Here is a 72,089-nt window from a genome sequence, read left to right as displayed (position 1 = left end):
GTAGTCAACTGCATCCAAAAAGGGGAAGGCTACCCAGGCCTTTTTCAATCCACTTGGGAGCTAGCTGAGTAGAGGCAAAGCTTCACTGTTCTCTTATTGAGGCAAAAAAGACAATTGTCAGATTCACCAGTTGTGTTTTAGTGGGCTGAGTCCTGTTTTGGAACAAGAGCTGTTTGGTCTTTTGACTTTTCTGAGCCTCAGTTTCCTCATCTATAACAAGGCAGGGTATCATTGTGTCCCAGCCTACTACTGGGGATATGGAATGAGAAAGTAGATGAAAAAGCATTTATAAACAATAAAGTGCTATGTAAATCTCAAACGTCGTTAGTACCCGTGCCTGCAGCCTTTACAGATGCTGCCTCCAGGGAAGAGGGATGTGAATTGGCCACTGTTTCCAGCAGGACATGAGGCAATGTCCTTACCTAGCTAACCTCATGTTCAGTACATTCTGCTCTCTTTCATGTCAACAAATCGATTATTTTGTACAGCATTTCCCTGAAGGTCAGAAGAAGCGTTTAGAGATGCTGATAGGAGTCAAATTTAATCACTGACTTCGAGCCAGAAAGATGGGATAACTCAGTGCCTTAGTAGTCAGAACTGGGGTGAAGTCATAGAAAACTGTACCACAAGTAAAATGAAGGTTTTGATTTGTTCTCTCGCTTTTTCTTGGTCTAATTTTAAAACCACAAAATGATAGGCATTATTAGCCAAATGAATATTGGCTTTCAGAGTGTTCTCATGAAAACGTATCAGTTATCATTTATGTTCTTGGGGTCCAGGGTGTTTTGAGCCCAGAATTTGTTAGTTGTAAGTGAAAGAAAGTTAATCAACTCAAACTAATGAAAAAGGACATGTTTACCTCACTTAACTGGAAAGCTCAAGGGTAGATAAGCTGGATTCAGGGGCTGCACGGTTGTCTCAGGGCTTGACCTAGTTCTCTCTCATCCCAGCTCATCTCTTTTCTGTGCTGCTTGATCTCAGCCCCATGTCCCTCTGTGGTCCCAAGATGGCTCTCAGGATCCCCATCCCATCACGCATTGCACTGAAAGCCAGATAATTGCCTTATACTATCCCTTACAGGCAGACAATGACAAACCATGTACGATAACCTCATCAGTGTCTCCAGGGAAACTTAGGTCCCTGTAAGGACGCAAAGCTCATAAATCTGCTGCATGTAGAGTTGCATGTTTCATTTATAGTAAATTTAATTTTCTCCCATCTCTGGCTGGTCACCATTTCCTGAGAACTGCTCATTTCACCGAATGAAAGACAATTCACAGCTCACGTGTTTACACCAGGGGATGTAAGGCCATATTGCTGGGGAGCAGGTCACGTGCATTTTATTTTCATTCAGCCACTTAGTGCTTGGCCCACCTGCACTGACTTTGGCATCATCACCCTCGCTGCTTCTCCCAGCTCCCAGGGGTTCTGTGGTAATTAGCAAGAGCACCTGGAAAGCTCTAGGCGGTCCTTAAAGATTGAAGCGCCAAGGGATGTTACTCTGCGACTAGAAAGGAAGGTGGATAACAAGGCGGGGCTGATCCTGATCTCTCACGCACCCTCCATCACTCGGAATCAGCCCCTTCGTCACGGTGGCTGGAAAGCTTCACATTTGTCTGCAGCATTTGGGTGAGTGAGGTCCCATGATGAGAGCTTTGCATGGTCCTGTGTGTGCACAGTCAGTTCAGATGGGTGAGTGAGGAATTAGTTTCCCTTCAATGGCATCGACTGTGCTGTGCTCCCAGAAGAAACTCAGGGCCGTGGTTCACTCCTCCCACCATCTTGTTGCCTAAATTCAAGTTATCAAACCCGCCAGTGCTCCTTCCACAGGGACTACAGAAGTCTCATAATCTGTCTCTCTCTTGTCTCCGCCTCCCTTCTCATTACCGTCGCAGGACTATCTTCTGGAAACATGTACATATGTCGTTCCTCAGCGGATAACTCTCTCCCTGCTCGCCTCAAAGCTACCAAATAACAGCCCAACTCTGCAGCCTGGCTCTGAACACCCTCCTAGGTCTGGGAGTTACCTACCTCTTAAAAAAATCTTTCTTTTCTCTTTAATGATCCCTCTACTCTCCCATATGATTCGGCTCTTTCTACTACTTTTTTTTTTTTTTTGCAGTAGGCGGGCCTCTCACTGTTGTGGCCTCTCCTGTTGCCGAGCACAGGCTCCGGACGCACAGGCTCAGCGGCCATGGCTCACGGGCCCAGCCGCTCCGCGGCATGTGGGATCCTCCCAGACCGGGGCACGAACCCGCGTCCCCTGCATCGGCAGGCGGACTCTCAACCACTGCGCCACCAGGGAAGCCCTCTGCTACTTTGAATGACCTTCACTAACTGTGTGTTAGCTTTGTTACTTGTGTAATAAGGTAACAATGATTATCTCCCCTGGACACAGTGGTAGATTAAATGGAATATTTTATAGAAAGAGGCTAGGATGGTGCCTGGCACATTCATGGGATATCAGAATGCTGGTTGTTATTATTATAAGCTCTCCTTCATGGCTCAGCCTGAGAACTGTTTCTTTTCTGATGCCATTCCTCGTCCTTGGTCTTGAGGGATTTTTCCTTCCACTGAAATCCCAAAGTGCTCAGTCTCCACATCATAATTTGGTATTATGTAAAAATCATCATGTATTTAGAGTTTGTATCGAGTCCAATTTTACATGTCTTTCTGATTTGCTGAGCTTCAGATTCCCTTGTGTTATATCTTTATTTTTTTCTTTTCAATATGTCACAGACTACAACTTCCTCTGTGGTAAGGGCTCTCTGGGTAGCTGCCAGCTGGCCTCGAAACCCCTGGCTCACCTCGGCCGCGGCTCTGCAGCATGGCTATCGTGACTGCCATTGTGCTCATGGAAGCAAGAGCCAGGGCAGGTCCAGGGCTCAAGGGATGCAGAGACGACCTGTGGCCAAGAAGGGACAAGGTGGAGGCACAGCCTAGTTTTCCTGGGGGAGAGTTGTCTTAAATAATTTGCTGAGGCCCTCAATGCAGTCACTAAAGGGTTAGTCCAGGAAGGTTTGAGGTTCCAAGCCCCTACCCAAGTCTGGCCTGCAAAGGTGGCTCTAGAGACAGAGGGTCAGTGGTTTTGGATTTGGAGCTGGCCAAGACCAGACTCATAGGTCACTACTCTGTTCTGAGTCAACCACTTCAGAACTGAGATGAAGGGCCATAACTAGGGTGTGAGAACTGGCTCCCTAGTGGCTGCTCAGAGGGGCCAGGTCACACAATGGGTGAACTTGGACCAATAAGAGGCAGGAGACAGGAATGAGCCTGCAGATAAATTGTTCTCCTTCCCTCCCCCATTTGGTTCTTGGGTCCCAGTTTCCAGGCAGCATCTGGAGACAGTCCATGCCAGTGGGCAGAATGTACTTTATGGGTAAGGGTCCACCTTCTGTTTTCTATATTTTCTACTCTACTATCCTTTCCCCCTCATTCTGGCTTCCAACGCATTGCACTCCCCAAGTAAACAGGCTGCAAATTTTGCCTGTTTCCTAGGGCACCCTGCCAAGAAAACGTTACTCTGTTAGCTTTCTTTTCTCTCCTGGCCTCTCCTCTCCTCTGTTCTGCTTGCCTCCTTTGTTCTCCTCTATCCCTTTATTTTGTTTCAAATACGATCATAGCGAGTAGTTTTTCAGGGGAGGAGTCCCAATGCTTCTTCATCTTTGGGGCTAATACCCTAAGGAATCATGGGGGCAATAGCTTTCTGAGTGGGATTCAGGATGCTGATCTTAATAAAATAAACGTGGGTGCACTTAGTTTTAAGTAATCCCTTGTATGTACATTCATTCATATTCATATTTGCCCAAAAGATTAAATGGGAGAGTCATTATTTTCTTTACCAAACAGTTCACATAAACTGCTATCACATGTAGATAATGATTTGATTCATCACTTTCAGTTGGCAACGAACTTTGCAGTTGTAATCCTAGTGTAAGAGGCCACGAGGAGGCTGGCCATTACTGAGAGCTGCTGCTCTGAAGTGAAGACAGATCCACTCCTCCTATTCTTCCCTGAAAGCTGGGGGTAGTGCTGGCTTTCCTTTGCTCTCTCATTGCCTCTATAGTGGGGGAAATGCTAGATACTCGATCTAAAAACCCTCCATCTCAGCACTGGCGTCCTTCACAAATGTCTGACATGGCTACGTAGCCACTCGTGTGTGTGTGTGTGTGTGTGTGTGTGTGTGCGCGTGAGGGGGTGGGGCTGGTAAGTAGAATAATGGTCCCCTGAAATATCTACGTCTGAATCACTGAAACCTGTGACTAGGTAACCTTACATGGCATGAGGGGCTTTGTAGATGTGATTACGTTGAGGGCCCTGTGATGGGAAGATTATCTCGGATTACTCAGGTGGCCCCTAAATGCAATCACAAACGTCCTCATGAGAGGGAAGCAGGAATATCAGAGTCAGAGAGATTTGTTGATGCTATTCTGCTGGTTTGAAGATGGAAGAAGGGCCCATGAGTCAACAAATGCAGGCCACCTTTCTAGAATCTGGGAAAGGCAAGGAAACAGGATTTCCCCCTGAGCCTCTGCAACGAACGTGCCCAAGAGCTCCCTGTATCTTATAAATGTGGACAAAGACTAGAGGCAGGTCAAGATTGCACAGAACGCTTACTAGCTCCCACCGCAAACACGGGAAGGAAATCCTTTTAAAAGCAGTCCATTGGGCTTCCCTGGTGGTGCAGTGGTTGGGGGTCCGCCTGCCAATGCGGGGGACACGGGTTCATGCCCCAGTCCGGGAGGATCCCACATGCTGCGGAGCGGCTGGGCCCCTGAGCCATGGCCGCTGAGCCTATGCGTCTGGAGCCTGTGCTCCGCAACGGGAGAGGCCACAGCAGTGAGAGGCCCGCGTACCACACACACACACACACACAAAAGCAGTCCATTCACCTCATTTTTATTCCTCCAGCAAAACATCTCCCTCCTGTGCCCTAATCAGCTCTGTGACCCAAATGTGCCTCAGTTCTTTATTATGAGTTGGCCAAAAAGTTCATTTGGGTTTTCTGTAAGATGTTAAGGATCTTACATCCTTGGACCTTACCAGGGTCTAAATGGGAGGAGAGGAGACTTGGGCTCCCTGTAGAGGTCAGGGTGTGTATGGCCAGCTATGCTAAGTGCCTCAAGAGACTCCTGAAATTTCAGAGGATAAATGGACCCCAGCAGGGGGATGTATCAGGAGGTGGGTGGGTCACAGAACCTTTCACAGAGGAAGGGAATGACCTGTGCTCAAAGGATGGAAAAGTATAACTGAGCAGAGAGGAGGATGTGTGTGTTCACAGGCAGAAAAGCGAGAATCTGTAGTGTTTAGGGTCCTGATCCTAAACTATTTTGACCTGATTCTGCAAATGCAAGTCTTCTTGTCTGATTTGAGTCTCTCTGAAAATATGACTATTCATAGGATAGTTCTATAGCTGAAGTACTTAAGATGGAGTAAAAAAATGATTATGCTGAGAAATCGGGGAAGCTTAGGACATGGATATGCTCTTAATTCTTTTGAATTGGAAGCCCCTGAAGAAATACAGCTGTCTCTGGCCCTTTATTCACCTGCAGATTAAATGGACAGATATTAATTGAATAATGAAACATCTGCAAGGTGGTGAGGACTGGGGTAGTTTACTGTGATCTCACTATTCGCGAGCAAAGACAAAAACCAGCAGCAGGAGGTAATGCAGGTGGACTCAGATCTCAGGAATCTACTCTCTGAATAAATAGTCTGCAGTAACACCTGCTTCTCATGCTGAGAGGGTACATGATGTATATATTTTTAACATTAGATTTTTCTTTTTAAAATTTATTTATTTATTTTTGGCTGTGTTTGGTCTTCGTTTCTGTGCGTGGGCTTTCTCTAGTTGTGGCGAGCAGGGGCCACTCTTCATCGCGGTGCTCAGGCCTCTCACTGTTGCGGCCTCTCTTGCTGCAGAGCACAGGCTCCAGACGTGCAGGCTCAGTAGTTGTGGCTCACGGGTCCAGTTGCTCCGTGGCATGTGAGATCTTCCCAGACCAGGGCTCGAACCCATGTCCCCTGAATTGGCAGGCAGATTCTCAACCACTGCGCCACCAGGGAAGCCCTAGATTTTTCTTTTGAAAAATTTGAATTAAACTCCAATAAATCTGAGTATGGAAGTGACTGAGTATAAATTGTCATGGCCTTAGGTACAATATTCAGTAACTGGTTAATTAAGAATCTACACAGAGAGATTCCCTAAGTGCGAGATTTCATAAACCCTGGAGATATTCTGGAGCAGAGGTCCTGGATGACACTGTTCAGATGACAGAACAGTAATTGTTTTTAAACTATTTTTAAATTAATTAATTAGGCTGGGTCGGGTCTTAATTGCAGTATGTGAGATCTTCATTGAGGCATGTGGAATCTTTCATTGTGGTGCACGGGCTCTTCATTGCGGCATGGGCTTCTCTCTAGATGTGGCACACAGGCTCCAGGGTGCGTGGGCTCTGTAGTTTGTGACACCCGGGCTCTCTCACTGAGGTGCATGAGCTCAATAGTTGTGGCGCACAGACTTAGTTGCCCCATGGCATGTGGGATCTTAGTTCCCCGAGCAGGGATGGAACCCGTGTCCCCTGCATTGGTAGGTGGATTCTTTTTTATTTATTTATTATTATTTTTTAACATCTTTATTGGAGTATAACTGCTTTATAATGGTGTGTTAGTTAGTTTTGGTAGGTGGATTCTTTACCACTGGACCACCAGGGAAGTCCCAGTAGTTGTTATAGATTGTGCTAGAACAGAATTTTATAGAACAATCTACTGTAGATATTTTACTTTACTTAGTGTATGTGTGATCCCACTATTAGAATCTCACTTTTCTGTGTCTGCAACATTTTCTAGTTTTCTTGGGTTTCCTACTGAATTAAAATCTCTTCTAGTAGATGATACAATTTGAGCCATTGTGAGTCATGACCATTTTAGATGGGATTAGCTGATGATGGCAAATTGATAAGGGAAGAGCACATCCTGCAAACACATGTGAAAGGAGTCACAGGCATCCAGGAGAGAAGGACCCGTGGAGCCCAATGTTAGCAGTGACATGAGAATGTGTGACTGTGCCTCCGCATAATATGGCAAGGCTTGGACATATTATGGTTTAACATTCCAGGGACTTAGGTTGCTGGCAACAGAAACTCATTGTACCTAATAAAGGGAAAATAGAGAAATGCATCGAAAGGATATGAGATGCCCATAGAACTGAAGGAAAGTATGAATAAATAAGCCATAAGCAGGACAAGAACCTGGACAGAGTTGGAGAAATGATAGGTAGTGTCTGTGGGCCATCTTTGGGATGAATCCAGTTGTTTTCCAGTTGTGTTCTCTCTTTGAATCTCTGCACAAAATCTGAATCTTGGGTAGGAATGGGGAAAACCTGGCCTTGGTTTATCTTCAGTTGGTCAGAGGAGGGAAGGACACCTTGAATGATAAACAGCTTTGTCAAAACCATCAGCCCTAGATGATCTCTATCCTGAGGGAGGAGGAAAGGCAAGGAATTATTCCCCAAATCAGTGAGATGAGCTTTGGGTTGCCAGCAATGACAGCTATCATCTCGAGACAGCTAGAAGTTCTCTAATGTTTCAAGTGGGAGGACAGTTTTGTCTATGCACTTTCATCGTAGACTTCAGGGTTTCTGAACAAATTTGTCAAGGCTTAAACATGAGGGTGCTTATAAACTGGGTAATAAACACTAGAGCAGAGGGACGATCAGAAGAGGCTGTGATGACTCTGACTCATGACCTTATTTTCATTCTGAAGCACAAAAAGATAAATGACATCTTGTATAACAAGTTCCGAGTTTCTAAGAGAAGTTTGTACTTAGAGTTAATGTATTATTGAGAAAAGCCTGGACTTCTGAGGTGGAAGGATTTATCAAGTTGAGTTTGTTTATTTGTTTTTTTTTGGGGGGGTGACTTCTTTCCTTTATAATATGAAATTAGGAAATTAGGAATAGGAAATAATATTTCATAGGGATTTTTGTAAGATGTGTGAGGCTCTTGGTATATATTAAGCCCTTAATAAATGTTAGCTTCCTTCTCTGTGTGTTTGTGTGTATGTTTCTCTTTATATGAATCGTATGTACTAATGTAGTTTTCCTTTACCCTGTAATGAGCTGAAAAGCAATTCTCTTCCATTTTATTTTTCTGCTTTGGAGCTGATGTTGGTAAGTGGTGCAAATAGCAGATTAGACTGTGTCTATCCCAAGGTCCGTATTACAAACATACAATCATTTTCTCCTTAACTATAGATGAAGCTATTTATATACGTGGTTGTCTGAAACATCTCAGATAGCAATCGTCAGCTATAGTTTAAAGGCAAAACAAAATCCTCCGTGGATTTGAATCATACCTAGAAGCAAAATCATCTAGTTATGAGTGCTTGGTTGGGCAAAGCAAAAGAAATGTATTAAAACACCTAAATTGCACTGAATTGTAGTTGTGTCATTCATTGCAATTTAAGTATTCTAAAATATTTCTTTTTATTTGTTCAACCAATTCCTCATATTGAAATGCCTTGATGGGGTGAGTCTTCCAAATATTTAAATGAGGCTGAAAGTAGAAATTGGCATAGAAATAAAAAGAAGCTGTTTAGGGAGGCATCTAGGGGGTGAAGGAAATAACTTTGGAACATGTACGAGGAGGAACAAGTCATCTTGGAAAATATAGTAAACAAAATTTACCCATTGGCCGCAACCCATGGGAGAAATTAACCCAGGGAACCCAGAACATGGAGAATGGCCTTCAACATCAGAATAGAATTTGAAATCCAGCCTTGCCTCTTCCTGGTAGCTGATTGACTTTGGACACGTTTCTCAGACTCTATGATTTTCATTGTTCTCATCTGTCAAATGAGGCTAAATAATAACTTCATCTGCAGGGTTATTGTGAGGATTAAATAAGAAGGTAAAGGACTTTGGAGTGATCAGAACATACAAAACATTCGATAAATGATGCCGTGTTACTAGTTTAATACATTGAATAATATGTGTTCTAAGATGTAAAATTTTTCATTCATTAAGAATATACCTGAAAATTATGCCTTTGTTTATAATTGATAATGTTATTAATTTCCACATACTTATGCTGAACCTTGTACAGCATGAACGAGAAAACATGGACTCTGGGGGCAGACAGATTTCAATCTCTTCTGCTTGGGAACTGAGAGGTTTGGCAAGTCACTATAGCTTGCTGAATCTCAGTGTATTTATCCACACAGTGGGGATCAAAAACTTATCTCTTGGAGTTTTGGGAGGATTATGAAATAACCAATGAAAATTGCCTGAGTATATAGAGTATGCAATAAACACTAGTTCTTTCCCCCCGTGGTATTATTCTGAGCCTATCATGATCCTATTATATCTCATAGTCACCTCAGAATATGGATAGCATAGAGAATCTTACAAATGGTATATAATATATTATAACAGAATCATAGAATATAAAATTTGAAAGTAAATCTGGTGAAAATGTAGTTTAAACACTGCTGATTGATGTGCTAATATCTTCTGAAGCATCCCTGGCTAAGTAAATTGCTAGTTAGTTTCTGTGATACCTAGACCCTCACTACCTTAGAATGGAGAGGCAGTTCCATTTATAGGCAGCTTTAATTGTCAGGAAGTTCTCTGTGTTGAACAGAAAGCTTCTCTTGGCAATTTTCCCTCGACAGCCAGAGTTCTAGATCCTGAGGGGCTCTGCATCTCAGCCCTCTGTGTATTTCAAGTCTGCTCGCATAGAACAGCACCTGGCCTGTACTGAAGATTTCCTAAATGAATGAAGGAATGAATGAATGAGCAAATGAGACAAGGAATGAGAACTGTTTAACAGTATTAATGCTTTACTCTCTCTGCTGAGAATGCTAGCACATTTTCTTTTGCATTATATTGTATCATTCACGGTAAAATAAGGAAAGTAGAGTCATTATGTGTTTTATAGAATAAGATTTATTCTTAGGAATAAGGAATATTCTATAGGAATAAGAATATTCTATAGGAATAAGGAATATTCCTTATTCTATAGGAATAAGGCCTTACACAATTATGGAAGAAGCTGGAGAGGTAAGGGTTTGAAAAGAGGAGTTGGAGGATCAGAGAAACATCATTAACCAGGCTTTCTGAAGCACCAGCACAAGTGGACCAGTGCACAAGGAATATGAGAAGGCAGGGACGGTACCTGGGAAGGGGGCCTGGTGGAGGAGTCTAAGGAAGGCTGTCACATCTGCACCTGGCTGTTGGTCTGGAATGGCTGTTGGTCAGTGGGTCAGTGTAGTAGTCAGGGTTCTCCAAAGAAATAGAACCAATGCAGGAGTAAATACATATATATATATATTTGTATTTATTTATATATAGATTATATATACACATAATATATACAATATTTACGTATGTACATGTATGTATACGTATATATGTATATGTGTATTATAGAAAGGTTTATTATAAGGAATTGGCTCACATGATTATGGAGACTGGGAAGTCAAAAATCTGCATTGTGTGCCAGCAGGCTTGTGACGCAGGAGAGCTGATAGTGCAGTCCTGGTCCCAAGACAGGCTGCTGGAGAACTGCCTCTTGCTGCAGAAGGTCACTCTTTTTGTTCTGTTCAGGCCTTCAACTGTTTGGATGAGGCCCACCCACATTATAGAAGGCAATCTGCTTTACCCAATGTTCACTGATTTAAATGTTAATCACATCCAAAAAAAACACCCTCTGGGCTTCCCTGATGGCGCAGTGGTTGAGAGCCTGCCTGCCGATGCAGGGGACATGGGTTCGTGCCCCGGTCTGGGAAGATCCCACATGCCATGGAGCGGCTGGGCCCGTGAGCCATGGCCTCTGAGCCTGCACGTCCGGAGCCTGTGCTCCGCAACAGGAGAGGCCACAACAGTGAGAGGCCCGAGTACCGCAAAAAAATAAAAAAATAAAAAAAAATAAAACCACCCACTGGGGTGACACGTAACATTCACCATCACAGTCATCAGGGCTGGCAGTTAAGAAGAGTTGGATACAGAGGAGGGAGGAGCAAAGATAGAAGCTGGAACCTGCCAGCACTTCTGCCTCTATCCTTTATTGCATCTAACTATGGTGATCTTCAAAGAATAATGGATACTGTTCACTTTGTCTTCCAAATCTTACATTTCCTGGGAGGGGATTCAGGGACTCTTAAAGCTGGTAGACAAGTTGGCATAGTATAAAGGCAGCACATTCCACTCCTTAACAACTTGGCATCAATACACACCCTCTTAACCCATATTTAACTTTCTAACGTGATGCAACGATCCCTCAAACAACCTAAAACATGCTACCCCTATTTCCCCCAAAAGATACAAAGTCTCAGTGGTCACTTAATCCATCTCCAGGTGATGCTATTCCTTTTCAAGCTGCATCATGCTCTTCCTTTGATATCTTGTAACTTAAATACTGAGATAAAAGGCTAACCAACTATTGAAATGTCTGAGGATAGATATTAGGGTGATGGGAGAGGGGGAAGAAAAGAAAAATAATTGGTTAATATATACACAAATATTCACACCAAAGTAAGAAGAACAATACTCAAAATTACTGCAGTTCTTGCTTCTATAACTACTCAGGTGGACCTACCTGGTTTCTAATTTCCTTCTTCCTCTGCCTATTCTGGCTGGTCATGGTTTTTGCCTGGCAGGATGACCCAAACTTTCTTTCATTGTTACAGTTATTTAACAGCCAGTTATAACTTCATGCTCATAAATTTTTTTCTCCCAGCTGGTGCCATAACTGAGTTATCAAAAGGCCATTCAATTATTCTATCAGACCAGTGACTGATCAGGAGTGACTAGTGACTTCCATATACATGAGCTTTTTGTCACACTTTGTTGGATGTGATATAATTCCCAAGTTGATAACGAGGCTCTGTGGAATACTATGATAAATAATGAGGCATTCTCTGGGTCTATAAATGTTGATTTTGGGCAGAAGCATTGTGAACAGAAAAGGCAAATTCATATGTAGAGCAAGAGCACTGCCCCTTCCATGATGCCTTTGGATGACTGGGTGGTTCTCCCAGGGAATGATTCTGTATCAGAGATTCAGTGTTGGGCTCTGCTGATGGCAGATTGAACAGTCAGCAGTGGCTGGGTCAGGCCAGTGTTGCTCACCCCGTGTATAATCTCCATCCCTGTCACCATGGCCATTTGGTTAAAGAGGCTTTTGGGCAAGGGCTGGGGTGTCTTGGAAAAGAGCCACATAGACATCTACAGAATAGGTCATCTTGTATCCCTGATTATCCTCCTCTGTTCAGGTGGCTCTTTAATGAACATTCACATAAAATCCAAACATCTTCACACTGGGCCCATTCAGAGAGCCCAGTCCATATACCTCTTCCCAAGACCTATTTTATCATTACTTTTTTTTTTCTAATCATGTGTTCTTTCTAAGTCTTTGTCCATAAGCTTACTGCCCGTGAGTCAGTGTAGATCTCTATGTATGGCCATCTGTCCTTGCTTGAAATTCTGTCTACTGGGAGGATTTTACTTCACTGTTGCCCTTTAGGGCCACTCCAGAGTGGGGCTGTGGTGCTGCAGTTGTCTATTTTGGGGTAATGCCAGAATATCCTGCAGAACCATCTATAAATCAGGCCTAAAAGTTTTCTTCCTCAATCAACTGATTATTAGGAACTCCCCATGAGACCATATCTATCACTACATAGCTAACCACTTGCTAAGATTCGTGGCTTCAAATAACAACCATTTTATTTGCTTGCTGTTCTGAGAGTCAGGAATTTAGAAAGGACACTGTGGGGACAGCTCATCTCTCTCCATGTGATGTCTGCTGGAGCTGGACCATTCCATATGGCTTCTTCACTCGCTGGTCTGGTGGCTCAGATTGGCTGGCTTGACTCTTGTCATATATCTGGGGCCTCAGTTCTCACTGTCAACTAGACTTCTGGGCTCTTCTCCATGGCCTCCCTCTCTCTTTGTGTCATCTCTGGATCTCCTTCCATTAGGATAGCTGTATTTCTTACATGAATTCTCAGGGCTTCTAATAGCAAAAAAGCAGAGGTTCTAGGCCTTCTTAAAGCTTAGACCCAGAACTGGCATAGTGTTGCCACCACTGTATTACTGTATTCTAGTGCTTATTAAGCAAGTTGGGCCCAGCATAGATTCAAGGGGCAAGCACTGCACAAGGGCATGAATATTGGAAGGCATACATCTTTGGAAACTTCTGTATCTGACTAGTATATATACCACCAAAATGTTTTAAAAGAATATTTTGTTGTTCATATAAAACCCTAATAAAATAAAACCCTAATAGCTCTGTAACTTATAGTTTATAGACAGAGGCTATATATATATATAAACAACATACATATATATAAACAATATTCAGGGCTTCTCCTAACATCAGGCTATAGAAATACACTGATATTGATAGCTCTCGAGTAAAAGATGAATTCATTCTCTGATGTCCTTGTTTGGATACCACAGGAGTGGTAAATAAAATGTCCCTAGCCAAAGTCAACTTATTTCTTCTCTGCTGGCCATTGGCTGTTATCAAACCATTGGAATAGACTAGTTTGGCAGGTTTATTGGGCGTTGTCAAATGCCCCAAATTACTAGATAACATTTAAAAATATGATCCCGTGTGTTTTTTTCTTCTTTTTACTCCTTTTGACAATGAAGTTCTTTTATCATTTAAATGAATCCACAAACTGTAGGCTGTCCGTTAAGGCAGGACCCAAAAGAACACAATGCGAACAAACAGTCAAATTCTTGGCTTTTAGTTCTAACACAGGCTTTAAAAATTCTTGGTAGAGTCCACAGTCTGAAAGCCACAGCATTATAGGTTTGTAATGCCCAGACATCTTAATAGAGAAAAGTATGTGAGGCTTTAAAGTAGCCATTGGCTGGAGGACAGAGAACGTAGAGTTCATATCATAAACAATAGACAAGGGGGAGATGTGAGATGGACAAGAGCAGTATTCCCTCCAAAAAGCATAAGTACATGGATAAGTACTTGGAAAATTGTTTGGCAGTTGCTTTCCCTTCCTAGCGTCACTGAGGTATAATTGACATGTACCTTTGTATAAGTTTAAGATGTACAGTGTAATGATTTGATATGTCTATATTGCAAAAGGATTACCATAATAATGTTAACACATCTATCATCTCACATAGTTAAAAAATTTTTTGTGTGTGATAAGAACTTTTAAATCTACTCTCTTAGCAACTCTCAAATATACAATGCTGTGTTGTTAACTATAGTCACCATTGCTGAACTTTACAAACCTAGAATTTATCTTCCACCACCTTCACTCATTTCCACCCCCCGGCAACTACCAGTCTCTTCTGTTTCTATGAGTTTGGTTTTTCTATATTCCACATAAGAGTGAAATCATACATTATTTGTCTTCCTCTGTCTGACTTATTTCACTTAGCATGATACCCTTGAAGTTCATCCATAGTGTCACAAATGGCAAGACTTCCTTCTTTTATCATGGCTGAGTAATATTCCATTGTATATGTATATCAAATTTTCTTCATTCATTCATCCATTGATGGACACTTAGGTTGTTTCAATTGGCTATTGTAAATAATGCTGCCATAAAGTGAGGGTGCATTTATCTCTCTGAGATAGTGATTTCACTTCCTTTGGGTATATACCCAGAAGTGGAAATGGTGGATCGTATGGTGTTTCTATAAAAATTTTTTTCTATTTTTCAGTTTTTTGAGGACCCTCCGTACTGTTTTCCGTAGTGGCCCATACCAGTATACAATCCCACCAACAGTGCACGAGGGTTCTCTTTTCTCCACATCCTCCCCAGCACTTGTTATTTCTTCTATTTTTGATAATAACAATTCTAATAGGTATGAGGTGATATCTCATTCTGGTTTTGATTTCCCTGATTAGTGTTGCTGAGTACCATTTCATATACCTCTTGACCATTTGAATATTTTCTTTGGAAAAATGTCTGTCCAAGTCCTTTGCCCATTTTCTAATTGGATTATTTATTTTTCTTCTATTGAGTTGTATGTATTTCTTACACATTTTGGATATTAACATCTTATCAAATATGTGGTTTGTATATTTTCTCCCATTCTGTAGGTTGCCTTTTCATTTTTTTGATTGTTTCTTTTGCTATGTAGAAGCTTTTTAGTTTGATGTAGTGCTACTTGCTTATTTTTGCTTTTGTGGCTTGTACTCTGAATGTCATAACCATAAAACTCATTGCCAAGACTGATGTCAAGAAGCTTTTTTTCTAGGAGTTTTATGACTTCAGGTCTTACATTTAAGTATTTAATCAATTTTGGGTTAATTTTTAATCCATTTTGAGTTAATTTGGCAGTTTCTAATTAAGTGAAGCATACATCTACCCCATGATCCAGCAATTTTACAGGTGGATATTTCCCCAGGAGAAACAAAAATATATGTCCAAAAAAGACTTGTATGTGAAAGTTCATAGCAGCTTTATTCATAATAACAACAACAAAACCCACCCTGAAAATAACCCAAATGTTCGTTCGGTAGCTAGATTAACAAATGGCACAATATTCATAAAATACAATAAAATGGAACAAACTACTGACACACAAAACTAGATGAATGAATCTCAAAAACATGATGCTGAGTAAATGAAGCCAGACCCCAAAGAGTATGTACTGCATGATTTCAGTTACATTAAATTCTAGAACACACGAAACTAATCTTTGATGATAGAAATCATGAGTGCCTGCCTGGGGGTGGGGATTGACTGGGAAGGGCATAAGAAGAATTTCTGGGTGATAGAATATTCTATATGTTGACAAATATACACGTTACACAGGTGTATGCATTTGTTAAAACTAATCAAACTGTACACACTCTATGTTGTACTATATGTAAATTATATTTCGGTAAAAGGAGTAGATAAAAGTTCACCCAGCTGGTGTGAAGTGGAGATTCAGAGAGAAAGTATATATGATTTGGATGCTGGTAGGTTTTGGAGATGCCTCTCTCCAGCCTTATTCACTGTATTTTCTTTCTCATATCCCAAGAATGTCCAATGTGGCTTCTGAGCTAGCCAGCTGTGGTGCCCAGGGGATGAGCTGAGAGAGCCCCAGAGTCTAGAGCTCCGTGTGTGTGTGGAGCGGGAAAAAGCCACTGAGAGTTGCCTAATGCCTTTTTGTGTCTGCCCCCTGGCTCTATCCAAGGTGGGCTGGGGCATTCTAGGACAGAACTAATAGACCTAGAGACCTGGAGTTGGGTCGGAGGAAGTCAGCTGTGGATGCTGTCTATAGTTGCCTCTTCCAACTGACACAGGCACAATGTAAACCACCCACTATTCGAAACCACTGCCAGGGAGAAAGGGGCTGGGGAAAAGGCTTGTGATGACAGACTTTAAATCTTAAATTGCTACATTTAAAAATGGCAGTGATGGAGTTTACCTTGAGTGGCAAGATTAGGTGTTTCAACTGCCAAAGAGAAATGAGCTCTCAGGAGCCTAGATGATTCAGTTAAAGAGAAATGAGTGAAATCATGTTTCTGCTTATCTGAGTGGTTTACTCATTACACTTGGGTAAAGACTGCTCATACCTGGTCCACTGTAGATGCTCAGGGTTACTTATTTTTTAAATTTAATTTTATTCATTTTTTGGTGTTTTTTTAATGTCTTATGGATTTTCATATTTTGTAAACTTGAAGATTTAAGGTGACCTTAGTTATTTAAGTTTTTCCCAGGGATTTTAAAAATATTTATTTATTTAATTTATTTATTTAGTTGCACCAGGTCTTAGTTGCAGCAGGCAGGCTCCTTAGTTGTGGCATGTGGGCTCCTTTGTTGTGGCATGTGAACTCTCAGTTGCAGCATGCATGTGGGATCTATTTCCCTGACTGGGGATTGAACCCAGGCCCCCTGCATTGGGAACGTGGAGTCTTATCCACTGTGCCACCAGTAGAGTCCCTCAGGGCTATTTAGAAGACTTTTTCTCTCTCTTTCCATCGGCCAAATAATCTTCAACAACTTAAGGCTATAAATGTAAAAGTAAGTCCTATACCACCTACCAGTGGTAATGTGGGCTCAATTGAAGTATCAGGGAAGAACTCCAGACATCAAATTTATAGGTTTCAAAAGATTAATATGAAGTGATATTTAGAAATATGAAATTACCTGTGGAAAGTAATTCCTGTACTTGTAGACTGAAAGATGATTTTTTCCATTCATTTCAGGATGAATGGCATCTGGAAAAAACACAGAAATTTAAAAATTACTTTGTTAGCAACCCTTTATAAGTTTTTAAGAAAGTGGACTTGAACATATTTTATTTGGTTTTTCTGATAATTTCAGTTATTTGAATCAATGAACAACTTCATTAGGTAATATTTAACGAATTTCCAATACCAAGGTCCTCACTTATGAAAAAACCACCTCTTTATGTATGGGTATAGTAAAGCCCCAGCTAGGTGATCTACATTTAACAGGTAAAATTATTCATAATATGATAGTTAATGACATAGAAGTAGAGAAATTTTATCCACTGAGCTAAAGTAGGGTCTTCTATTTTTATTGTTTTTTTTTTCAGCCTAGTTCATTCATTCCTGAGTTTCTCCTACGAAATCCATTATTATTTTTCTAAATGGGACTAGTTTACTCTCTCCTGACAGTTCCTTATGGATGTTTAAGTCACGTTTCAGGAAAAATGCAGTAAACTGTGGCATTTTAAGCACGAGAAGGACAAATTTTCCAGAAAGTAGACAAAGCTGTATGGTCAAGGAACACCTAGGCACCGACTCTGTTCTAACTCCCAAGGAAGATAAAGCTTTGCTGCATTGAGCTGGGTTCAAGAACCAGGAGTGCTTGATGTTTGTAGATATTTCATTAAATGGAAGCGCTCAGATACTTTAATTAGTAAATGCTTTTGGAATGATGACATAAGCCCTGAGTACAGAAGGGCAGTGGCCTGGCAGTTTTCCAGATTCACCAAGACCTTACCTTGAGCAAAAAAAGGTCAATGGTGGCTACAAGCCCTGCATTAGTTACTTTCAGGGTGAAGGGAGAACTTGTTGAAATATGTGGCATTTGTTCCAGCCCTGCATGGTCACTGTACTTTCAATAAGGTTTGCATCCTTGATGAAGTAGAGTGAGAATTTAATCTCACTGTGAGGGGTAGTTTTGTGGTTATATAGCCCACCAGAAAATCCGTAAAAACTCTGGAAAGATTTTATTCTTTCTTTGCAAAAAGAAGCATTTTTTAGAGTAGGTAAGATCTAAGTTTTCAGGGGCTAAGGCTCGGCATAAGCACCCCAAGGATGTGAGGGTATTTCTGAAAGTAGCTTGCCGTTGTTTCTTGGTTGGCTCAACTCCAGCTGAGCAGGGAGATTTTAGTGTCAGCCGTGCTCAAGTTAAACATGAAAAATCATTTTGCGATTTGAGAAAGAGGAGCTGATATAAATATTATTGTATGGACTAAGTTGTGTCCCCTGCCACATTGATATGTTGAAGCCCTAACCCCCAATGTAACTGTATTTGGAGATAGGGTCTTCAGGAGGTAATTAAGGTTAAGTGTGTTATAAGGATGGGATCCTAATTTGATAGGATTAGTGTCCTTATAAGAAAGGAAGAGAGACCATAACTCTGTCTCTTTTTCTCTGTGCCATGTGAGAACACAGCAAAAAGACAACCATCTACAAGCCAACAGAAGAGGGCCTCCAAATGAAACCTACCTTGCCAGCATCTTGATCTTGGACTTCCCAACCTCCAAAATTGTGAGAAATGAATTTCTGTTGTTTAAACCACCCAGTCTATGATATTATGGCAGCCTGAGCAGACAAGTACCATTACTGAGGACCAACTTTAACATTTGTTGAGTCCCACAAACTATGTATGCTTGCTCCCTTGTTAAATTTATTTAATCAGATGTTTTGCAATCACACACACACACACACACAGATACACACACAGATACACACACAGATGATACCAGTAATAACCTTTAGAAGTGGGCATAGTGGTAAAGCCACATCCCAGGTGAAGGGAGGATCTGGGTGACATCAATGGGTTTTGCAGTCACTGGCCACCTTACCTGGCTTCATCCTCTTGTTACATCTCACAGTGGAACCACACAGGTCTATACACACTACAAGTCCCCAGCAAAGCAACCTATTTCACTCTAGACCAAGATTTCTTTTTTAAAAAAAATTTTCTTGAAGTATAGTTGATTTACAAATGTATTAATTTCTGCTGTACAGCAAAGTGACCCAGTTATATATATATATATTATACTTTTTCCATTATGGTTTATCAGAGGATATTGAATATTGTTCCCTGTGCTATACAGTAGGACCTTGTTGTTTATCCATCCTATATATAATAGTTTGCATCTGCTAACCCCAAACTCCCAATCCATTCCTCCCCCATACCCCCATCCCCCTTGGCAACCACAAGTCTGTTCTCTATGTCTGTGAGTCTGTTTCTGTTTCATAGACATGTTCATTTGTGTCGTATTTTAGATTCCACATATAAGTGATATTATATGGTATCTGTCTTTCTCTTTCTAACTTACTTCGCTTAGTATGATAATCTCTAGGTCCATCCATGTTTCTGCAGATGTCATTATTTCATTCTTTTTAAAGACTGAGTAATATTCCACTGTATGTATGTATATATATATATATATATACATACATATACATTTCTATATATATATATATATATATATATATATATATATATATACCACATCTTCTTTATCCATTCATCTGTTGATGGACATTTAGGTTGTTTCCATGTCTTGACTATTGTAAATAGTGCTGCTACAAACATAGGAGTGCATTTACCTTTTTTTATTATTATAAATTTATTTATTATTTTTGGCTGCTTTGGGTCTTCATTGCTGCGCACAGGCTTTCTCTAGTTGTGGTGAGTGGGGGCTACTCTTCATTGTGGTGCACGGGCTTCTCATTGTGGTGGCTTCTCTTGTTGCAGAGCATAGGCTCAGTAGTTGTGGCGCATGGGCTTAGCTGCTCCATGGCATGTGGGATCTTCCCAGACCAGGGCTCGGACCCATGTCCTGTGCATTGGCAGGCAGATTCTTAACCACTGTGCCCCAGGGAAGTCCCGCATGTACCTTTTTGAATTATAGATTTTTGGGGTATACGCCAGGAGTGGGATTGCTAGATCATATGGCAATTCTATTTTTAGTTTTTTGAGGAAACTCCATACCAGTTTCCATAGTGGGTCCATCAATTTACATTCCCACTGACAGCGTAAGAGTGTTCTGCTTTCTTCATACCCTTTCCAGCATTTATTATTTGTAGACTTTTTAATGATGGCCATTCTGACTGATGTGACATGGTACCTTGCTGTAGTTTTCATTTGCATTTCTCTAATAATTAGTGATAATGAGCATTTTTTCATGTGGCTATTGGCCACCTGTTTGTCTTCTTTGGAGAAATATCTAAATACTTAGGTCTTCTGCTCATTTTTTGATTGGGTTGTTTGTTTCTTTGTTATTGAATTGTATGAGCTGATTGTATATTTTGGAAATTAAGCCCGTGTCAGTTGCATCATTTGCAAATATTTTCTCCCACTCCATAAGGTGTCTTTTTGTTTTGTTTATGGTTTCCTTTGCTGTGCAAAAGCTTGTAAGTTTGCTTAGGTCCCATTTCTTTATATCTATTGCCTTAGGAGACAGACCTAAGAAAACATTGGTACAATTTATGTCAGAGAATATTTTGCCTATGTTCTCTTCTAGGAGTTTTATGGTGTTTTATATTTAAGTCTTTAAGCCATTTTGAGTTTATTTTTGTGTATGGTGTGAGGGTGTGTTCTAACTTCATTGATTTACATGTGGCTGTCTAACTTTCCCAACACCACTTGCTGAAGAGACTGTCTTTTCCCCATGTATATTCTTCCCTCCTTTGTTGAAGGTTAATTGTCCATAGGTGTGTGGGTTTATTTCTGGGCTCTCTATTCTGTTCCATTGATCCATATGTCTGTTTTTTTTTGCCAATACTATGCTGTTTTGATTACTGTAGCTTGGTAGTATTGTCTGAAGTCTGGGAGGGTTATGCCTCCTGCTTTGTTCTTTTTCCTCAGGATTGCTTTGGCAATTCTGCGTCTTTTGTGGGTTCATATAATTTTAGGATTATTTGTTCTAGTTCTATGCAAAATGTCATGGGTAATTTGATAGGGATTGCATTAAATCTATAAATTGCTTTGGGTAGTATGGTCATTTTAACAATATTATTTCTTCTAATCTAAGAGCATGGGATATCTTTCCATTTCTTTGAATTGTCTTCAGTTTCCTTTATTAATGTTTTGTAGTTACCAGCATATAAGTCTTTCACCTCCTTGGTGAGGTTTATTCCTAAGTATTTTATTTTTTTTGGATGCAATTTTTAAAAGGGATTTTTTGCTTATATTCCCTTTCTGATATTTTATTGTTAGTGTAAAGAAACACAACCAATTTCTGTATGTTAATCTTGTATCCTACTACCTTGCTGAATTTGTTTATCAGTTCTAGTAGTTTTTAGGGAATCTTTAGGGTTTCCTACATATAATATCATATCATCTGCATATAATAACAATTTTACCTCTTCCCTGCCAATTTCAATACATTTTATTTCTTTTTCTTGTCTGATTGCTGTAGCTAGGACTGCCAATACTATGTTGAAGAGAAGTGGTGAGAGTGGGCATCCTTGTTCCAGTTTTTAGTGGGAAGGCTTTCAGCTTTTCATGGTTGAATATTATATTGGATATGGGTTCTATAAATAGCTTTTATTATGTTGAGATATTCCCTCTCTACACACTTACAGGGTTTTTATCATGAATGGATGTTGAATTTTATCAGATTGATAAAGTTGATGTGAATTTTATCAAATGTTTTTTCTGCATCATTAAGATGATCATGTGATTGTCTTTTCTTTTGTTGATGTGGTGTATCAAGTTGATTTTGTGTATGGTGAACAATCCTTGAGACCCTGGGATGAATCCAACTTGGTGAGGTATATGATCTTTTTTTTGGTTTTCTTTATTGGAGTATAATTGCTTTACAATGGTGTGTTAGTTTTTGCTGTATAACAAAGTGAATCAGCTATAGGTATACATATATCGTCATATCCCCTCCCTCTTGCATCGCCCTCCCACCATCCCTATCCCTCCCCTCTTGGTGGTCACAAAGCAGGGAGCTGACCTCCCTGTACTATACGGCTGCTTCCCACAGTTATCTATTTTACATTTGGTAGTATATATGTCAATGCCACTCTCTCACTTCATCCCAGCTTATGCTTCACCCTCCCCGTGTCCTCAAGTCCATTCTCTACGTATGCGTCTTTATTCCTGTCCTGTTCCGAGGTTCTTCAGAGCCATTTAAAAAATTTTTTTAGATTCCATATATATCTGTTAGCATACAGTATTTGTTTTCCTCTTTCTGACTTACCTCACTCTGAATGACAGACTCTAGGTCCATCCACCTCACTACAAATAACTGAATTTCATTTCGTTTTATGGCTAATATTCCATTGTATATATGTGCCCCATCTTCTTTATCCATTCATCTTTTGATGGACACTTAGGTTGCTTCCATATCCAGGCTATTGTAAATAGTGCTGCAATGAACACTGTGGTACATGACTCTTTGAATTATGGTTTTCTCAGGGTATATGCCCAGTAGTGGGATTGCTGGTACTTCTATTTTCAGTTTCTTAAGGAACTTTCATATTGTTCTTCATCGTGGCTGTATCAATTTACATTCCCACCAACAGTGCAAGAGGGTTCCCTGCTCTCCACACCCTCTCCAGCACTTTCTGTTTGTAATTTTTTGATTATGGCCATTCTGACAGGTGTGAGGTGATACCTCATTAATAATAGGTGATGTTGAGCATCCTTTCATGGGTTTCTTGGCAATCGGTGTATCTTCTTTGGAGAAATGTCTATTTAGGTCTTCTGCCCATTTGTGGATGGGGTTGTTTGTTGTTCTGATATTGAGCTGCATGAGCTGCTTGTATATTTTGGAGATGAATCCTTTGTCACTGGCTTCATTTGCAAATATTTTCTCCCATTCTGAGAGTTGTCTTTTGGTCTTGTTTATGGTTTCCTTTGATGTGCAAAAGCTTTGAAGTTTAATTAAGTCCCATTTGTTTATTTTTATTTCCATTACTCTAGGAGGTGGGTCAAAAAGGATCTTGCTGTGATTTATGTCATAGAGTGTTCTGCCTATGTTTTCCTCTAAGAGTTTCATAGTGTCTGGCCATACATTTAGGTCTTTAATCCATTTTGAGCTTATTTTTGTGTACGGTGTTAGGGAGTGTGCTAATCTCATACTTCTACATGTACCTGCCCAGCTTTCCCAGCACCACTTATTGAAGAGGCTGTCCTTTCTCCACTGTAAGTTCCTCCCTCCTTTATCAAAGATAAGGTGACCATATGTGCAAGGGTTTATCTCTGGGCTTTCTATCCTCTTCCATTGATCTATCTTTCTGTTTTCGTGCCAGTACCATACTGTGTTGATTACTATAGCTTTGTAGTATAGTCTGAAGTCAGGGACACTGTTTCCTCCAGCTCCATTTTTCATTCTCAAGATTGCTTTGGCTATTCGTGGTCTTTTGTGTTTCCATACAAATTGTGAAATTTTTTTGTTCTAGTTCTGTGAAAAATGCCAGTGGTACTTTGATAGAGATTGCATTGAATCTGTAGATTGCTTTGGGTAGTAGAGTCATTTTTACAATGTTGATTCTTCCAGTCCAAGAACATGGTATATCTCTTCATCTATTTTTATCATCATTAATTTCTTTCATAAGTGTCTTATAGTTTTCTGCATACAGATCTTTTGTCTCCTTAGGTAGGTTTATTCCTCAGTATTTTATTCTTCTTGTTGTGGTGGTAAATGGGAATGTTTCCTTAATTTCTCTTTCAGATTTTTCCTCATTAGTGTATAGGAATGCCAGAGATTTCTGTGCATTAATTTTGTATCCTGCTACTTTACCAAATTCATTGATTATCTCTAGTAGTTTTCTGGTAGCATTTTTAGGATTCTCTACGTATAGGATCATGTCATCTGTAAACAGTGACAGCTTTACTTCTTCTTTTCTGATTTGGATTCCTTTTATTTCTTTTTCTTCTCTGGTTGCTATGGCCAAAACTTCAAAAATTCTGTTGAATAATAGTGGTGAGAGTGGCCATCCATGTCTTCTTCCTGATCTTAGTGGAAATGGTTTCACTTTTTCACCATGAAGAACAATGTTGGCTGTGGGTTTGTCATATATGGCCTTTATTTGTTGAGGTAAGTTCCCTCTGTGCCTACCTTCTGCAGGGTTTTTATCCTAAATGGATGTTGAATTTTTTCGAAAGCTTTCTCTGCACCTATTGAGATGATCATATGGTTTTTCTTCTTCAATTTGTTAATATGGTGTATCACATTGATTGATTTGCATATATTGAAGAATCCTTGCATTCCTGGGATAAACCCCACTTGATCATGTTGTATGATCCTTTTAATGTGTTGTTGGATTCTGTTTGCTAGTATTTTGTTGAGGATTTTTGCATCTATGTTCATCAGTAATATTGGCCTGTAGTTTTCTTTTTTGTGTGTGACTTCTTTGTCTGGTTTTGGTATCAGGGTGATGGTGCCCTCATAGAATGTGTTAGGGAGTGTTCCTCCCTCTGTTATATTTTGGAAGAGTTTGAGAAGGATAGGTGTTAGCTCTTCTGTAAATATTTGATAGAATTCATCTGTGAAGCCATCTGGTCCTGGGCTTTTGCTTGTTGGAAGATTTTTAATCACAGTTTCAATTTCAGTGCTTGTGACTGGTCTGTTTATATTTTCTATTTCTTCCTGGTTCAGTCTCGGAAGGTTGTGCTTTTCTAAGAATTTGTCCATTTCTTCCAGGTTGTCCATTTTATTGGCATATAATTGCTTGTGGTATTCTCTCATGACCCTTTATATTTATGTAGTGTCAGTTGTTACTTCTCCTTTTTAATTTCTAATTCTGTTGATTTGAGTCTTTTCCCTTTCTCTATTTTGATGAATGAGTCTGGCTAATGGTTTATCAATTTTGTTTATCTTCTCAAAGAACCAGCTTTTAGTTCTACTGATCTCTGCTATTGTTTCCTTCATTTCTTTTTCATTTATTTGTGATCTGATTTTTATGATTTCTTTCCTTCTGCCAACTTTGGGGGGGTTTTTTGTTGTTTTTTCTCTAATTGCTTTAGGTGTAGGGTTAGATTGTTTATTTCAGATTTGTCTTGTTTCTTGAGGTAGGACTCTATTGCTATAAACTTCCCTCTTAGAACTGCTTTTGTTGCATCCCATAGGATTTGGGTCATTGTGCCTCCATTGTCATTTGTTTCTAGGTATTTTTTGATTTCCTCTTTGATTTCTACAGTGATCACTTCGTTATTATGTAGTGTATTGTTTAACCTCCTTGTGTTTGTATTTTTTACAGATCATTCCCTGTAATTGATATCTAGTCTCATAGAGTTGTGGTCGGAAAAGATACTTTATACAATTTCAGTTTTCCTATGTTTACCAAGGCTTGATTTGTGACCCAAGATATGATCTATCCTGGAGAATGTTCCATGACCACTTGAGAAAAATGTGTATTGTGTTTTTGGGTGGACTGTCCTATAAATATCAATTAAGTCCATCTTGTTTAATGTATCATTTAAATCTTGTGTTTCCTTATTTATTTTCATTTTGGATGATCTGTCCATTGGTGAAAGTGGGGTGTTAAATTCCCCTAGTATGAATGTGTTACTGTCGATTTCCCCTTTGATGGCTGTTAGTATTTGCCTTATGGTATTGAGGTGCTCCTATATTTGGTCCATAAATATTTACAATTGTTATATCTTCTTCTTGGATTGATCCCTTGATCATTATGTAGTGTCCTTCTTTGTCTCTTGTAATAGTATTTATTTTAATGTCTATTTTGTCTGATATGAGAATTGCTACTCCAGCTTTCTTTTGGTTTCCATTTGCATGGAATATCATTTTCCATCCCCTCACTTTCAGTCTGCATGTGTCTCTAGGTCTGAAGTGGGTCTCTTGTAGACAGTATATATATGGGTCTTGGTTTTGTATCCATTCAGCCAGTTTGTGTCCTCTGGTGGGAGCATTTAATCCATTTATATTTAAGGTAATTATTGATATGTATATTCCTATTCCCATTTTCTGAATTGTTTTGGGTTTGTTATTGTAGGTCTTTTCCTTCTCTTGTGTTTCTTGCCTAGAGAAGTTCCTTTAGCATTTGTTGTAAAGCTGGTTATGTGGTGCTGAACTCTCTCAGCTTTTGCTTGTTTGTAAAGGTTTTAATTTCTCCATCAAATCTGAATGAGATCCTTGCTGGGTAGAGTAATCTTGGTTGCATGTTTTTCTCCTTCATCACTTGAAATATTTCCTGCCAGTCCCTTCTGGCTTGCAGAGTTTCTCCTGAAAAATCAGCTGTTAACCTTATGGGGATTCCCTTGTGTGTTATTTGTTGTTTTTCCCTTGCTGCTTTTAATATGTTTTCTTTTTATTTAATTTTTGACAGTTTGATTAATATGTGTCTTGGCGTGTTTCTCCTTGGATTTATCCTGTATGGGACTCTCTGTGCTTCCTGGACTTAACTATTTCCTTTCCCATTTAGGGAAGTTTTCAAGTATAATCTCTTCAAATATTTTCTCAGTCCCTTTCTTTTTCTCTTCTTCTTCCTGGACCCCTATAATTCGAATGTTGGTGTGTTTAATGTTGTCCCAGTGGTCTCTGAGACTGTCCTCAGTTCTTTTCATTCTTTTTTCTTTATTCTGCTCTGCAGTAGTTATTTCCACTATTTTATCTTCCAGGTCACTTATCCGTTCTTCTGCCTCAGTTATTCTGCTATAGATCCCTTCTAGAGTATTTTTAATTTCATTTATTGTGTTGTTCATTATTGCTTGTTTCCTCTCTAGTTCTTCTAGGTCCTTGTTAACTGTTTCTTGCATTTTCTCTATTCTATTTCCAAGATTTTGGATCATCTTTACTATTATTATTCTGAATTATTTTTCAGGTAGACTGCCTATTTCCTCTTCATTTGTTAGGTCTGGTGGGTTTTTATCTTGCTCCTTCACCTGCTGTGTGTTTTTCTGTCTTCTCATTTTGCTTATCTTCCTGTGTTTGGGGTCTCCTTTTTGCAGGCTGCAGGTTCATAGTTCCCGTTGTTCTTGGTGTCTGTCCCCAGTGGCTGACGTTGGTTCAGTGGGTTGTGTAGGCTTCCTGGTGGCAGGGAGTAGTCTCTGTGTTCTGGTGGATGAGCCTGGATCTTGTCTTTCTGGGGGGCAGATCCACATCTGGTGGTGTGTTTTGGGGTGTCTGAGGACTTATTATGATTTTAGGCAGCCTCTCTGCTAATGGGTGGGGTTGTGTTCCTGTCTTGCTAGTTTTTTGGCATGGGGTGTCCAGCACTGTAGCTTGCTGGTTGTTGAGTGAACCTGGGTGTTGGTGTTGAGATAGAGTTCTCTGGGATATTTTCGCCATTTGATGTTACGTGGAGCTGGGAGGTCTCTTGTGGACTAGTGTCCTGAACTTGGCTCTCCCACCTCAGAGGCACAGCACTGACTCCTGGCTGCAGCAGTGAGAGCCTTTCATCCACACGGCTCAGAATAAAAGGGAGAAAAAGTAGAAGGAAGGAAAGAAAGAAAGAAAGGGGATAAAATAAAATAAAGTAAGATAAAATAAAGTTAGATAAAATAAAGTTATTAAAATAAAAAATAATTATTATGATAAAAAAATTTTTTTAAAGTAAAAAACAAAACAAAACAAAAAACGGACAGATAGAACCCTAGGACAAATGGTGAAAGCAAAGCTATACAGACAAAATCTCTCACAGAAGTGTACACATGCACACCTACAAAAAGAGGAAAAGGGGAGAAAATAATAAATCTTGCTCTCACAGTCCACCTCCTCAATTTGGGATGATTCGTTGTCTATTCCGGTATTCCACAGATGCAGGGTACATCAATTTGATTGTGGAGATTTAATCTGCTGCTCCTGAGGCTGCTGGGAGAGATTTCCCTTTCTCTTCTTTTTCTCACAGCTCCCGGGGCTCAGCTTTGGATTTGGTCCTGCCTCTGCTTGTAGGTCACCGGAGGGCATCTGTTCTTCACTCAGACAGGACAGGGTTAAAGGAGCAGCTGATTCGGGGGGCTCTGGCTCACTCAGGCCAAGGGGATGGAGAGGCATGATGCGGGGCGAGCCTGAGGCAGCAGAGGCTGGCATGACGTTACACCAGCCTGAGTCAGGCCGTGCATTCTCCCAGGGAAGTTTTCCCTGGATCACGGGAACCTGGCATTGGCGGGCTGCAGAGGCTCCCAGGAGAGGAGGTGTGGAGAGTGACCTGTACTTGCACAGAGGCTTCTTGATGGCGGCAGCAGCAGCAGCCTTAGCGTCTCATGCCCGTGTCTGGGGTCCACGTTGTTAGCCGTGGCTCGTGCCCGTCTCTGGAGCTCCTTTAAGCAGCACTCTGAATCCCCTCTCTTGGCGCACCAGGAAACAAAGAGGGAAGAAAAAGTCTCTTGCCTGTTTGGCAGGTCCAGACTTTTCCCCGGACTCCCTCCCAGCTAGCCATGGCGCACTAATCCCCTGCAGGCTGTGTTCCCGCCACCAACCGCAGTCTTCTACCTGCGCTCAACCGAAGCCCGAGCCTCAGCTCCCAGCTCTGCCTGCCCCGGCGGGAGAGCAGACAAGCATCTCGGGCTGGTGAGTGCTGGTCGGCACCGATCCTCTGTGCGGGAATCTCTCCGCTTTGCCCTCCGCACCCCTGTGGCTGCGCTCTCCTCCGTGGCTCCGAAGCTTCCCCGCTGCCACCCGCAGTCTCCGCCCATGAAGGGGCTCCTTGTGTGTGGAAACATTTCCTCCTTCACAGCTCCCTCCCACTGGTGCAGGTCCCATCCCTATTCTTTGTCTCTGTTTATTCTTTTTTCTTTTGCCCTACCCAGGTATATGGGGAGTTTCTTGCCTTTTGGGAGGTCTGAGGTCTTCTGCCAGCATTCAGTAGGTGTCCTGTAGGAGTTGTTCCACATGTAGATGTATTTCTGATGTATCTGTGGGGAGGAAGTTTATCTCTGCGTCTTTCTCTTCTGCCATCTTGCCCCTCTCTACAGTTTCTTTCCTGTAATTGATATCAAGTCTCATAGCATTGTGGTTGGAAAAGATACTTGATACAATTTCAATTTTCTTAAGTTTACCAAGGCTTTATTTGTGACCCAAAATATGATCTATCCTGGAGAATGTTCCATGAGCACTTGAGAAGAAAGTGTATTCTGTTGTTTTTGGATGGAATGTCCTATACATGTCAAATAAGTCCATCATGTTTAATGTGCAATTTAAAGCTTGTGTTTTCTTATTATTTTCATTTTGGATGATCTGTCTATTGGGGTGGGGTGTTAAAGTGCCCTACTGTGGTTGTGTTACTGTCGATTTCCCCTTTTGTGGTTGTTAGCATTTGCCTTATGTATTGAGTTGCTCCTATGTTGGGTGCATACATATTTACAATTGTTATATCTTCTTCTTGGATTGATCTCTTGATTATTATGTAGTGTCCTTCTTTGTCTCTTGTAATAGTTTTTATTTTAAAGTCTATTTTGTCTGATATGAGAATTGGTACTCCAGCTTCCTTTTGATTTCCATTTGCATGGAATATCTTTTTCTATCCCCTCACTTTCAGTCTGTATGTGTCTCTAGGTCTGAAGTGGGTCTCTTGTAGACAGCATATATACGGGTCTTGTTTTTGTATCGATTCAGCCAGTGTGTGTCTTTTGGTGGGAGCATTTAATCCATTTACATTTAAGGTAATTATAGATATGTAAGTTCCTATTACCATTTTCTTAATTGTTTTGGGTTTGTTATTGCAGGTCTTTTCCTTCTCTTGTGTTTCCTGCCTAGAGAAGTTCCTTTAGCATTTGTTGTAAATCTGGTTTGGTGTGCTGAATTCTCTTAGCTTTTGCTTGTTTGTAATGGTTTTAATTTCTCCATTGAATCTGAATGAGGTCTTGCTGGGTAGAGTAATCTTGGTTGTAGTGTCTTCCCTTTCATCACTTTAAATATGTCCTGCTACTCCCTTCTGGCTTGCAGAGTTTCTCCTGAAAGGTCAGCTGTTAACCTTATGGGGATTCCTGTGTATGGTAATTGTTGCTCTTCCCTTGCTGCTTTTAATATTTTTTCTTTGTATTTAATTTTTGATAGTTTGATTAATATGTGTCTTGGTGTGTTTCTCCTTGGATTTATCCTGTATGGAACTCTCTGTGCTTCCTGGACTTGATTGACTATTTCCTTTCCCATATTAGGGAAGTTTTCAATTATAATCTCTTGAAATATTTTCACAGTCCCTTTCTTTTTCTCTTCCTCTTGGACGCTTATAAGTCTAATGTTGTTGCATTTAATGTTGTTCCAGATGTCCTGAGACCATCCTTAATTATTTTCTTTCTTTTTTCCCTATTCGTCTCTGCAGTAGTTATTTTCACTATTTTATCTTCCAGGTCATGAATCCGTGTTTCTGACTGAGTTATTCTGCTACTGATTCCTTCTAGAGAATTTTTAATTTCATTTATTGTGTTGTTCATCATTGTTTATTTGCTTCTTAGTTCTTCTAGGTCCTTGTTAAAGTTTCTTGTATTTTCTCCATTCTATTTCCAAGATTTTGGATCATCTTCACTATCATTACTCTGAATTCTTTTTCAGGTAGACTGCCTATTTCCTCTTCATTTGTTAGGTCTGTTGGGTTTTTACCTTGCTCCGTCATCTGCTGCATATTTCTCTGTCTTCTCATTTTGCTTAACTTACTGCATTTGAAGTCTGCTTTTCTCAGGCTGAAGGTTCATAGTTCCTGTTGTTTTTGGTGTCTTCCTCCAGTGGCTAAGGTTGGTTCAATGGGTTGTGTAGGCTTCCTGGTGGAGGGGACTGGTGCCTGTGTTCTGGTGGATGAGGTTGTATCTTGTCTTTCTGGTGGGCAGGACTGAGCCAGTGGTGTGTTTTGGGGTGTCTGTGAACTTACTATGATTTTAGGCAGCCTCTCTGCTAATGGGTGGAGTTTTGTTCCTGTCTTGCTAGTTGTTTGGCATGGGGTGTCCAGCACTGGAGCTTGCTGGTCATTGAGTGGAGCTGGTTCTTAGCGTTGAGATGGAGATCTCTGGGAGAGCTCTTGCTGATTGATATTACATGGGGCTGGGAGGTCTCTGGTGGGCCATGTCCTCAACTCGGGTCTCCTACCTCAGAGGCTCAGACCTGACACCTGGCCGGAGCACCAAGACCCTGTCAGCCACACGTCTCAGAAGAAAAGGGAGAAAAAAAAGAAAGAAAAAATATAATAAAATAAAGTTATTAAAATAAACAATCTTAACTATTAAAATAAAAAACAAAAAAGTGATAAAAAATTAAGACAGCAACCAAACCAGTAAACAAATCCACCAATGATAACAAGTGCTAAAAACTATACTAGGATAAACATAAAAATCAGAAACTAGTCAGTTGCATACAGCATTCCCCATGTCTACAGTTGCTTCCAGTGTCCACTGCCTCCATTTTGGGATGATTCATTGTCTATTCAGGTATTCCACGGAGGCAGGGTACATCAAGTTGATTGTGGAGATTTAATCCACTGCTCCTGAGACTGCATGGAGAACTTTCCCTTTCTCTTTGTTTGCACAGCTCCTGGGGTTCATCTTTGGATTTGGCCTTGCCTCTGCATGTAGGTCATCCTCTGGTGTCTGTTCTTCACCCAGACAGGAGGCAGTTAAAGGAGCTGCTGATTAGGGCATTTTCTGGATCATTCAGGCTGGGGGGAGGGTGGGGCATGGAATGTGGGCTGAGCCTGCAGCGGCAGAGACCGGCATGATGTTGCAACACCCTGAGGCATGCCGTGTGTTCTCCTGGGGAAGTTGCCCCTGGATCACAGGACCCTGGCTGTGGCGGGCTGAACAGGTTCTTGGGAAGGGAGGTGTGGATAGTTACCTGTGCTTGCACATAGGCTTCTTGGTGGCTGCAGTAGCAGCCTTAGAGTTTCATGCCAGCCTCTGGTGTCCGCACTGATAGCCATGGCTCACACCCGTCTCTGAAGCTCGTTTAGGCAGTGTTCTGAATCCCCTCTCCTCGTGCACCCCGAAACAATGGTCTCTTGACTCTTAGCCAGGTCCAGACTTTTTCCCAGACTCCCTCCCAGCTAGCTGTGGCACACTAGCTCCCTTCAGGCTGGGTTCACACAGCCAACCCCAGTCCTCGCCCTGGGATCTGACCTCCGAAGCCTGAGCCTCAGCTCCCAGTCCCCACCCACCCTGGTGGGTGAACAGACAAGCCTCTCAGGCTGGTGAGTGCTGGTTGACTCTGATCTTCTGTGCAGGAATCTCTCCACTTTGTACTCTGCACCCCTGTTTCTGTGCTCTCCTCCCTGGCTCCAAAGCTTCCCCCCCAACTCCCCCCCCCGTCTCTGCCAGTGAATGGGCTTCGTAGCGTGTCAAAACATTTCCTCCTTCACAGCTCCTTCCCAGAGGTGCAGGTCCCGTCCCTATTCTTTTGTCTCTGTTTCTTTTTTCTTTTGCCCTACCGAGTTATGTGGGGAGTTTCTTACCTTTTGGGAAGACAGTAGGTGTTCTGTAGTTGTTCCACACGTAGAGGTATTTTTGTTGTATTTGTGGAGAGGAAGGTGATCTCTGCGTCTTACTTCTCCACCATCTTGAAGGTCCTCCTGTTGTATATGACCTTTTTTATGTGTTGTTGGATTCAGTTTGCTAATACTTTGTTGAGAATTTTTACATCTATATTTATCAAAGGTAGTGCCCTTTAATTTTCTTTGTTGCTAGTGCCTTTGTCTGGTTTTGGTATCAGGGTGATGGTGACTTCATAGAATGTCTTTGAGAGTGTTCCTTCTTCAATCTTTTGAATGAGTTTGAGAAGGATTGGTATAAGTTCTTCTTTGTATGTTTGGTAGAATTCACGTTTGATGCCATCTGGTCCTGGACTTTTGTTTGTAGGGAGATAAAAAAATTTTTTTTATTACAGATTCTATTTCACTTCTAGTGATAGACCTGTTCAAGTTATCTATTTCTTCTTGATTCAGTTTTTGTTGGCTGTATGTTTCCAGAAAGTGGTCCTTTTCTTCTAGGTTGTCAAATTTGTTGGCATATAATTGTTCATAGTTTTCTCTTATGATTTTTTGTATTTCTGCGGTATCAGTTATGATTTCTCCTTTTTTGTTTCTTACTTCATTTAGTTGGGTCTTCTCTCTTCTTCTTGGTGAGCCTGGCCAGAGATTTGTCAATTTTGTTTACCCTTTCAATCAGCTCTTGGTTTTATTGATTTTTCTATTGTTTTGTTTTTTAAAATCTCTATTTCCTCTCTAATCTTTATTATCTCCTTCCTTCTGCTGATTTTAGGTTTTGTTTGTTCTTTTTCTAACTCTTTTAGGTGGTGGATTAGGTTGTTTGAGATTTTTCTTGTTTCATAAAGAAGTCCTGTATTGCTATGAGCTTCTAATAACTGCTTTTGCTGCATCCCATAGATTTTGTATGGTTGTGTTTTCATTGTCATTTGCCTCAAGGAATTTGAATATTTCTTCTTCAATTTCCTCCTTGACTCATTGTTTTTTTAGTAGCATGTTGCTTAGTCTCTGTGTAATTGTTTTCTTCTTTCTTTTCCTGTGGTTGATTTCTAGTTTCATGCTGTTGTGGTCAGAAGAGTTGCTTGAAATAATTTGTATATTCTTAAATTTGTTGAGGTTTGTTTTGTGCCCTAGTATGTGGTCAATCCTAGGGAATGTTCCACATGCACTTGAAAAGAATGTGTATTCTGGTTGTTTGTTTGGATGTAATGTCCTGAAAATATCAATTAAATCTAACTGTTCTATTGTATCATTTAGGATCTCCATTGCCTTATTGATTTTCTGTCTCAAAGATCTATGTGTTGATATGAGTGGGGCGTTAAAGTCATCTATTATTATTGTATTCTTGTCAATTTCTCCCTTTAGGTCTGTTAGTGTTCATTTTATGTGTTTGGGTGCTCTTATGTTGGGTGCATATATGTTGATGAGTGTAAAATCCTCTCTTTGTATTGATCTTTTTATCATTATATACTGTTCTTCTTTATCTTTCTATAGCATTTGTTTTAAAGTCTCTTTTGCCCAATATGAGTATTCAAATCCTGCTTTCTTGTCATGTTTTCATCCCCTCACTTTCAATCTATATGTGTCCTTTGACCTAAAGTATGTCTCTTGTAGGCAGCTTATTGTAGGCTCTTGTATGTATGTATATATATATATATATTTTTTTTTTTTTTAATCCAACCTGCCATTCTGTATCTTTTGATTGGAGCATTTAGTCCACTGATAGATATATATTTATTGCCATTTTAAACTTTGTTTTCCCATTGATTTTGTATTTCTTCTTTGCCCCTTTTTCTTTTTCCTTTTGTGGTTTGATAATTTTCTTTTGTATTATGCTTACGTTCTCTTCTTTTTGATTTTTGTGAATGTACTGTATGTTTTTGATTTGTGGTTGCCCTGTTTTTCAAGTATGTTAATCTCTTTCTGTATCTACTTGCTTTAGATTGGTAGTCATATAGGTTCAAACACATTCTAGAAAAAAAGTGTACATTTTCTTACTCTCCTCCCCCACATCTTATGATTTTGATGTCCTCTTTTACATCTTCATGTTCATGATTTTGCTGTTCATTGTTACTATCATCACTTTCACAGAATTTATTATTATTTTTAAAATCTGTGTACTGGCTTATTTAAATGATTTACTTTCCAATTGTGATTTTCTCTTTCCTGTAGCTTCTTACTTCTTTTCTATTTAGAGGAGAACTTTCAATAATTCCTTTAGGATAGGTTTAGTATTGCAGTATTCTTTCAGTTTTTGCTTGTCTGAGAAATTCTTTCTCTCTCTTTCTATTAAATGATAAATGATAATCTTGCTGTGTAGAGTATCCTAGGTTGAAGATTCTTCCCTTTCAGGACTTTGAATATACCTGGCCACTCCCTTCTGGCCTGCAGTGTTTCTTTGGAGAAATCAGCTGGTAGCCTTATGGGGTTCCCTTGTAATTAACTCTTTGTTTTTCTCTTGCTTCCTTTAGAATCCTCACTTTAACTTTTGCCATTTTAATTATAATGTCTTAGTGTAGGTTTGGATTTATCTTGTTTGGGATCCTCTGTGCTTCCTGTACCTGGATATCTGTTTCCTTCTTTAGGTTTGGGAAGTTTTCAGCCATAATTTCTTCAAATACATTTTCAATCCCCTTTTCTCTTTCTTCTCCTTCTGGGACCCTATTGTGCATAGATTGGCATGCTTTGTATTAACCCATAGCTCTCTTATATTTCTTTCTTTCTTTCTTTTTTTTTTTTTTTTTTTTAGTTTCTGTCTGCTATTCTAATTGGGTGATTTCCATTATTCTATCTTCCAGATCACTTATTCACTCTTCTGCATTATTCACCTGCTATTCATAGCATTTAGTCCAGCTTTCATCTCTACAAATGAGTTTTCTCATTTTTCTTGGATCCTCCTTAGAATCGCTAGTTCCTTTGTATAGTTATCTGCATTTTTGTTGATAGCTTTTAATTCCTTCAGTAATTTTATTATTATCTATTTTTTGAACTCTGTGTCTATTAGACTGAAGAAGTCTGTTTCCTTATTTGTTCTTTCAGGGGAATTCTCTTGATATTTTAATTGGGAGTGGTTTTTCTGCTTCTTCATTTTACTTATATTTCTCTTCCTCTATGTATTTAGGAGAAACAATTATCTACTGTGGTCTTGGAGGGCTATTTTTATATAGGAGTGTCTCTGTGTAGCCTGCATGGTTTAATATTTTTTTGGTGAGAGGGTGGTTTTTAGTATGGATACCTATTGCCTCTTTTCTCAGTGTATGATGGCCAAAATCCTACCTGTGATCCTTCAAGTCTAACCACAGGCAATTGCAAAGCTTTTCCTGGAAGGTTCTACAAGGGAGGCTGCTGTGTCCATGCCAGCCTCAGTGCACAGTCAGTGCACTGAGGTCCCTGAAGGGAGTTGCAGTCAAGGACTCAGGCCTCTCTGACTCCTCCATCTCCATCCCACCAGTCAAGCTCATTCATATATCTGTATTTATCTGCATTCCCAGCCCAGACACCTCCAGTTGGGGGGGGGTCTCCTTTTCTGGAGACGTAACTGAGACATTTTCCAGGCACCTCCACCAAGACTTTCCTCACTGGGGGGGCCTTGACTAAAAGGATCTTCTCCACTTCACACTCTGACTCTACTTTTCAACTCCTAGCACTTAGCCTCTTCCCTCCCCTGAGGGGCAAAATGGAACAAACAGGAGCCAGCACCGTTCTTTTTCTTTGCCTCTTAGCTTTACTTGTGCAGTAAGTGAATAAGGATCTGGTTGTTACTTTTAATTTGGTTCATTGTCTTAACTTACCACCTTGACAACTGGCAGCTTGACACAAACCAAGGGGCTTCATGAGGTCTCTTCTTCAGAATTTCACATTCCCTAGAAGTAACCATTTAGGAGACATCTGCATGGAAAACATGGATATCTTCTTTAGATGGAGGTCTCTTATAGACCTGGTGAAAACCAGGGAGCCCCAAATGACCCTTCTCCTCAAGAGTTCAGGTAGACTCCTCACATGGCCAATAACCTGATTTTGGTTCTATTCAGCAATTGGGAAACTGGTGAACACACTTCATCAAATTCTGGCTTTCTTGGTCAAATATTCCTGCCACCATGGTCACCCATGGCCTGGAGTGTTACTCAGACTATCAAACTACTATTATAGCAGAAACCTGGTCATCAGAATGGGTGCCAATCATAAGAGTAGGCTCAGCCCGAAGAACAGCCTTGCTGTGCCATCCTTAGGGACACTCACTGATGCATTTATGCACACACTGAGACTTATGTGAATTTATTTCACTCAACAGTGTTTACTGACCTGTTTTGTGTTTTCAGTATCTTGGAACAAAGGCCTTACTGCTCCAGTGTAACTGAGTTGGATGGGAAGAGGAGGGGAGAGAATTTACCTTTGCAGCAAGCTTCGAGATCTATGACAAGTGGGGAGGAGACAAGATAGAGGAGTATAAGGACTTGAGTTCACCTCCTCTCACGAAAACATTAAAGTAACAACTACCTGCAGAACAACCATTGTAAAAAAATAAATAAATAAAAGACTGGAACCTACCAAAAAAGACATTCTACATCCAAAGACAAAGAAGAAGCCACAATGAGATGGTAGGAGGGGTGCTTTGGTGCTTTCATGATATAATCAAATCCCATGCTCACTAGGTGGGTGACCCACAAACTAGAAAGTAATTATATGGCAGAGGTTCTTCCACAGGAGTGAGGGTTCTGAGCCCCACATCAGGCTCCCTAGCCTGAGGGTCTGGCATTGGGAGGAGGAGCACCCAGAGCATTTGGTTTTGAAGGCCAGTGGGGCTTGAGTGGAGAAGCTTCACAGGACTGGGGGAAACAAAGACTCCACTCTTGGAGGGTGCACACAAAATTTCACCTGTGCTGGAACCCAGGGCAAAGAAGTGACTCCATAAGAGCCTGGGCCAGACCTACCTGAGGGTTTTGGAGGGTCTCCTGGGGAGGTGGGGGTCAGATGTGGCTCACTGTTGGGGCAAGGATACTGGTGGCAGAGGCCCCAGGAACTATTCATTGGTGTGAGCTCTCCTGGAAGTCACAGTTTTGGTACCAAGATTGGGCCCCACCCAACAGCCCATAGGCTCCGGTGCTGGGACATCTCAGGCCAAACAACCAACAGGGTGAGAACACAGCACCACCCACCAGCACACAGGCTGCCTAAAGTCATCCTGAGCCCACAGCTGCCTCTAAACACACCCTTGACACGACCCTGCCCACCAGAGGGACAAGAACCAGCTCCACCCACCAGTGGGCAGGCATCAGTCCCTCCCCCCAGGAAACCTGCACAAGCCCCAGGACCAACCTCACCCACCAGGAGGCAGGCACCAGAAGCAAGTGGAAATATGATCCTGCAGAATGGACACCACAAACAAACACAGAAAGACAAAATGAGATGGAAGGCAAATATGTTTCAAACTCCAGAAGCACAACTAAATAAAATAGAGATAGGCAATCTGCCTGAAAAAGAATCCAGAGTAATGATAGATCTTGGAAAAAGAATGGAGGCACAGACTGAGAAGATACAAGATATGTTTAACAAAGAGCTAGATTTAAAGAAAAAACAAACAGATATGAACAATACAATAACTGAAATGAAAAAACACACTAGAATGAATTAATAGAATAAATGAGACAGAAGAATGAATAAGTGAGCTGGAAGACAGATTGGTGGAAATCATGCCATGGAACAGAATAAAGAAGAATGAAAGGAAATGAGGACAATTTAAGAGACCTCTGAGGCAACGTTAAATGCATGAACATTCACATTATAGGGGTCCCAGAAGGAGAAGATAGAGAGAAAGGCCCTGAGAAAATATTTGAATAGATAATAGCTGAAAAATTCCCTAACATGAGAAAGGAAACACTCACTCAAGTCAAGGAAGTGCAGAGTCCCATATAGGATAAACCCAAAGAGGAATACGCTGAGACATATATTAATCAAATTGACAAAAATTAAAGACAAAAAGAAAATATTGAAAGCAACAAGGGAAAAGCAACCAATAACATAAAAGGGAATCCCTATAAGGCTATCAGCTGATTTTTGAGCAGAAACCCTGCAGGCCAGAAGGGAGTGTCACTATATGTTTAAAGTGATGAAAGGGAAAAATCTACAACCAAGAGTACTCTACCCAGCAAGGCTCTCATTCAGATTTGACAGAGAAATCAAAAGCTTTACAGACAAGCAAAAGCCAAGAGAATTTAGCACCACCAGACCAGCTTTACAATAAATCCTAAAGGAACTTCTCTAGGTGGAAAAGAAAAGGCCGCAACTAAAGAAGAAAATTATGAATGGGAAAGTTCATCAGTAAAGGCAAATATATGGTAAAGGTAGGAAATCATCCACAAAAAAATATGATATCAAAACTAGCAATCAGGAGAAGAGGAGAGCACAAATGCAGGATATTGGAAATACATTTGAAATTAAGAGACCAGCAACTTAATATTGTACATATACAGACTTAATATTGTACATATATCAAAACCTCATGGTAATTGTGAACTGAAAATCTCTAATAGATACACAAAGAAGAAAAAGCAATCCAAACACAACACTAAAGACGGTCATCAAATCACAAGAGAACAAAAGAGGAAGGGAAGAAAAAAGAACTACAAAAAGAAATCCAAAACAATTAACAAAATGGCAATAAGAACATACATATTGATAATGACCTTATATGTAAATGGATTAAATGCTCCAACCCAAAAACATAGACTGGCCGAATGGATAAAAAAACAAGACCCACATATATGCTATCTACAAAAGACCCACTTCAGATCTAGGGACACATAGAGACTGAAAGTGAGGGGATGGAAAAAGATATTCCATGCAAATGGAAATCAAAGAAAGCTGGTATAGCAATACTAATGTCAGACAAAACAGATTTTAAAATAAAGACTGTTACAAGAGACAAAGAAGGACACTACATAGTGATCAAGGGATCAATCCAAAGAAGATACTATAAACATTGTAAATATATATGCACCCAGCATAGGAACACCTCAATATATAAGGCAAACACTAACAGCCATAAAAGGAGAAATCGACAGTAACAGAATAATAGTGGGGGACTTTAACACCCCATTTACATCAATGGACAGATCATCCAGACAGAAAATCAGTAAGGAAACACAGGCCTTAAATGACATATTAGACCAGATGAATTTAATTGATATTTATAGAACATTCCCAAAGAAGCAGAATACACATTCTTCTCAAGTGCACAAGGAAAAATATACATTCTTCTCAAGTGCACAAGGAACATTCTCCAGGATATAGATTACATGCTTGGCCACAGAGCAAGCCTCGGTAAATTTAAGGAAATTGAAATCATTTCAAGCATCTTTTCTGACCACAACACTATGAGGCCACCAACACCCTGATACCAAAAGCAAAGATACCATAAAAAAAGAAAATTATAGGCCAATATCACTGATGAACATAGATGCAAAAACCCTCAACAAAATACTAGCAAACTGAATCCAACAATACATTAAAAGATCACACACCATGGTCAAGTGGGATTTATCACAGGATGCAAGGATTTTTCAATATCTGCAAATCAATCAGTGTGATAAACCACATTAACAAATTGAAGAATAAAAACCATGTGATCATCTCAATTAATGCAGAAAATGCTTTTGTCAAAAATTCAACACCTGTTTATGATAAAAACTCTCCAGAAAGTGGGCATAGAGGGAACCTACCTCAACATAATAAAGTCAATATATGACAAGCCAACAGCTAACATCATACTCAATGGTGAAAAGCTGAAAGCATTTCCTCTAAGATCAGGAACAATTTGTATGGAAACACAAAAGACCCCCAAATAGCCAAAGCAATCATGAGAAAGAAAAATGTTGCTGGAGGAATTAGGCTCCCTGACTGAAGACTATACTACAAAGCTAGAGTCATCAAGACAATATGGTAATGGGAATTCCCTGGTGGTCCAGCTATTAGGACTTGGCACTGTCACTGACAGGGCCCGGGTTCAATCCCTGGTTGGGGAATTAAGATCCTGCGAGCTGCGTGGTGTGGCCAAAACAAACAAACAACGCACACAAAAAAACCCCAGTATGCTATTGGCACAAAAACAGAAATATAGCTTAATGGAACAGGATAGAAAGCCCAGAAATAAACCCACACACCCATGGTCAATTAATCTACAACAAAGGAGGCAATAATATACAATGGAGAAAATACAGTCTCTTCAATAAGTGATACTGGAAAAACTGGACAGCCACATGTAAAAGAATGTAATTAGAACATTCTCTAAAACCGTACAAAAAAATAAACTCAAAATGGATTAAAGACCTAAATGTAAGACCAGATGCTATAAACTCTTAGAGGAAAACGTAGGCAGAACACTCTTTGACATAAATTGCTGCAATATCTTTTTGGATCCACCTCCTAGGGTAATGATAATAAAAACAAAAATATACAAATGGGACCTAGTTAAGCTTAAAAGCTTTTGCACAGAAAAGGAAACCATAAACAAAATAAAAAGACAACCTACAGAATGAGAAAATATTTGTAATAGAAACAGAAAATATTTACAATAGAAGCCACTGACAAGGGATTACTCTCCAAAATATGCAAACAATCCAATCCAAAAAATGGGCAGAAGATCTAAATAGACATTTCTCCAAAGAAGACATACAGGAGGCCAAAAAGCACATGAAAAAATGCTCAATGTCACTAATTATTAGAGAAATGCAAATCAAAACTACAATGAAGTATCCCCACACACTGGTTAGAATGGACCTCATCAAAAAGTCTAGAAACAACAAATGCTAGAGAGGGTGTAGGGAAAAGGGAACCCTCTTGCACTGTTGGTGGGAATGTAAAGCCACATGTAAAGTGTAAGCCACTATGGAGAACAGTATGGAGGTTCCTTATAAAACTAAAAATAGAACTACCATATGATCTAGCAATCTCATTCTTGGGCATATATCCAGAGAAAACCATAATTCGAAAAGATACATGCACCCCAAATGTTCATTGGAGCACTATTTACAATAGCCAAGACATGAAAGCAACTTCAAAGTCCATCAACTGATGAATGGATAAAGAGAATGTGGTACATATATATACAGTGGAATATTACTCAGCCATAAAAAGAATAAAATAATGCCATTTGCAGCAAGATGGATGGACTAAGAGATTATCATACTATGTGACATAAGTCAGACAGAATGACAAATATCATATGATATCACTTACATGTGGAATCTAAAATAATGATACAAATGAACTTATTTACAAAACAGAAACAGACTCATGGGACTTTCCCCAGTGGCACAGTGGATAAGAATCTGCCTGTCAATACAGGGGACACAGGTTCGATTCCTGGTCCAGGAAGATCCCACATGCTACAGAGCAACTAAGCCGTGTGCCACAACTACTGAGCCTGCATGCCACAACTACTGAAGCCCATGTGCCTACAGCCCATGCTCCACAGCAAGGGAAGCCACCACAAGGAGAAGCCCATGCACTGCAACGAAGAGTAGCTCCCACTCGCCACGACTAGAGAAAGCCTGCACACAGCAATGAAGACCCAATGCAGCCAAAGAAAAAAAAAAGAAAGACTCATGGACTTCAAAAACAAACTTTTAGCTACCAATGGGGAAAAGTTGGGGGGAAGGATAAAATAGGAGCTTAGGATTAACATTCACACACTACCACATATAGAATAGATAAACAGCAAGGACCTACTGTATAGCACAGGGAACCCTATGCAATACTCTGTAATAACCTATATGGCAAAATAATCTGAGAAATGGATATATGTATACGTGTAACTGAATCACTCTGCTGTACACCTGAAACTAACACAATGTTGTAAATCAACTATACTCCAATATAAAATAAAAATAAATAAAAAAAATAAAATTGCATGTCACCCCCTCAATTAAAAAAAAAACGATCTATGACAAGTAATTTCATAAACCTTAACCCATGTAATCCTTCCACTAGTGCCATTTTGTAGAAGAGGATATGGACTCAGAGAGAGGTTAGGCAAATGTCCTGAAGTGACAGGTGGTGCAGTTGGGATGTGGTTGCACAGCCTGTGTATTTTCCACTCAGCACAGTGTTTCCCTGTACCATGAGGTCAGCTCAGTGCAACTTGCTGTAGTCTATTGAAGTTATTCATGATGTGATAAAACTATTATATTTATGTTTGTATTAGTCTTCTCAGGCTGCCATAACAGAACTCCACAGACTGTGTGGCTTAAATGGCAAAGATTTGTTCTTGCACTGTTCTAGAAGCTGGAAGCCCAAGATCAAGGTGTCGGCAGATTTGGCTTCTTCTGAGTTCTCTCTCTTTGGTTTGCAGGGGGCCCTCCTCTCACTGTGTCCTCATGTGGTCTTTCCTCTGTGTGCAGACATCCCTGATGTCTCTCTGTGTGTCCACATTTGCTCTTCTTATAAGGGCACTAGGCAGATTGGATTAGGGCCCACCTTAACAGCCGCAGTGAACATAATTTTTGAAAACTTTTTTTAAGGCCCTGTCTCCAAATATAGTCACATTCTGAGATACTGTGTGTTAGGGCTTCAACTTATGAATTTGGGGGGGCTGCAATTCAGCATATAACCATATTCATACTGCCAGAGTTGGGCTGTGGGCTGTGTAGGACCAAGGACCATCCTTGGGGTGCAGAGAACCCCAAAGAAAATCATAAATTTCCTCTGTCTCTTTCCATACAAGCTTTTCAGAGTGGGAAATTTGATTAGAATTGACAAAAGGGGAAGAGTTGAAAGGTACATTGTGAAAGAAATAAATGGCAGCTGATGAAGCCACTTCCTCTTCTCCTCCATCCCTCTGCTGCCCCTCTGAGATGCTTACTTATTGATCACTCATTCGTTTATTCAAACATCATTTACCTGGTCCCGATCCTGTACTGAGGCAGCATGCTAGATTTTGAGAAGGCACCAGCATTACCCTTGTTCGCATGGGGCTTCCCTTCCTGCAGGGGAAACAGAAGGTAACAAACACAGTAATTCCACATGGGGATAAGCACTGTAGCTGGGCCGGTGCAGGATGTGTTTGAGGTCGGTGGTTGGGTATGGTTTCTTAAGGTGGTGATGTTTAGGCAGAGACCTGAACCATGAAAAGGAGCTGCCTCCTGAAAAGTTGATGGAAGAGGTTTCCAGACAGAGGAAACTTCTTGGCAAGTGCGAGGTCTTTCAGCAAGAAAGAAGTGTTCTAGGAACCGACTGAGCCCAGGTTGGTAGCACAGAGTGAGGTTGGAGAGAAAAGCAGGAGAGAGTGCTCACAAACTGTTGGCTGTGTAAGAGTACCCCAAACTGGGGACTATTACCCTTTTATGAAACCCATTCAAGGGATGAGCTTCAGGCAGAGCTGGTGCAGATCAGGCCTTGCTCGTGTAGTAAGATTTGAAGGAAGTACTGAGGGCTGTCCTAAACCAGAAATCTAGCTTTCACAATCCTTAGCATCTATTTATAGAGCCTGCCATTCCATCACTAAAGCATCTTTATCTTTCAAATACCTTTGCTTTGTCTGGAAAGAGGCTCCTGTTTAAGTACAGATAACCGTGGCAGCTTATCTCATTAGACCTATCCACAGGAGTGGAGCAGTTTGTTGGGGAATAATATTTGTTTTGGGCCCTGTCTGAACCATATCCAACTCTGAAACTGGCCTCTTTAACAATATCATCTATTTTTTCCCTTGAGTATTTCTCAATACTCAGTATTATTTTCCCTGTCTCCTCACTCCCACCAAGTGACAATTCCTCAGACTGCAGACCCTTCCCCACTGTCCCAGTCTGTCCCCTCTCCCTTCTGCACACAGCTTGGGACTCAGTGTGCACACAGCATGTCCTCATTTCTGTCTCAGATTTCTCACCTTGCAAACTTCAGCCACACCTATGATGCAGACCCCAAATCTTGAGCAATTGGATCATCTGCTTTCTCCATCCTGACTGTAGTTTCTGAGACACACTGAAGAAAATCTCATAACCTTGCTGGTTGGCTGTGAGAACCCCCTCACTGCTGATACACCTTTGCCAGCTGGACCACTGCCCTTTTTCCAAACTCGAATTCATTAACACATTTCTCTTCTTTAGGCTTCTTGGTATATGCAGAGAAATAACCCGTGTTTTGAAATCACAGTTGTGGGTTCCGAGCCCCACTGTTCTTCTTTACTTACAGTTGTGTGGTCTTGGCCATGCTATTTAGCTTCCCTGAGCTTCTGCTTCCTTATCTCTAAAACAGGCTTAATAAAAGCTCTTCACTGTGTTCAGTTTGAATGAGGTAAACTGTCCAGCAATTAGTTTGGTGACTAGACTGGTGATAGATGATAAGCAATGTAGATCCTCTTCTTCTTGTCTCAAAGCTCCAAGAACAGATGCTACATTAGTAGAACCTCCAGAGTCCAAGGAACATTATGCAGCCTCTTTAGAGGAAGCCAGGCCAACTCCTGGCTGTGAATCCCATGTGATTGCCAACATCAGAGGCAAAGGTCTTCCTTCATCAGTCCTGCTCTCCAGAGTGGTGTTCTATCTCTAATCACAATAAATTATGTCTCAGTCTCATAAATTCAAGGAACACTGCTAAATTTTCTTCTCTTTATACCCAAGGCCGAAGTTCATGTTGAATTTAATCAGGATGGAAGTGGAAACAGGATTAAGCAAGCTGCAAGATATATGTGTGACAACTAATAAATATATTTCAGTACAACTCCACTGCCTGGAGAGGAAAAAGAGCAGCAGAGCCACGACAGCTATCAAAAAAGGAAAAATAATTAATGGCAATGAGTAGAAAATGATTGCAATATAATCACGTTGCTCATGACCCACAGGCTGGAAAAATTAATTTAAAGGGCATTTTCCATATCTTCTGAGTAGATATCAAAGATAAAATACAATTTTTATTTGTATAAAAGGCTTCCCTGGTGGTACAGTGGTTAGGAATCCACCTGCCAATGCAGGGGACATGGGTTCGAGCCGTGGTCCGGGAAGATCCCACATGCCGCGGAGCAACTGGGCCTGTCTGCCACAACTACTGAGCCTGTGCTCTAGAGCCCATGAGCCACAACTACTGAGCACACGTGCCACAGCTACTGAAGCCCACACGCCTAGAGCCCATGCTCTGTAACAAGAGAAGCCACTGCAATAGGAAGCCTGTGCACTGCAACGAAGAGTAGGGCCCCCTCGCCACAACTAGAGAAAACCCACGCGCAGGAACGAAGACCCAATGCAGCCAAAAATAAATAAATTTATTTTTAAAAATACAATTAAAAAATGTAGGCAGTGTTTTATGATAGCTGCATGGTCAACTCTAAATTACTCTTTAATGTAAGGAGGTAGGAGGTTGACCAGAAAGCTTGAAAATGACTTACAGAAAGCAAGAAACTCTTTAGTACTACTACGTGCCTTGAGTAACTTCTACGTTAGAGCATATAAAGGGATTCCATATGCCTGTCTGTTATAAACGTAAGCATGATGAATATCCACTACTGCGATTATTCAGTATTTTATTTTGAAAGTCAGTCATGTCATAGACAACATTCATAACTAAATAGCATTCCATTGCATGAATATAGCATGATTATTCATTCCACCATTGGTGGACATTTAAGTAGTCTCCGTTTGGGAACATTCATAGCCATGTATCTTTCCTAGGAGTAAGTATACTAGATGTATACGTAGTCATAGAACTTCACCTGAACTCCAAGGTAACTCAACAGCTCACTTCACTTTTACTCACACTTACCTATACAGATAGGAGGAAATTTAATGCCAGGATATTTGATCTACCTGATGCTGTCTCTTAAAATTTCCTGGGCCTGGGGCATTTCCACATCAATAATACAGTCAGTGGCAAACTGAGCCCCTTGGTTAAGAGATGGCATCTCTGCATCCTTAAATGCCATTTCATAAACAGAGTTTCTCTTAAACCATTTTGAAATTTTTCAGAAGGAGAAGCAAGTCCCCTTCAAACATTTACGTTTTTTTTTTTATTAACCCTCTGTTTATGTGATTTGGGGGCATTTACTTTTTTCTAACCAAGGATATTATATGGAATCCAATTAAATGCAGCAACTATTTATTTAGCAACTATTATGAATACTGAATATGCTGGGTGTTGTGAAAGACATCAAGTCACACAAAACAGAGTCCTAGCTCTCATGAAGCAAACATTCTCCTCACTGAGGAAATATTTAAGCCCTTCACTTCATTCAAAAAAAAAATACAAAATGTTATCCACCTAACGCCTCCAAAATCCAGATACCTGACAACTTTGTTGAGGACTTAGCCAAGAAGCAAACTCATTGTAAAACAGATGCCACAAAGTGCATTCACTACACACACAGGATTCCCTTGGTCCTTACTCATAGACTAGGAATACTTTTTATGTGCCCACAATGTTTATTAAGCAAGCCATCTGGTTTATAAACCTACCACAAGTCAGGACTCACAAATAAAAAGAGGCAAGGAGGGTAGCAAGGACAAGTGACAGCAAACTCGTGACAGCAATGGAAAAAAACCAAAGAGCCTAAAAAAAGCAGATAAACACACTGACACCTTAAACAATGTACCCAAGGACAAACTGGCCTTCATGAATCAATAGGTCCGGAGGCACTTCTGCATTTCATCAGAGCCCAGGAACAGCTGCGCCTATTACTGGCCTCGGTGCATTGAGATAAAGTCAACTCAGTCTATTCTAGGTAAGAAGGAAAGTGAATGTGCAGTAAATTTTTAAGAATTTCTATATAAAGGGTTACACTTTTTTTTTTTTTGTGGTACACGGGCCTTTCACTATTGTGGCCTCTCCCGTTGTGGAGCACAGGCTCCGGACGTGCAGGCTCAGCGGCCATGGCTCACGGGCCCAGCCACTCTGCGGCACCTGGGACCCTCCCGGACCGGGGCACGAACCCGCGTCCCCTGCATCGGCAGGCGGACTCTCAACCACTGCGCCACCAGGGAAGCCCAAGGGTTACACTTTTTAAAAGCTCTGATGCTTAAATCAATGACATTTTTTCTAGGTCAGAAACTCAGGTACCTCTTACCTGACGTTTCTTAAGCTCTGTTATATGCCATGAGCTATATATATATATCCCTCTACCTCAAAGAGAAAGACCGTTATCCTTACTAAATTGAGATTCAGAGGTTAAGAAATTTTCTCAAAGTCACACATCTGCTATCTGATTGATCCAAGATACAAACCCTTGACTTTCTGACTCCAAAATCCACGTTGTGTCATTATACCACATGGCTTTATTTATCCGAGTCACCTTTCTAAGGGTTACTAAAATGAAGCCTTTTTCTCCATGTATATTTCCTAAAATTAATAATAAAGTGTTGAAGTATATAACACAGTTATCAGCACGCTTGATTTACATATTTGTCTCAGGGAATAATTAGATATCCAGGTTGCTACTGTGTTTAATTTGTACCTACCATACGCCACAGTGCCCTGTGGAGGGAACATATGAAGAAGCCTTTCAGCTGACTGCTGAGTTCTCTAGATCCCGGAGTTCAAACACTGTGGGGAGACAGGGGCAGGCTCACACCAGAACTTCTGGAGGTCAGCCTGTCAGTGAATGAGGGAGGGTATTCTGTCTAATTTCAAAACAGATATAGAGGCTGCCTCACATGGGCATATTGACTCGGCAAATGAAAAGACCTCAGAGTTTTGTTCTAAAAAAGCAGTTTACGGAAAGATCTGGGATAGAAAGAAAGCTCTTGGGTACACCCAGTGACATCCTTTGGAGGGGGGAATCAAGGCCAGATCCCTGGAGGTCACAATTCATCTAGACATATATTTAGGAAGAGCAAGGCCAGAACTAAGAGGGAGCCCAAAACTCCAGAATCAAAATAAATAACATTTTAATGCAATACTTTAAAAAATGAAAATTAATACAAAAAGTTCATGATAAATGAAATATCATAAGTTAAATAAAAACAGGATTAGTGTTACTGTTTTTTCCTTTTGCTTCAGGATTCACTATGGCTTTGCACAACACCAACAGAGAGTTAACATAAGTGTTCCTTTAAAAAAGGAGGGTGGGGCTTCCCTGGTGGCACAGTGGTTGGGAGTCCGCCTGCAGATGCGGGGGACGCGGGTTCGTGTCCCGGTCCGGGAGGATCCCACATGCCGCGGAGTGGCTGGGCCCGTGAGCCATGGCCTCTGAGCTTGCGCATCTGGAGCCTGTGCAACGGGAGAGGCCACAGCAGTTGAGAGGCCCGCGTACCGGAAAAAAAGAAAAAAAAAAAAAAAAGGAGGGTAAATACATGGCTGTAGAAAGATGGTGATGTGGGGGATTATTTTTAAATTACAAGGGTCACTAGATGGAGGAAATAATAATTACCTTCCTGGAGTCTTTTAAGTCTGGGAGGGAATTGTAGCATGAGATAGTAATTCTCAGTTGTACCTCTGCTCAAAATATCCCCAGTGAGAGCCATGGCCAAGGAAAGCAGCCTAAAAGTACCATTAAATTGTAGACCTGTTGATGTTGGGCTTGGCCCTGTGACTTACTTGGCTTGTGGAACATGGGAAGAAGTGAAAGTGTGATGTACCAAGCCTAGGCCTTAAGATACATCCCATGTTTCCACTCACTTTCCTTCTGTCATTGCCATGAAAAGAACATGCCCCAGGTAGCCTGATGGTCCCAAAAGAATGAGAGTCACATGAACCCAAGATAAGCCAAACCCATGGTCTGAAGCCACACCCAGCCAATCATGTTGGAATCATCAGGGCTGCCCAGCCTCCCTCAGAGATGCATGAATAGACAAGGCTTATTATTGAGGGATTTTTGTGGTTGTCTGTTACACAGCAATAGCTGACTGATACATTGTCAATAAGCCAAAACATTCAGTAATTTCTTAAGCCTTTGCATAGATCAGTGATTATCAACTCTAAGTGTACAGTAGAATTGCCTGGATAGCTTGTTAAAAATAACCAATACCCAGGCCCTCACTTCAGACCAGTTGTTTCAGAATCTCTAGTGGTGGTTCTTGGGCATCAGTCACTTTTAAAAGCTCCTCAGTTGATTTTCAAATGTGCAGCCAGGGTTGATAACATTGATGAAGATTAAGATACAAAAATCTCATCACCAGCCTGAAGAAGTATATCTGTATGTTCATTTGCTATGGCTGGGCCATCCTTCTCCCATACTAGAGAGGTTTGATTGAAAGCAGGCTTGGCTGGGAGTTAAACAGTGTCTAAGATGCCCATATGGTGAGGTGACTAATATGCCTGGTGAGGTGTTAGAAACAGAGGATTATACTATAATGTATGTGCTATGAAAATATTGTGTGGATAGCAAATCTAAACATATTCAACAACAACAAAAAAACAGAATACAGATGGAGAATGGAAGTTAATGTGTGGATTCGAACTAAGGGGGAAACAGGAGAACTGATGAAACACAGAAATCAAGAACTAGGAGTAGAAAAGCAAAAATTGGTTAGAAGTTTGCCATGGATTCCAACAGTATTAGAATCATCTAGGAAATGTAGAATCCCAGGTCCCATCCCACATCTCCTTAATCAGAATCTGAATTTTAATGAAATACCCAGGTGATCTGTATATATATGTATATATATTCAGGTTAGAGATGCACTAGCTTAGAAGGATCCAGGAAATGAAGTGCACGTACCTCCAGATGATTTTTATATTCTTCTTACGTATGACTGTGTGACCAGGCCAAGTACAATTAAAGGGGATGAGGTGCGACATGAAATGTCAGGTGTGCAGACATCCAATTAATCCAATAGCTATTCTAATTATTTAAATTTCATACTTTAAAAAATGAGGGTTAAGACACTAGAGATTCTGATTTAATCTGAGGTAAGACCCAAGCATAGGCATTTTTTAAAACTACCAATATAATTTTGAGCAGCCGATGTTGAAAATCACCACTTTCTGTCCTTTAAAATTAAAATCTGAACTGCTGAAAGACTGTCTTTATCAGCTATGATTCCAGAAATAGTATTAATATATATGCTTTTGTTTATTTTTTAAATTAAAAAACATTTTATTGGAGTATAGTTGCTTTACAATGTTGTGTTAGTTTCAGGTGTACAGCAAAGTGAATCAGTTATACATATACATAGATCCACTCTTTTTTGGATTCCTTTCCTTAATATATGTTTTTAAAACTTAGCTGCCTCCGTATCAATCTTGGTTCAACCCCTTACAAGCTGTATGACTTTGGGCAAGTCACTTAATCTGTTTGCCTCAGTGTTCTCATCCATACAAAAGGGATAATAATGGTAAGTACTTCATAGCATCGTCATGGAGAGTAAATGACTTGTGTGTATGAAGTACTTAAGAAAAACATCTGGTATAGAGTTAGACTTGGTAAATGTAAGCAAAAATGGTGCAGATAAGGCAATTTTGGAATTAGAGGAATGAATTGAGTGTTATGGGCTGAATGTTTTGTATCCCCCCAAAATTCATATGTTGAAGCCCTAACTCTTGATATGATGTATTTGAAGGTGGGGTCATTGGGAGGTAATTAGGTTTAGATGAGGTCATGAGGGTGGCGCCTTCATGATGGGATTAATGCCCTTATAAGCAGAAGAGGACAGAGAAATCTCTCTCCTTGAACACATACACTGAGCAAAAGCCATGTAAGCACACAATGAGAAAATGGTCATCTGCAAACCAGGAAAACAGCTCTCACTAGACACCATATCTGCCAGCACCTTGATCTTGGACTTCTAGCCTTCAGAACTGTTAGAAATAAGTGTCTGTTGTTTAAGTCACATGGTCTATGGTATTTTGTTATAGCAGCCTACATGGACTAAGACCCTCATACAATTGTATATAGTCTGAGAGAATTATGCCAGGAAGCTCATAAATAAGGATAAATTAGTTGGCAAAAATTGAGATCTACCATTCTGGATAGGATCTAAATAAACTCTTTTTATGGCAAGAAATTTTCTCCTGAGGTCCTGTCCTATTTCCTTATGATTCATCTGATACTTTAAGGTGGACTGGATAATTGCCCTTGCTGAGGAGAAACCTAGAATCTCTGAAGAAATGTGGGATCTGGTATCAGAGGGTCTCAGGTCCTATCCCAACTCTGCTTAAACTCTGACCTCTTTACTACTGGGCATATACCCAGACAAAACTATAATTTGAAAAGATACACCCACCCCTATGTTCACAGCAGCACTACTTACAATAGCCAAGACATGGAAATGACCTAAATGTCCATCAAAAGATGACTGGATAAAAAAGATATGGTAATATACAATGGAATATTACTCAGCCATTAAAAAGAATGAAATAATGCCATTTTCAGCAATATGGATGGACCTAGAGATTCTCATACTAAGCAAAGGAAGTCAGAAAGAGTAAGACAAATACCATGTGGTATCCCCTATATGTGAAATCTAAACGGTGACACAAATGAACATATATATGAAACAGAAACAGACTCACAGAGAATAGTCTTGTGGTTGCCAAGGGGGAGAAGGGGTAGGAGAGGGAAGTACTGGAGTTTAGGATTAGCAGATGCAAACTATTATACATAGGATGGATAAACAACAAGGTCCTACTGTATAGCACAGGGAACTATATTCAATATCCTCTGATAAACCATAATGGAAAAGGTTATGAAAAAAAATATGTGTATAACTGAGTCACTTTGCTGTACAGCAGAAATTTAATACAATATTGTAAATCAACTATACTTCAATAAGATTAAAAAAACAAAAACTCTGACCTCTTTGAGCCTCAATTTGTTCATCTACCAAAAGGAAATAATGACAAAGTGTTATACAGATAAAATTAAATAAACTGGTGTCTGAGAAAAACACCCTGAAAGTATCCTGTGAAGGTTAATTGTTATTATTCGCAGAGAAACCTCTTCCAAAACACCTTGAGCATTAGGCTGACTCTTCCTTAGATTCCAAAAATTTCCTAAAGAAATTGGAGACCTTGTCTCCATCTTAATGTCTCTATTCCCATAATTTCCAGGCTTCTGTTAGACATCTAGTCAGATTTTAAAATAACAAGTTCAAAGGGGAAGTAATCATTTTCAATGAAGTCTTAAGTTAATTATCTAGTACAGTGAAAAATAAATAAGGACTCGTTTAAATAATCAATAAATCTAGAACTTGACCAGAGATGCGCATGCATTTTTTCCCAGCCATGTTCCACAAGTTTCTGATTGGCATTTATCTTTACTCAGGTTCACTGCATGTAGTTGTGCAGGTCGTGCACTGCGTACACGAGGGGGTGACATCACACAGACTAAATAAAGCTCTCTCAACCTATGCAGAGCAGACCTACCCAGCTCTACATGGCAGCCTGATTTGGTCAACCACTTTCCTGTCTCACGCAGGGAGCTATTTTCTGAGGAAGGACCCATGGACAAATCATCTTTACTTCCAAATTCCCTACTGATCAAACCTTGTTAATCCCAGCCTTCCTGTCCCCTATAATCACCACCAGCTAATAGATGCTGAGAAAAGCTGGGTTCATAGGCTTACTACCTGCCTAGTAGCACCAGGCCCTGTACTTGTTTAGTGCCCTGCTGTTCCCATCTTGAAAGTCATAATAATTTTTTAAACAAGGAGCCCCATATGTTCATTTTCTACTAGGTGCTGCAAGTTATGAAGCCAGTCCTCATGCTTAGAGTAAATAAAATTCAAAAGCTCATCTAACTGTATCCAGGTTTTGGAAGGCTTATAAGCAGATTGCTACGGGGGATTTATAGATATTAAGACAGTGACCTGCACACACCTCCCTAGGAAAACTACTTCAGAATCATTTGGGGAGTTTGAGAGTATGCAGATTCCTGGGCCCCATAGTCTGGAGATTCTGATACAGTAGGTCTGGGTCTCGGTTATATTCTGTTTTTTTTTTTTAATACCACAAGTCATTTTGATATGCAGCCAGGTCAGAATATTATTGCTTTGGGACGTGCCAGGCTGGTCTTATTAAGAAGTGTAATCAGGAGGACTGAATTTGAGTTAAAGCTCATAAGCTCTCCTTTGAGTGTTCACTGAGATTAGGGCAGCTATCTACTCTGCGGCTGTATCATAGTTCCTCTTCTAGGAGCCTAAGAAAAGGACCTTAGACCTTGAACATGGGAGAAATGGTTTTTAAAAGCCAGAGGTCTTTTAATTAGATGATGCTAAAACCTAAGATTGAAAGATAAGAGATTTTTGCTTTTTTCCCCCTCCTCCTGTCACTAGATTTTTAGTGACTGGAGAGTATGTCCCAAAACACCCCTGAAGGACTGCGACCTAAGATGAGAGAAAATGGGGAGGGAAAATGAGAAGATATGTTGGTGCATGAAAGCCGCTTCTGGAAAGTTCCATGGATGGAAGGATGTTCCAGGTGTGTATTTCAAGCAATAACTGAGCACAGGGTCAGATTGTGAGGTGTAATAAACTCTCCTTAGCTGAGGTTTCTAAGGAGGACCCGGCCCTGGCATATTTGTCTGTCTTTCTGGAGGGTTCCCAGCTCCCCAAGATGGCAGCTGGCCCTCCTCCAGGAGCTCAGCAAGAGTCCCTCCCCTGCTGCTCCCAGGGCTGAGACTCCTCACAGGAGACCAGAGCTCTGCATGGTCACAGCATGTCACGTGTGCTGTTTTCAAGTCTCTCTGTTGTTTGTGTATTTCTTTGTTTGGTTTTGTTTGTGACAGGTTTCTATATGTTGTCTAGATAAATAAACTAGTAGGTAAACCACCATTATATCCTAAAGGTCTGTCTGGAGAGAATCATTGTCAGTTTCTCCCCTGCAGGGAAGAAAGAGTTCCTATATATTAGGAAACATTTGGAAAATCTTTCTAAATAGAAAGTAAATTCATTCAATCAGGTTTATTCAAGGCTAGCTGATATCAGGAAAATTATGACAGAACATCCCTGAATCATTATAGAGCATTATTTGCAAGTAGGAGTGGAGGAACAGGAACAGAAACATCTCCCTGGCCAGATTAAATCCCTTCCCATGACTACAACTGTCCACTTTAGGACAGCTGAGCTCTCAAGCCTTCTTCCCCAGAACCCTAGAGAAATGTTTCAGACACCCTGTCTATTTTTGAGAGTTAAACTGGTAAAAGACCTGAGGAGTCTCTTCCTGGTGTGACATCCTCCCACTTTCCAGTGCATGACATGGGTTAAATGGAGTCTGGTCCAAGGTCAGAACTGATGCTTAGTGACTCCCAAGCTCTCACTTCACAGACTTCCTATACAGAACCAGATTCCCTTCACCTGGCAGTGCTCTGAAGAGACGTGTCGCTATCTTAAGGGAATACTCTAGCTTTTAATTTAACGGTTGCCAAGATCAGCAATCTTAGAAGTGTGGTTGTCAACTCTCCTAGGAGGCTTCTTCAAAGATCAAAAGGACCCCGAGGAACTTACTCTCCAAAGTGTTAAAAGAGGCTGTGCTAGGCTCATAAATCATAGGGAAAAGTGACATCCTAACTTCCCTCTGAGAGGCTATGATCTAGGCTGTCTTAACCACACACTTTTATCCATTAAAGTAATTAAAATGTGAACAAATAAAATATTAGTAGAAGCAGATAAAATATTTACAGATTTCAGTAGAGTTTTTAATAGCACTAAGTCCGTGAAGGACTGCATAGAAAATGGGAGAAGATCAGCTCTTTGGAATACAGGAGACTGCAGATCAGGGCTCAGAGGGAACAAGAGTGAGAAATGGGCTGAAAATAGGGGATTCACGAATGGTCTTTACTCAGAACAACAGCATTCACTGGGCCCTGTACCTTGGTCACCCACCTACCTCCACTCAAGCCTGGAGATACTGGGCCTGAAGAGAAGGAAATTCAATCTAGTTCCTACATGATCCAAGAATAACCCACCCTCACAGCTATGTAAACTCCAGCTAGCGGTTTTCAACTTTCCACATCAACTGCAAGACAACCGCAGAACTCTTGATGATATTTGCAGAACCACATGAATGTTAAAGATCCTGGCAATGGTGAGAGAGGAGAGGAGGGAACAAGAAGGGGAAAGTCAGGGGTGTTAATATAGAGAATACAGAGGGAGGGAGTTGTGATAAAATTTAGGAAATGAAAAAAAAACAAAGCACTACACTGTTATTTATGGTTGCAACGGGACTTCATAGAGCCCGTGCTCCACAACAAGAGAAGCCAATGCAATGAGAAGCCCGTGCACCACAACAAAGAGTAGCCCCTGCTCACTGCAACTAGAGAAAGCCCGCACGGGGCAACGAAGGCACAATGCAGCCAAAAAAAAAAAAAAAAAAGAATAACTTCAGCATTAAAAAAAGAAAATAAAGTTGCAACGATGACCAACATAAGTAGAATGATAATAACATAAAAAAAACAATGAGAGGAAGGGAAGGGGGGAATCACGTGGTATGAGTGAGCTAATCCTTTATCATCATGAAATAAATAAATCAATAAGTGGCACCTAATTTTTTTTATATCAAATAATTATCTCGAGTGGTGAAGTTAAACAGAAGTAAAACAAAAATGATTACAAGGTCTTTTCTTTGGGGAGTAGAACTGCTGGTTAGAACGGGGTAGAGGTGAGACCATTGCTTTTTATAAAATCTTTAGTATCATATCATTGTTTTCATGCATATGTATGAGGTGATAATGCAGGTGAACTCTGGAGGCCTTACCATCTGTGTGATTTTAGGCAACTTCACCTAATTTCTCCATGCCTCATGTCATTTCTATAAAGGTCAGATTAATAATAATATTTACCCCATATTGTTGGAAGAATTTAGTGGGATGATGTAATTAAAGCATTTAGCACAATGACTGAACAAGAGTAACTTATCAATGAAGACTGGCTATCATCATAATTATTATTATCACTTATAACTTGCTTTTATCCACTTAATACATCATTAATGGCTCTACAGATTAAGACACATAGCTCTAACTCACTCCTTGGTAGCTGCATTATAGTCCACAGTATGGGCTGCCATACTCACAATCCCTTTTGGATCTCACTTATCTGAAATTCAGGGTCAGAGAGACAGTTGTATTGTGTCTTTGGTCTCAGATGCACCTTATAATACTTTGGAAAAGAAATAAGGAGTATTATTCAAGGAATAATGTTAACCTCTTCAATCAAGCCAACCAATGGCAAACTATTCGAGCAATATTATTCATGCCATTGGATCTTATAATCTCCATCATAACTTTATCAAATGAGGTTAAAGTGGGTACCATTTTTGAAGAAGCAGTTAATAGTTAATTTGGCATAAAGAAGCATGTTCTTCCACAAATGTTCCTCCTAACCAAGGCCAACAGCCTTACCACAGTGTGTTAAATGATCCAAGAGATCCAGGCAACTCCACAGAGGCCCAGCTCCAGGACTAGGCAAGGAAACACATGAAATCCACAACTAAATAACACTAGCTCAGAGTTTACCTTCATATACAGAAGGCAGCAAATAAATACAAGTAGAATCCCAGGATTATATAGCATTTTGATTTAGAGTTGTGATTAGCAAAACTACATCCATGTCTTCAGGGACAGTTTATCATAGTAGTACTTTGCTGATGTGGTTTCAGAAGATTATATTAAATGAAAAATCCTGTAGAACAGATGTGTTCACAAGTCCCTGTCCACATAACAGTTGATCTGTTTAATGAAAACACTGTTATGGTTCAGAATTAGTGCTTTCTACTGTTACAGTATTGTTATATTAGAGACCCAGAGGAGTAAAGAAGGTTGAAAAGGAATGAGAGTGAGGAAATTGCCAGAACTAGGGGTCAGGGATAGAATATCTCCAAGGCAGGTACCTCAATATGGTACAGAGGAAAGGAGATGAAAAAGAAGTGTTATTGAAAAAAAGGAAGAAATAGCAAAATGAGGACATAGAAACAGAATGCCTGTTTTATTTAGATAAACAAACTCAAGTAAATAACACCACCTCTGTGCTCTAATACATTCCATTTAAATATAATGGGAATGTAACAGAGCTACTTCCATTTCTCTCAAATGTATCGAAATGAGATTTTACAAGCATTCACAAGCAATTCCTTCCCCGAATCATCCTTGTACCAGGGGGAGTCCTATGACCACTTTGCTTGTTTTCAAAAGTCATGGATGAATTTCTATTTAGTTCCTCCACAACAGTTCAGTTTGTAGTGGCTGTTTGGCTAGCTTTGGAATAATCAATTATGTTTTGTCTCCAAAGCAAGCAAGAACAACCCCATTTGAGGATTTGCTGCAGAGAAGCGGTCTCTACAGTGCTATGGACTGATTCATGCTCCCCCTAAAATTCGTATGTTGAAGGCCTAACCCCCAATGTGATGGTATTAAGAGGTTGAAACTTTGGAAGTAATTAGATAATGAGGGTGGAGGCCCCATGATGGGATTAGTGCCTCTCTCTCCCTCCCTCTCTCTCCCTCTCATTCTCTCTCTCTCTCCCTCCCTCTTTCCCTCTCTCCCCCCTCTCTCTCCCTCTCCCTCTCTCTCATTCTCTCTCCCTCTCTCTCATTCTCTCCCCCTCTCCTCCCATTCTCCCTTCTCTCTCTCCCCCCTCTCTCCACCACTCTATCTCCACCCCTCTCTTCCTCCCTCCCTCCCTCCCCCACATGAAGACACAATGAGAAGGCACCTATCTACAAGCCATCACAGGAGAGCCCTAACCAGGAACCAAATTGGCTGGCACCTTGATCTTAGATTTCACAGCCTCCAGAACTATGAGAAATCTGTCTGTTGTTTAAACCATCCAGCCTCTGGTATTTTATTATGGTAGTCTTAGCTAAGACATACGGATGTGTAACATGTTTCTCTTTCTGTTCTGCATGTGTTTACATGTAACAGAAATCACCCAGCAAGATCCTTGCCGCCAAAGAGCTATGCTTCCAATCAACACAAAGCCCGATTCCCACATACACCCTATTCATCTTGAAACCACAAAGAAGGCAAATTTTATCTGATTAAAGATAAGACAATTTTGAAGAAAGCCAGTAATTTAATTTTGGATGATATCAGAGTGAGCTAAAAACAATAAAGTTTAACCTTGGAAAGAATAACATTGGCAGTTTTAAATGACACAAAACAGAAGGATGAAACGTCAATTTATTCTTGAATGCAAACCCTAGCTACGAACAACCAAAAGTGTTGAGATTTTTATCAAATAGCATGCTTCCTTCCTTAAGAGGCCACCACACACATTTCTAACTTTAGTTAGAGTTGTATTTAGTTAGAGTTGCTTAGTTAGAGTTAGAAACTTTAGCTGAGTTTCTTTTAAAACATAAGAAGTTCAGACCAAAACTGGGAAAACGTTTCTCATTAAAAGGAATGTAAAACAAATATTTTCAAAAATCTGTCCCCTAAGATATTTCTAAAGTGACACCAACTCTGTATTTTCACATATCTCAGAAACTTCCTGCAATAGAATAACTCTTGTTGAAAAAAAAAAAAAAAAAGCAAAATGTCTTATCTTAATTTGCTGATGCAGGCAGCAATAGAGTTCCTTTACATTTAAACCAAAATGTACAGCTTGAATTTGTCTTTTTCCATTGGCTTTATTAAAAAAGATGAATACATGTATGATTCTCTTATAGTTTGCAATGCACATACATTACTGCATTTACTCTTTCCAAAAAACCTGTTAATTTAGTAATATTATCATCCTTATTTTTTTTTCAGAGAAGTAATTGGATGCTAGAGAGGGAAAGGAATTTGCCAAATGTTAATCAACGCAAAAGTGGTGCAGCTAGAATTCAGCAGAACGCAGGCTTTTGTAGGGTACATCTTGTTCTCCCCACACAAATGAAGTCTGGTCCTCCCCCAACAAACACCCACACATATACATAAGATGTAACTTGTTTCAGAGACTGATTACAATCGGCCACATATTTGAGAAGATTTTCACAGACTTGGGGTCTTTGATGACCAGTTTTCTCCTTATGGTCTATAGTCCCTGTTTTGATTACTTAGTGACTTGCAAATTAGATTGTCCCCAAGGACAGTCAGACTCACCAAGTCCCCAGTGGACCCACTTCAACAGCATTTTTTATTGTTAATTCAAATAATACACATACAAAAACTTGAAGCCTGCCCTATCTTTAATATCAATCAACTAATCAATCAATAAAGCTTTCTTTCTTCACTCATTAAAAAAATTTTTTGGAAGCCTTCCTGTGATGATCAGTTTGCCTGTTAAAATTATGTTATTCAATATTTTTTTAAAAATATGTATTGACTTGAAATAAAAGACTGCTCAGCAGTTTTCCATCCCTCTGACTTCAGAGACCACCTCGAAGACAGGTTCTAAATGAGAGCACCCTGCTAAATTGTCTAGACCTGGTGAAGAACACTCAAGCACAAAAACTACATGGCAGGCTTCACTGGGCATGTGACTCTCCTAAGTGAGAAACTAGCCTTGTAGTTAAATGCACCCATGCTGGAATGAAACCATTTGGTTTGCATCTTGACCCTACGATTTTCACTAACACTGAGGATTGGGGCAAATTATTTAATAGTTCTCATAATAAGGTGATGAGTTAAATATGAAGTGAGTAAATAGAGGTAAGTACTTCAAATACATCAGGAACATAGAAACTGCTATATAAGTATTAGCTGTTATTATTACTAACATAGCCATGTAAAAAAATTCTCCCTGTTGAAACTTCAGGGACAAAAAAATAATTTTTAAAGCAGTTTCATGGCAAAAACTCACTCATTTTTTTTTCCTTTTTGTTTCCAAGTCGGAGCTCTGCAAACTACAGCACATGGGCCAAATCCAGCCCGCTACCTGTTTTTGTACAACCAGCAAACTAAGAACGGCTTTTACCTTTTTAAATGGTTGAAAAAATATCAAAAGAAGAAACTATTTCATGACACATATTACATGAAATGTATGTTTAGTGTGCTTAAATAAAGTATAAATGGTACCCAGCAATGCTCATTCATTTACATAGTGTCTGTGGCTGCTTTTGGGGTACAAGACAGAATTCAATAGTTGCAACAGAGATCCAGTGACCGCAAAGCCTAAAGCACATACTATCTGGCCCTTATAGAAGAAGTTTGCCAACCCACATTACAGGTAATTGATGTGTGCTCTATAAAATTCAGAATAATCCAGTGAACTGAGGGAGGTGAGGGAGGTCTTGAAAGAAACAATTCATATTCAGGAAAATTAAGAGATAATATTCAACTGCTTAGTATTATTCCTTCTGAGGAGTTCAAGGAAACATATAACAAAGAAGACCATTGAAATTTTAGGCTAAATTTTAATTATAAACTAAATTTTTTATATTGGGTGGGATTTGCTTATTCATTATAATCAAACATTATCTGAGGTCACATTATAGATGCCCAGTTTTTTATTCTAAAAATTACTAAAAATGTATAGGAAACTCCATTTCAATCTCCTGCACCACCAACTTTAAAGCTGTTTTTCCCCTCATTTTAAACAAATTGCAGATACTCCTCCTTTTAAAAGTCAAATTTTGAATCCAAATAATTAAAAATTAACCACGAGGGCTTCCCTGGTGGCACAGTGGTTAGGAATCTGCCTGCCAATACAGTTTCAAGCCCTGGTCCAGGAAGATCCCACATGCCGTGGAGCAACTAAGCCCGTGCGCCACAACTACTGAGCCTGCGCTCTAGAGCCCGCGAGCCACACCTACTGAGCCCACGTGCCTAGAGCCCGTGCTCCACAACAAGAGAAGCCACTGCAATGAGAAGCCTGCACACCACAACGAAGAGTAGTCCCCGCTCGCCGCAACTAGAGAAAGTCTGCGCACAGCTAAAAAGACCCAATGCAGTCAAAAATAAATAAATTAAATAAATAAATTTAAAAAAAAATAACCATGAAATAAGTTTACCTAGCCTAACCACTCCCTCATTTGTCTCCAGGGTTCTTCTCGTTCCCCTGAGTAGAATTTGTTTTCTTTCTTCAATGGCCATAATCCCATGCTTAGTCTTCTAAGTAATTTTTTTCACTCCTTATTACTAAAATATTCACATTTAGAATTTTCCCATCATGATTTCTTCTCACTCAAACCCGTCCTAGCACTATCTTCAATGTTCCTCACCACCCAGAAAATCTTTCTTACACTTTGGTGAGGCAAAGTAGAACAATAAAATCACAAGTTGCATTCATGTCAGTAGTTTTTACTTGCTTATTTTAAGTGTTTTCTTCTTGCATTATTTTAATGGATTTATTTTTTTCCTAGAAAGTTTTTCTTACAAGTTTGTGCAACAGCAGCTCTGGGTATGTTGTGGATAGGCAAGAGCTAGGACTTAAGCTCATTTGAAAGGGAAGAGAGATACACCCTACTATACATAAAATAGATAAACAACAAGACTTACTGTATAGCACAGGGAACTGTATTTAATACCTTGTAATAACCTGTAATGGAAAAGAACCTTAAAAAGAATATATATATATAATATATATTACATATATATACTATATATATACAACTGTATGTATAACTGAATCATTTTGCTGTACACCTGAAACTGGCACAACACTGTAAATCAACTATACTTCAATTAAAAAAAAAAGTGAAGGGAGAAAGGGTTTCAGCCTTGAATATACCACCCTCTCAGCTATGGCTTCTAACCTCTCCAGGACAGGAGCCAAGGAAGGAGAATAGGAAAGAAACCACTTAATTGGCACCGCTGTAATCTAGCTTTGGTTCTAGCTGGTGTTTAAAGCTGATTCTGTTGTAGAATGCTTTGTGTGTTCTTTAGACAACATGTCCATGTCAGGGATTTCTCACCTGCAGTTGCCTTGATGAGGGTCAATTTACCCTCTTGCTAATAGTTTAGGATGCCTCTGTCAGCCTTGGCATCTAGTGGCATCTCCAACCCCTTCTTGTTGACACTTTCTTGCTTCCCCCAGAAGCCCTTGGGGCAGGATCTAAAACAACTCTAAGCTGGTGCTTTCACAGGTGGCATTCATCTGGCCCCAGGTGACAGGAACTTCTGACCCATGATCAGAGACAGCACATCACCTCCCAAACACAGCCCTGTCCTCTGCTGCCACAGGCTAGGTCAGCCAGCCTCTCATCCTTGGAGACATTTCTGTAGGCATATGTTATAAACTATAGGATTTACAGCTCAGGCTCTGCACATGGCCACCTTGAAGCCCTGTCTCTTGACTTGAGAAAGAAGAATCCCTTTAATGTTGGGAGGTGAGAGATCAAGGGAGAGGAATATGAAACTTGGGTGAAACGTGAGACTCAGAGTCCCAACTTTTCCTAAATAAATCCTCTCTCCAAGCTCCAGGCTCTTCTCCCATATGCCATGATCTCTTTCATAGCCTGGGGTAGGCAGCCAGCTAAGAGTCACAAAACAGGATTTTGACTACCTCCTTTGCAAGTCCTGATTAGGAGGCCCAGTTTCTCACTTTGGAATGTGGGAATAGTTGAGACTTATTACCTGGGAATCTCAACCAAAAATGAGAGAGCAAAGAGTCCTAGTAAACGAGAAACTATATGTCATACACATTTAAATTTACCTGTGAATTTTTTATCTCAGGATGAATACAAAAAAAAAATTGGTTTTCTCATAATGTCTCTAGTTTATCAACATAGAAAATCCTTACTCTGAGAAATAAAGTAACCCATTTAAGCATGTTCTTAAAACAAGCTTAAACAAACAGAACAAACATCTTTGATGTATGGCCAAAATCTGGGGCCATGATGAAATCTTAATCTCATTTTTCTTCTCAGTCTATAGGCTTCTGTCCTTTACTTTGATCCACGCTGTATAAAGCTATTGGCAAATGTATCCCTGAATTTGATGTTATAAATTGTATGTAAATTCACACCCCTTGTAACAGAAATGGCAACTTGTAAATCATGACACAGCAATGACTCAGCAGTTTGAAGCCTCCCAACAACTACCTCACCTCTTTATATGGAGCTTCATCCACAATTCTCCCCTCGGAAGCTTCCTTGATGATTGAGGAGGTCAGTAGACAAACAGGCATCTGCCTTACCTAAGTGCTGCCAGATATCACCCAACGAGAATCCCAAAGATGAGGAGAGAGGAAAATAAAGAATTTTTTTTAAATAAAGAAATATATATGGGGCACTGTCCAGCAGAACTGGGTATCTGAATAAACATAGAAGAGAGAGGTTGACAATTGACATTGAGAGGTTGCCCAGGTCACACTGGGTAGTTATTTTATCTCTCTGGGCCACCACCTGATCATTTCAAAACAGAGAGATAAGGAAAATAATTCCTAAGATTCTGGGATCCTAACTAGGGTTGAGGCAATTATGTCCACCTTATGCTGATTTTCTTTGAGCACCAAATCTAACTAGATTAGATTCATCAGGATGCATATAAGGAACATTCCATAAGGATTTCCTATAACAGGGATAGGCAAATTGTGGGCTACCAGCCAAATCTGACTGCTGCCTGTTTTTGAATTGATACAACCTCTGAGCTAAGCATGATTTTTGTTTTCAAATGATAAAGAATTAAAAGAAAAATATTTCACGACATGTGAAATTTACATGAAATTCAAGTTTCAGTTTCTATAAACATAGTTAAATGGAACCACGCCACGCTCATTTGTATTGTCTATAGTTGATTTCACACTACTGTGGCAGAGCAGAGTAGCTGGACAGAGACCAAAGGGTGCACAAAGCCTAGAACATTTATTCTGACACTTTGCAGAGAAAATTTGTCAACACTGCTCTGTAATCATCAATAAGACCATGGACAAGGAAGCTGCATCAGTACAAAGGGGTAGTCTGGGTTCCCATTCACTTCCTAAAACCATGCGTAGATGTCTCCAAATTAGCACTGGCATCTCTGTCTTCTACTCAAAATGAAAACACTCCTAGGAGGTCTCTTTGGTACTCCAGAAGAATAAAATAAGGTGGGGAGAGGAGATGGAAGAAGGAAAAAAAGATCAAGGGAGTTGCCTTAGTCATTACTCACATACAAATGATCTAAAAGTTGAACTTCTTTAGACTCCTGGTAAACCAAAGGGATTGAACCAGCTAATCTCTGCTTCATTCCAGGTCTAAACTGCTCTGATCTCCTATTTTTATTCTCTTTCAGGCCTCAGAGTTTCAAAATCTTACTCTTATCCTATTAAGAATAACTACGAAGATAGAAGTTGGCCTTAGAATATTAGTTTAGAGATACCGGGGACTTTTGTACTAGAGACTGAAGCCTTTAAAGGATATGAACTTTCCATCTCCAAATGCTTACTTCCAAAGATTTGTCAGGAACACGTAAACCAAGAAGGAGTTCATACTTGTGGCTGACCATCAACACACAGTTACCGTTAGAGTATAAACTTCACAGTGAAACTGTGACTTTCCTTCATTAAATAGATAATCCCTCAAGGGCAGAACCCACATCAGCCTCTTCTCTCCTCAAAGGGCCTTGTAACTTGTAAGATGCCATCATAAACAGTGGTTGAATAAATGTTTTACTTATTCAGAAAGTTTACTTTTTAATTTCATGCTGCATATGTTTGTTAATTCATAGCATAATTCTGGATATTTTGATACATTTTTATATAGTAATATTAATTTAAATAAGCATTTGCATGCACACATCACTATGCGGTACGTAAAGAATTCAACATACATAAATGAAATACAACAGACACGCTACCTGTCCCTAAAGACCAATCCAGAAATTTGGGTCACATAGACCAAAATAATATCCATTCACTAAGTGAGAAATCTGTCATGTGAAGTTAGCACTGTGAAAATAGTTCCCCAAAATGACAAGGAAATATAATCCATTTGTAAATATGCATGAAGCAAACAGCAAATTTGTAGGGAAACAACACAAATGGTTTTTAACTGTTGAATCTGTGTAAACACTTGGGGACAAGACAAATCAAAGAATACACCTCCTAGGTAATGGTGAAGATATTCTTTGGATAACTCTCTCCTAGAAGTTATTATTTTCCCTCCTGGAGCCAAGAATATTTATAGAATTTCTCTCATCACAACATGAATTCACAGGCGATTGCAGCAGTGTTATCTACAAAAGAAATTAGCAGAGCCTACCTCAAGAAGAATTTAGAGGAAGTCCGTACCATCAGCATTTGTATGGAATGTGCAGTTAGCCATTAAGAGCATAAGCATTAAAATAATAGAAACACAGTGGGTAAAGGTCTCTGTACTGCAGAGACAATTCAGAATATATATGTTCGCTGACACAAAAACTCACTCCTAAGTTCAAAGAAAACTTTCTTTTATTATTGAAAAGAGCTACTGGGCCAAATAGATTCTACTAACCTTTGTCATCAATGTCCTGGGCCCCAGAACAAGAGTACTTTTCAGGGTTTTAGGTGCCATATAGTGGAAACCAACTCTGATTACTTGAAGGCAAAAAGCAATTTATCCAACGGATGTGGAGGAAATCACAGGGTTCAGGCAAAGCTAACCAATCAAGCACAGAAAGTGGGCAAAATAAATGGTAGGCCAGAACCACAGCCAAAATCATGACAATGGAACTCTATGTAGGACCCTATTTTGGCCCCATTATTACAACACCACTGCTAACCTCACTGCCACTAGATTGTGGAAACCACCGCCATTGCTCCAAGACGAATTCAAGAATGCTCCCCTGCTTCTTTGTACCACTGCCCCAGAGTCAAAGTCCAAGGCAGGAACATGGTAGGCTTAGCTTTGGTCAAATACCTGTTCCCTAGCATCGAGGGAATGGGAGAAGAACATCTTGAAATCAACTCTCTTAATGAGAATCAAGGTCTTGCTTCCCCAGATCTTAAACTTTCTTCAAAATAAGGATGGTTTTCAGATGTGAGACTAATATCCTTTTTTGGATGTGCCTCCCTTTTCACAAGGAGTTGTAAAATAAACACAGATATCACTCTTACATAAGAGAGGGAATAAATTACAATGCATAATGAAATATAATTCTGGGAACATATAACTGTTCCACGGTCAACCCCATCTTATAGAGAAAAAAACACTTCACTGTACTTCTGTGTGTGTTCTAGTTCTTCCAGAATTGAAACCGATGAGAAAGACGTTGAGCTCAGCTCCTCCCGTCCCTTTCACAGCCACATGCTGCAGACACTCCAGTTCCACTGGGCTGTGGCCGTTTGGGCAAGATTAGGAAGACAGTAGAGGACAGTAAGAGGGTTAGGTCCCAGGCAAAGGAGGAAAGGCCTCAATGTCCATGTTTACCCCAACAATGAAGTACGTGAAGGGAGGTGTGCGGGCAACTCCACAGCAACAGGGAAGAGATCCAGAACCGGAGCATCCCTAACTAACAATGAGACAATTACAGACGGTCAGAGCAGCAATATCTTTCATCAATTCCTAACCAGTCCAGATATGGAAGGCTAATCAATAACACCATTATGTGCAGCCAATATTCTGACTTTGGCCTTGGACTACGAGGCCCCAGACTCCATCAGGGACCCTCACAGCCCTGGGGTTCATCAAAACCTAAAGCCATCCAGTTTCCTTCTTTTTTAAAAAAATAATTTTTATTGGAGTATGGTTGCTTTACAATGTTGTGTTAGCCTCCACTGTACAACAAAATGAATCAGCCATACACATATAGATATCCCCTCCCTTTTGGACTTCCTTCCCATTTAGGTTGCCACAGTGCATTAGGTAGAGTTCCCTGTGCTATACAGTATGCTCCCATCAGTTGTCTATTTTATACATAGTATCAAGAATGTATATGTGTCAATCCTGGTCTCCCAATTCCTCTCACCCCACCCCTTTCCCCCTTGGTATCCATACATTTGTTCTCTGCTTCTGTGTCTCTATTTCTGTAAAGCCATCCAGTTTCTAATTGTTTCTCTTTCATAATCGAACAGAAACTCAAGACTGTATTTCTAAACTTCTTTAGAATGCTTTGGAAACTTAGAGGAATATTTTGCTTACTGAATCGCTCAGCTGGATTATGAAGTTCTGAGAAGCCATGTCAATAGATAATAAGACAAGAAGAATGGTTTTGGTTCAGGAAAAAAAGGCACCATTTTAAAAAAGACATATATTCACTGACACAATGTACAGTACAGTATGATAAGTACCTCCACTATATTATTAAAAATATGCTTTAAACTATCCATATGTCTTTCCTAGGAGAATTATTTCCTAGTGACTGAAACTAGAAACGTTTGTCAGATCTAAGGGAAGGAAGGAGGTGGTCCTTGCTGCTGAGAAAATAATAAGTACCCAATCTTCATAGCAGAAATGATAACCTGGAACCAAAGGATTGAATACAGCCCAGGATCAGGTCAGGATTTACCTGGTTTGCTCTCCAGGTTCCTATCCTCAGGGCAAAGATACACAAGGGGCTGGTGGTATACTGGGCTGATGAACTGATACCAGTGAGGCCACATTCATTCAGCCCAGCTGGGTGCCCCACCCCAGAGCCAAGCATACCCAGACAACCCTTCTAAGGCTTGGCAAAGGTGTCCTGTAATTAGGCATTACCATCTAATAAGTAATAAGTGAATACCATTATAAAGCACTTTGCCAATGGAGAAGACCATATGAGTACCTATTGTTAATAATTATGGTGCTGTACACTATTTACAATAGCCATGACATAGAAGCAACCTAAATGTCCATCAACGGAGGAATAGGTAAAGAAGATGTGGTACATGTATACAATGGACTATTACTCAGCCATAAAGAAGAACGAAATAATGCCATTTGCAGCAATATGGATGGACCTAGAGATTGTGATACTGAGTGAAGTAAGTCAGACAAAGACAAATATATGATATCGCTTGTATGTGGAATCTAAAAAGAAAGGGTACAAATGAACTTATCTACAAAACAGAAAAAGAGTTACAGATGTAGAGAACAAATTTATGATTACCGGGGGTTGGGGGGGAGTGATAAATTGGGAGATTGTGATTGACATATACACACTACTATATATAAAATAGAAAACTAGTAAGAACCTACTGTATAGCATAGGGCAGTCTACTCAATACTCTATAATGGCCTAAATGGGAAAAGAATCTAAAAAAGAGTGGATATATGTATATGTATATCTGATTCACTTTGTTGTACACCTGAAATTAACACAACATTGTAAATCACTATACTCCAATAAATATTAAGAAAAAAATAATATTGGTGCTGTTGGTAGTTACAACATCCAGGAAGCAGTTTAGTCCTAGGTAGCCTCAGCAGGGAGACCACTAATGTCCGAAGGGCTAAGCACAAAATGTTTCGATACCTTCCCTGGCTGGAAGGCTGCCCAGAAAAGAAGTTCAGCCTACAGAGCTCTTGAGTTGATTTCTGAGAGCTCCAATGAAGATGCAAGCATTGTCAGGGAAAAATCATTACATGTCTTTAACGGATATTTGGAGCAGCAGTCTCATTTGTAGATTTATAAAAGTGGCCCCCTTCAGAGCCCATAGAATAAGAAACTGAGAAAATATTTAAATAATATCAAAGGCTCAGCCACCTTTGCAGCCACTTTCATAATTACAATTAATTCAAGGAGGAGGGTAAAGGGCATATGTTGTCCTCTAGCACAATTTCAACAAAAAAAATGCCAATTCCTTTATATTCTGTTTTTTTTTTTAATGAATTATTTTCCTTGAAGTAATCATGGCATTTTGCAGAGACGAGTTTTTATTTTATTTTATATTTTGTTTATTTCTAGTAATGCAAAAATTTTCACTGTAGCGTTTATTGAAATCTGGCAGCCTTTATTCATTTGTTCATTATTTGAATGTCTACAGCGCTGAAAGTGGGCAGTGCACAGAGATTTTTTTTGTCTCATTACATTCTCTAATTTTTATATGTATTTAGACTTTTCTCTTCATGTCCATGATAAACCTCTAGAGACCAAGGACAATATGCGGGGCGCTGCTTTGGGTTCCTTCTGGGATTCACAGTAATTCTCACTGTGAATCGGTTACATGATGAAATTGACAAAATAGGGGATCTTTTGATTGGACATTTCTAATTTCAATATTCAGAACCCTTCAAGCAATTTTTAAAAATATAATTTAGGCAGCAGTGAAGTTCACCTTTGCTTTAAAGTCTCTCCTTCTTAATGCAGGTTAATCATTTCCACAGCATCACAGTGAAGAGAGTTCAGTACCTGAGGACAAAGCAAGTGTGCTCAAGAACTTCCCAAGTTCTCTTCCTTTTCACAGTTGACAGGTCACTACGTCTCACTTAAAGGAGAGGAAAAGACTGGTAGTTTTTTCTAACAAAAATTTTTGGAACACTTTGAGGACTTCCTCTTTTGAATGCTTTTGATAAGAAATATCTTATTGAATTTTCCATTTATCTACAAAAGCAATATACAGTCAGTGCCCCCAAGCAAACAACACAGAGACATTAAGGAAAAACCAGAGAAAAGAACTCATTCCTGCCCCTTCCTATCCAGTGCCAACGTTTTGGAGTACTCTTCCATGTTTTTTTTTAAGCTCAAACATATCAAAAGATGTTTATTCACATACCTTTTTGCTTTCTGTTTTGTTTTAAATATCGATATCATATAACACATATTACTTTGTAACTTGCTTCTTTTTTACTCAACAGTGCATAAGGGACACTCCTCCAAGTCACTGTATCATTAATTTTCCTTTCTTCTAGTATCTGTGTTATATTCCCTTGTATAGCTGTACAATTTTCCCCCCCAATATTTCCTATCATTGAACATTCAGTTATTTTCCATTTACACAGGTCACTTCATCTTTCTGACCCTCAGTTTGCACTGTAAGCTTCTCTCCACTTTAAAATTTAGAATTTACTTAAAATAAAATCCAGTTCTTTAAAAAAAGAAAAACTTTATTCTGGGTAAAATTAATAAATATTTATTTAACTGAGTTTCTTAAAACTACTTTGGATTTGAACTTTAAAACACTGTGATAGTCCTGAGGAACGTCAGAATATTCTAGAATCATGCTTTATAACAGGGAATGTGCATAATTCTGTAATTCCTTTAAAGTAATTAAAATAAGGGGTTGAAAGTTCTGGAATATTTCTATTACTATGACACAGAAATATATATATATATATATGTATACACAAACACAAACATTTTCTACTGCGTGTTCTGGGGAACACTGTCCTGGGGAATGCTAATAGTGATTAAATATGTTTAGGAAAACGCTGTTTTGAACTAAATATGCAATTTTTTAATTTCTGATTTTTCTTCTGAAGGTGATCACTTCCTAACCTCTTCCCCTAGCTTCTCTGTTAAGAAATGGGGGTACCTCTCCAGACTGGTCAGTGCAATAAAGAGAACTTCACACTGCAATCTCTCTATACCATGTACATACAGTCACTGGGAAAATGCATGCAACACCAACCCAAGCTCCCTTTTATCCCAAACACATTGTCATTGCTGAAACATTAAGCAATCAGTCAAGACAGTAAAAATTCATCTTTCTCACTTCGTCTGTGCCCTCAATCTTTTTTATTCTTAAAGTTGAGATGAAAGTGACATTTGGATTCACTAATCATTCATGAGAAACTACCTGAAAGTACAGGACAAAGTGGCTTAGTTTTAACTTAGAAATCAGAATGTGCCTGAAACACAGGCATATGACAATTCAGCTCTCACCTCAAGCAATAGAGGAAAATGAAGCTTGGCCTTCAGTTACCCACATTGGGGAAAGTAGAGGCCAATCCTGGGAATTCAAAATGGCCTGAGGCCTTTTCACAAAGCCCAGCCCAGTGAGGCCTCCCACCCACCCTCACTCACAATTCAATACTTTCTTTCACAGTGCATCAAAGGAATTCATAGGAATTATCTTTTTCTAACTGGGTGATATCCAAAATATATGAGTATTCTCCCCCATGGAAATAACAGTGATAGAGACTGAGAATAAAAAGAAACTTTTCCCAAAAGACTAACTCTAAGTAGAACAATAGGCCAAACACTCAGAGGTAAGGGCCACGGGATGCTAAGTGACAGGGGCCAAACAGGATCACCGCTATCCTCAAAAATGAGAACTCCTGCATTTTCCAGAAGGAAACTTCTCAGGCAGACAGGAGGACCAGCTGAGTCAGAATTACCCTGGGCTTGATTAAAAAAAAAAAACTTAGAGGAAAACATAGGCAGAACACTCTATGACATAAATCACAGCAAGATCCTTTTGGACCCACCTCCTAGAGAAATGGAAATAAAAACAAAGATAAACAAATGGGACCTAATGAAACTTCAAAGCTTTTGCACAGCAAAGGAAACCATAAAGAAGACCAAAAGACAACCCTCAGAATGGGAGAAAATATTTGCAAATGAAGCAACTGACAAAGGATTAATCTTTAAAATTTATAAGCAGCTCATGCAGCTCAACAGCAAAAAAACTAACAACCCAATCCAAAAATGGGCAGAAGACTTAAATAGGCATTTCTCCAAAGAAGATATACAGATTGCCAACAAACACATGAAAGAATGCTCAACATCATTAATCATTAGAGAAATGCAAATCAAAACTACAATGAGATATCAGCTCACACCAGTCAGAGTGGCCATCATCAAAAAATCTAGAAACAATAAATGCTGGAGTGGGTGTGGAGAAAAGGGAACACCCTTGCACTGTTGCTGGGAATGTGAATTGGTACAGCCACTATGGAGAACAGTATGGAGGTTCCTTAAAAAACTACAAATAGAACTACCATATG

Source organism: Mesoplodon mirus (assembly GCF_964341445.2).
Source record: "Mesoplodon mirus genome assembly, chromosome: 6".
Lineage (NCBI taxonomy): Eukaryota > Metazoa > Chordata > Mammalia > Artiodactyla > Ziphiidae > Mesoplodon > Mesoplodon mirus.
This window is presented reverse-complemented; position numbering follows the sequence as displayed.